Source organism: Rhinatrema bivittatum, chromosome 19 (genome assembly GCF_901001135.1).
Source record: "Rhinatrema bivittatum chromosome 19, aRhiBiv1.1, whole genome shotgun sequence".
NCBI classification, from domain to species: domain Eukaryota; kingdom Metazoa; phylum Chordata; class Amphibia; order Gymnophiona; family Rhinatrematidae; genus Rhinatrema; species Rhinatrema bivittatum.
This window is the reverse complement of record NC_042633.1, coordinates 41,621,873-41,688,073: the sequence shown is the minus strand read 5'-3', so window position 1 is coordinate 41,688,073 and position 66,201 is coordinate 41,621,873. Positions and strand designations below refer to the sequence as shown.

The 66,201-nt window shown below is 48.8% G+C and overlaps 5 protein-coding genes across 6 annotated transcripts in view; 3 read left to right on the top strand and 2 right to left on the bottom strand.

The window, feature by feature from the left end:
• Positions 1–4,335, bottom strand: part of LOC115080868 (calreticulin-like) — an 11,289-nt gene extending 6,954 nt beyond the window's left edge. The window contains exons 1-2 of the mRNA XM_029585326.1: positions 4,081–4,335; positions 2,410–2,511 (exon numbers count right to left, since the gene is read on the bottom strand). Coding sequence (XP_029441186.1) covers positions 2,410–2,511; positions 4,081–4,168 — 190 coding nt within the window. The 5' untranslated portion in view covers positions 4,169–4,335. The remainder of the gene's footprint in view (positions 1–2,409; positions 2,512–4,080) is intronic.
• A 5,607-nt stretch (positions 4,336–9,942) lies between these two features.
• On the top strand, positions 9,943–17,584 carry LOC115080805 (phenylalanine--tRNA ligase alpha subunit-like). 2 transcript variants are annotated; one of them, XM_029585229.1, is made up of 13 exons: positions 9,944–10,128; positions 10,413–10,550; positions 10,820–10,918; positions 11,854–11,972; positions 12,580–12,672; positions 13,088–13,216; positions 13,610–13,725; positions 14,103–14,187; positions 14,275–14,374; positions 14,897–15,065; positions 15,390–15,467; positions 16,162–16,276; positions 17,148–17,584. In XM_029585229.1, exons 1-13 carry the CDS (start codon positions 9,979–9,981, stop codon positions 17,251–17,253), a joined length of 1,497 nt encoding a protein of 498 aa, XP_029441089.1. In that variant the 5' UTR covers positions 9,944–9,978; the 3' UTR covers positions 17,254–17,584. The 2 variants fall into 2 exon arrangements, with proteins under 2 accessions (XP_029441090.1, XP_029441089.1); XM_029585230.1 differs by lacking the exon at positions 13,088–13,216 and having other exon boundaries at positions 9,943–10,128.
• Positions 17,585–36,085: 18,501 nt separating this feature from the next.
• On the top strand, positions 36,086–43,762 carry LOC115080691 (synaptonemal complex central element protein 2-like). Its single transcript, XM_029585047.1, has 4 exons — positions 36,086–36,218; positions 37,933–38,045; positions 42,520–42,730; positions 43,513–43,762. The coding sequence occupies exons 1-4, from the start codon at positions 36,216–36,218 to the stop codon at positions 43,705–43,707; spliced, it is 522 nt and encodes a 173-aa protein (XP_029440907.1). The 5' UTR covers positions 36,086–36,215; the 3' UTR covers positions 43,708–43,762.
• A 249-nt stretch (positions 43,763–44,011) lies between these two features.
• Positions 44,012–54,459, bottom strand: LOC115080690 (glutaryl-CoA dehydrogenase, mitochondrial-like). Its single transcript, XM_029585046.1, has 11 exons — positions 54,304–54,459; positions 52,517–52,629; positions 51,580–51,723; positions 51,389–51,451; positions 50,437–50,607; positions 48,999–49,128; positions 48,610–48,826; positions 47,824–47,927; positions 47,304–47,429; positions 46,579–46,739; positions 44,012–45,062 (listed from the first exon to the last, which is right to left on the bottom strand). Exons 2-11 carry the CDS (start codon positions 52,617–52,619, stop codon positions 44,989–44,991), a joined length of 1,293 nt encoding a protein of 430 aa, XP_029440906.1. The 5' UTR covers positions 52,620–52,629; positions 54,304–54,459; the 3' UTR covers positions 44,012–44,988.
• Positions 54,460–60,909: 6,450 nt separating this feature from the next.
• LOC115081092 (Krueppel-like factor 1) lies at positions 60,910–65,792 on the top strand. The gene is made up of 3 exons (XM_029585604.1): positions 60,910–61,336; positions 63,289–64,249; positions 64,591–65,792. The coding sequence occupies exons 1-3, from the start codon at positions 61,250–61,252 to the stop codon at positions 64,764–64,766; spliced, it is 1,224 nt and encodes a 407-aa protein (XP_029441464.1). The 5' UTR covers positions 60,910–61,249; the 3' UTR covers positions 64,767–65,792.
• The last annotated feature ends 409 nt before the right edge of the window (positions 65,793–66,201 follow it).

The window sequence follows — 66,201 nt, the reverse complement described above, 5'->3', positions numbered from 1 at the left end:
TCTTCCAGGTTTTTATATTGATATACTTCTGGAAAGGCACTTCAGCTTCCTTTCAAGAATTTCTGAGTTGGCTGAATGGGCGGAATCGTCATCTGCATTTCACTTCTGACATTAATTCCATGGCTATACATTTTCTGCACATAAAAATCTTTAAAAGACCCTTTGGTTTTGATACTACCATCTATAGGAAACCAGTTTCATCTAACACTTTTTTGCACTTCACTGGTGCACACCCACGTTCTCTTAAGGAGAATTTGCCAGCCAGTCAGTTTTTCAGGCTAAGAAGATTGTGCACTTCATTAGATGAATTTCGGCATCAGGCCACACCACTCACAGATCGTTTTATTAAAGAGGCTGCCCTCCACGTTGTGTGAAACGGGCTTTCACTCGGGCCAGATTTACAAACAGAGACTGGTTATTTCTACCACGCGGTTTGGATTCCACAGACGTGTTAACTTGTGTTTTGCCTTTTTCTTCGATGACTCAGACCATGAAGCAGATTATGTTTACCAATTGGCATATATTACAGACCCATAATGAGTTTTTTGATGCCCCTAGATTTGCTTTTACCCGGAGTTCCAACATGAAAGATTGGTTGGTGCACTCCGATTCCACAGTGCCTCAGCCTACAATTACTACAGGAGCTCATACAGCGTGTGGCACATGCACAGTATGCCACGTTACGATTGATACATCAGCCATTCATTTTACACGAGGGGATTTCACATTCATCCTAAAGAATTTCACTGATTGTCGGTGGACAGGAGTCATTTATGTTATACAGTGCCCCTGCAATCTCTTATACATAGGCAAGACAGAACGAGCACTCAAGACTAGGCTGATTGAACATGGGTCCTGCATATCTACAGGTCAGGTTAACAGCTCCATTGACTTCTCATTACATTCGCTTTCAACACACTTTTGAAGATCTCAGAGCCTGTGTACATGGAACAACTATCCCCCAACTGGAGAGGTGGTAATTTTAATACTCGCCTCCTAGGTGCAGAACAACGCTGGATCCACCGGCTTGGAACAGTAGAGCCTGGAGGTCTTAATTCTGCATTAGAACTCCAAGTTTTTTTGTGATCCGCACAGTAATTTGCAAACTATTATAGTAACTCATTTTATTGCAGTAAGTTGCTATGGTTTCGATCTTTTGATGATGGAAGCACGTGATGACGTCATCATGCACGGAAAGCGTGGGCTTTTTTAAAGGGCAAAGAATTCAGGGTTCCTCTGTCCCGTTTGTTTGAAAACACAAGAGACGCTCGGGTCCATCAGAAAGGTTCACGTTGCTGTGTTCACTCAAAGCTAAGTATTTGATCCAATTGGAATATTTCTAAATGTTTGCCCTTTTTTTTTTTAATTCTTAGCATCTGTCCTGATGTTTCCATAAAATACTCCTGAAGAAGCGACTGACATATCACGAAACACCGGCCGTTGTCGGGTGCAATCCTTCACATTGAGTTTTGGGTCACAGATGGACTTTATTTAAATGCGGGCTACAGATGAAATTTAAATGGACATTTAGTTGTTAAAACATTACAGAGACCATCACACCGCAAATGACGAGTAGTCCGGGCGGCAAGTGTGTTTCACTGCCGTTGTCTGGCTTGCTGATGCGGCATCATCGCTAAGAACAATTCTTGATAAGCAAAATTTTTGACGACAACAGCACAAGGAACATAAAGACATATATACTTGATCTTTTTGGTTGCGTACACCACAAGAACTAAAGCCATTGGTACTGGAGAAGCAAGAACAGAAATGAGTAAAATGCTGAAACAAAAAAGCTCAAAAGTAGCAAAGCCAGCAATCAAAATTCACAAGGAAGAAGTAAAAATGAGCAAAAAGGTTAAGGCAAAACACTTTTGCTTTGGCTAACAGCGGCGAAAACGGAGCAGATTCTAGGCCGGGGCACCTAAGACAAGAAAATACAACTTTTAAATTTTCTACCTGGTCGGGATGGGTCTTGCTGAGGGTGAGTGAGCCGGGACCCCCGGTATCACCCTCAGCCGTGGCAGTTTCAGGGTTTCCAACCCTCTGCTCTCCAGCCTCAAATACCAGGGGTGATGGTCCCCACCAGGACCCGCTGACCCCCTGGGAGGCTAAATGCCACAATCTGTGAACTACTTTTTTTAATTTAAAGATAAAGGGACAGTAACCTAAACCTACCTCTGAAAAATACCTGTGCCAACCAAACCAAAATCAGAGAGATTTAAACCTAACACCAGACACTAGGCTTTGCACCTCCACCATCTGCTGGAGACAGAAAAATACTGACAGACACTAGGTGGCACCTCAGGGGTATAGGACAGAGTCCACCAAGTCTTGTTCTGTCTCCATCTGCTGGAGAGGAGGCAAAACCCAGCTGCCCTGGACTGATCCGGGTACCTATAGGGAACTCACCTTTATCCTTCTCAGCATCTCCATAAAACTTGCCAGCACTCAGTTTGAACTTCCCATAGTCGGACTTGTGTTTAGACTCCACCCAGCGATGCGTCCAGTCTTCTGCAAAAATCCCAGTGTAAAGCAGCATGAGTACACACTTTACAAATACTGATCCCCTCCTGATTTCTACTATTACACTGCACTATACAGTCACAAAAGGCAGCCGCACAGACTCCACTATACTATCAACCCTAACACCGTGCTATCCCCCCCCCCCACCCCCATCAGGAAGTGAAATGACTACTCCTGATTTTGTGGCAAATTTTAACCACCCTGACTGGGAAAAGTTACAAGAATTGAAAAAAAGAACAGGAAATCTAATAAAACAGCGGCTTAAGGCATGTGCTAGGATGTGAATGGCACCCCCAGCTCACCTTCTAACATTAAAAACTGCTAAGGTGAAAAAGCAACCTGCCTTCCTGCAGTAACTAGCAGCAACTCGCCAAAGGAAGGCTTCCCTCAGCCAGGGTCATATGGAGAGGGGGGGGGGGGCTGCCCTGGTCCCCACACTGATATAGCAGCCCCAGCACTTAATTTCAGGGCCCTGCTTCAGTTGATTTGCCTTGGGCCCCACACTCTCCCAAGGTCAGCCCTACCCTCACCCACCATGCAGTATCTACTGAGCCCAATGGCAAATGCCAACCTTTTTCCAACCTAGGACTGTCCACCTTACTATAGTCTGCATGTCAGTCTAAGCTTAAACTTACAGCTAGTGTGCAGGCCTCTGCTCAACTGTTCTACCCTCTTCTAGTATTCAAGCTGGCATTAGTCAAACTAAAATGATCCATCCACCCCCTTTGGCTCATATCACTACTGAAAGGTGATTGTTAGTCTGACATATATTAACTTTAAGATTAAAGACAGCTCCTCAGCCCTCTCCCTGTATTTTTGTGTGATGAAAAAGATAAGACAACCCAGTTTCCCCCCCGCACCCCTCAACCCTCTGCATGAGCTGGCACATTTCAATGCCCACCATTTGCCTATGTTACTAAGTCATTCTGAAACCTGGTGGTCCACCCGCAATAGTCCAGCTCCCGATACCGACCCGTCGTGAAAATCACGGAACAGGACTCATCGGCCAACTCCACCCCCCGCCTTACATTATTAGCATTGAAACTCGCTGGGCTAGACAGGAATAAAGACTTTTACACTCTCTCGACCCCGGCCAAGCGCTGGCTTCAGGTGGACTGGGGATTGGGCAGGTCACCCAGAAACCCAGCCCTATATCCGGGGGAGGGGTGGGGGGGACACAGATGTCAGTGCATTACCTGGCGATGGGGAGAAGGGGAGGATATGAAGGGGGGGGGGTATTTTGCATAACACAGCCCGGTACACGGAGGCTAAGGTGGGGGGGGGTGTCAAATGCCTTAAGCCCTAAAGCTAAAGCAGGAGGGTATGGGGGGGCACCCAGAATATAAAATCCGGGGGGGGGGGGGTTACCTAAAGCCAGTCACGCTCAGAAATGCACTTCCACATCCACCCTCGATTGCTAAGGTAAGAAAGGGGAAGGTTGCCCCCTCCTCCCCCCGTGACAGCGCTCTGCTCCTTATTAAGGATCAGAGGGGCGCAGCCGTACACGCCAGCAGTTAATACAATTAAACAAGATTAAGGCGCGGCGGCCCTCCCCACCTCCGTCGCTGAACTCCTCTTTGAAGTAGACGGCGGCGTGGGCCGCGGCCAGGGCCGGGAGCAGGCGCAGCGCGAGCCGGGCGAACATAGCTGTTGTTGCTGCTGCTCCTCCTCAAGTTTCTTCTCTTCCCACGGGGACTCGGCCGAGAGCGACGCAGACGGGACCGGCTCCTGGCCCACCCCTTCCCTCGCCCTCCTGCCGCAAGCGACGCGAACGGCCTGGCCGAGAGGTGCTGAGGATATGGGGGGCGGCGCCGGCCGCCCGCCCGCTTTTATACTGCGCGCTTCCTCTCAACCCAACCGCCACCGCCGCCCCAACCTCTATTGGCCAGGGGGGAGCGGCCGGCGCTCTGATTGGCCGCTCCCTTCGCCCAGCAGGTTTCCCGGGACCCGCCCCTCCCTCGGCTTCCCAGATGGCTGCCTGCTATTGGGCGCTGCGCTCGCGCCGGCTGCCCAATGGGCGCTCACCACGCAGGGGCCTCCTACTAGGCACGTTTTGATTGGCGGACGGTTGGTGAGGAAATGGGAGGGGTGGGGTGGCAGAAGAAGGTTATCACATGACGCAACAAAGCTTCATTCACGCCTGACACAGACCACGTGATGCCAGCCCCCCGCCCCCCCCCCCCTCCCCTGCCCGGGCAAGACCGAAAGTCACTTCCAAAACAGAAGGGCCAAACCTGTACCGAGCTCGGTATGCAACTTTCGGGTCATTTGCATATCACTCCTATTCATTGCAGTGGCAATCCTGCTCGAAATAATGATGGACATAATAGATGCTTGGATTTGGCTTTTATTCAGGCGGGCTTTCCCCCCATCTCCACGGTATCTTAACCCATTCAGCCACCTCTGGGGTGCAGGAGTCTCACCGAGCGAGCAGTCCCATCAACTGTCAAAATTCAAATTAACCCCGGTTTCCCCCCCCCCCCCCCCCCCTTTCTACCCGCAGTGCTGTGCACAAAGCCAAACTTATCCGCCTCTACCGTTTGGGTCATAAGAACCTGGCAATTACCCAAGTCTATTCCATGTAACCATTGCTAATGGCAGTGGCTATTCTCTAAGTGACCTTAATAGCAGGTAATGGACTTCTCCTCCAGGAACTTATCCAATCCTTTTTTAAACCCAGCTACACTAACTGCACTAACCACATCCTCTGGCAACAAATTCCAGAGCTTTATTGTGCGCTGAGTGAAAAAGAACTTTCTCCGATTAGTTTTAAATGTGCCACATGCTAACTTCATGGAGTGCCCCCTAGTCTTTCTACTATCTGAAAGAGTAAATAACCGATTCACATCTACCCCTTCTAGACCTCTCATGATTTTAAACACCTCGAGGCCCGTTGTGCTTGGGCTTCTTCCGTCTTTCCTCGCCCGACTTGGAGGCCACCGGTTCCAACGACGACGCTCGACGCATCTGCGGGGGCGTCGGGGCGGCCGGTCCCGGGGAAGATCGGGCCTCCGAGGGTGGAGCATAGGAGCCCTGTCGGTGCCCTGTCAGCGCTGTCATCTTTTCGTGACGCTGACAATGTGCTCTGGGGGACATTTTGCCTCACTGTGGGCAGGTCTCAATCGGGTGGTCTGGGCCCAGGCACCGATAACTTCGGTCATGTCCATCCGTGATGGACATGACTTTGCCGCAGGGGCACGGTTTGAAGCCCGAGGGCCGTCCCCCATCTTTCTTACCGTGTTCCTTCATCTTTAGACATTTTTTGGATGTTTTTTCCCATTCCAGAGCTGAGGAGGTCTGAAGCTCCGCGTGCGATCCCACGCGCGGAAAAACAGACTGAGGAGAGTCGATTCCAGCGCGGGAACTCACGCGCAGCCTCAGAGCAAAGCTCTGACATCACTTTGAAGCTCCTCCTCCCGGGCCTGATTGACAGTTCCCATGAATGACAGCATGGCTAATTCAGCCCTGCTATCGACGGGAAATATGGTAAGCTGGATATTTTCCAGTTCATAGTCATCCACAAATGGCAGCATTCTTTATACCTTTGAGATATTCATGTCGCTGTTTTTTCTCCTCTTCTCTAGGATATACAAATTTAAGTCCTTAAGCCTAATTTCATAGGGTTTATGGTGCAGACTTTGCATCATTTTGGTAGCTCTATTCTTTTTATAACCGTTTTGAGGTACAACCTCCAGAACTGGACAGTACTCCAGAGGTAAAGAGGCCAGCCTGCAGTAGTGAGGTACACAACTCCCACATGGACAGCTGTAGTACCATAGGTTAGCCCCACTGCCAAATATAAACTTGCCAACAGCTCCTCAGTGGGAGGAAAATGCCCTAATCCCTTGCTGACATGCACTGACACTGGATGGCTCTTCAGGAGTCAGATAGTGGATAATCAGTTAAGTATAAAGAGCGGGTGCTCTGCAGAGCACTCTGCACATACATATTGAATGGTGGCAGCGGTCTGGCTAGGATCACAGTGGCTGCACCATTGTCCATCCCTGGATGTGCTAGTTGCTTATGATAGAGGTACAACACTGCTGACTTCCAAGTGACCCGGGTTGGCCACTCTGACAGGACGCAGGGTTCGATGGACTAACCCAGCATGGCCCTTATGTGCTCTAATTAATGGCTTTACCCATGGCAAGTCTTACCTCACAAATCTGCTTCACTTTTTTTGAAGGAGTTAATAAACATGTGGATAAAGGTGAACCGGTAGATGTAGTGTACTTGGATTTTCAGAAGGTGTTTGACAAAGTTCCTCATGAGAGGCTTCTAGGAAAAGTAAAACCAACCTCAAACCAACCAACCAACCAACCAACCTCAAACCCTCTCTCACTAATTCCTGCTGAATATTTATCATACTATTACCATTCACAACTGTCATATTTATTCATTTGATTACCTATGTACCGTTTCATAGTCTTATTTTTTCACTTGCTATTCTAATGTATCAATAGGCTGAAATGTAAATATTGTGCTGTTCAATTTCTCCCCTTCCATCCCAAGTTTATTTTCCTTGTTTTTTGTAACTTTCCCTCTCCCTTTTTCTGATTCACTGTATTTAAAGTTCAAGGTTCTTATTGAAAATATTGTTTTTTACGTTACGTTATGCTTTACACTCCTTGTTATTTGTAAACCGGGTTGATGTGATGCCTATCATGAAACTCGGTATAACAAAAACAATAAATAAATAAATAAATAAATAAATAGTAGTTTCATAGGCTTACTAAACTAAATAAGAATCCAACTACCATAAACTTACGCACATCATTACCTGCGGAGTTTTATCATATCATTATCATTCACTACTGTGTCATATTTATTCTCTTGGTTACTTATTTTACCGTTTCATATTTATGTACCGTCTCATTTATTCACATAGGCTTATTTATTCACTCCGCTATACTACTACACTAATTGGCTGAAATGTAAATATTGCATTGTTCAATCTCTCCCCTCTTCCAGCTCCAAGTTAATTTTCCCTGTTTTATTGTTTTATTGTAACTTTCTCACCCTTCAATTGATTCTCTGTATTTAAAGTTCACAGTTCTTTTGGGAATATTGTTATCACGTTACCTTAAGCTTTTCACACATTGTTAATTGTAAACCGGGTTGATGTGATGCCAGTCATGAAACTCGGTATAACAAAAACAATAAATAAATAAATAAATAAATAAATAAATAAAAAGTCATGGGATAGGTGGCGATGTCCTTTCGTGGCAGATGAAATTTAATGTGGACAAGTGCAAAGTGATGCATATAGGGAAAAATAACCCTTGCTGTAGTTACACAATGTTAGGTTCTATCTTAGGAGCTACCACCCAGGAAAAAGATCTAGGCGTCATTGTGGATAATACATTGAAATCGTCGGCTCAGTGTGCTATGGTGATCAAAAAAGCAAAAGAATGTTAGGAATTATTAGGAAGAGAATGGTGAATAAAACGGAAAATGTCATAATGTATCGCTCCATGGTGAGACCGCACCTTTAATACTGTGCAATTCTGGTCACCCGCATCTCAAAAAGGATATAGCTGCAGTGGAGAAAGTACAGAGAAGGGCAACCAAAATGATAAGAGGCATGGAACAACTCCCCTATGTGGAAAGGCTAAAGAGGTTAGGGCTGTTCAGTTTGGAGAAGAGACTGCTGAGGGGGGATATGATAAAAGTCTACAAAATAATGAAAGTTCTTGAACAAGTTAATGTAAATCGGTTATTTATTCTCTCAGATAAAAGAAAGACCAGGGGGCACTCCATGAAGTTAGCAAGGAGCTGATTTAAAACAAATCGAAGAAAATTATTTTTCACTCAGGGCATAGTTAAGCTCTGGAATTCATTGCCAGAGAATGTGGTTACAGCAGTTACTGTAACTGGGTTTAAAAATGGTTTGGATAAGTTCCTAGAGGAAAAATCCATAAACTGCTATTACTATAATTAATAAGCAATAATAGCTTGTGATTTATCTAAGGTTTGGGTACTTGCCAGGTACTTGTGACTTGGATTGGCCACTGTTGGAAACAGGATGCTGGGCTTGATGGACCCTTGGTCTGACCCATTCTGGCATCTCTTACGTTCTTAATCATAAACTATGCAAGCACAATATTTTTTCATGGTTCTCAGATTGCATATATATTTAAACTTCCTCATGCATTAAGATTCTCTCAGTCTGAGTCAATTGATGTTGTATCTATAAGACAAGTTCACCTTGCTGAAAGGTTGGAAAAAGCTTTTTTTTTGTCGCAAGGCCAATCATTTGGAACTCTCTCTTGGAACATTTATGAAAACTTACGTGCCCTCAGACATTTCAGAAGAAATCTAAAACCTTTCCATTCCGACACACTTTTGCTAATTAAGAACTTTGAGGTCATAAAGAGTTTATAAGCGATGCTCTTATGTTAAGGGTTACAGTCATGTTTCAACATGAGGCATAGCGGAAAGCTTATTTTATTATGTTGTGCTTTTATGTTATTGTGCCATTTAAGCTTTTATATCTGCCCAGCTTGAACCGGGTTATAAATCTATTAAATAAATAAAGCCCCAAGCATAGTCTTAAAATCTGGGAGACAGACTATAACAGCTGAGAGGGCATGGCTTTGGATAGGGGTCAGGTGGAAGCAGCAGTCAGCTGGCTGCCAAAGCCTGGAAAGCAAGCACAAGAAGAAAAGGAGGGAAGACAGGCCAACTCTGCAGCTCCGTCACCTGCTCTCTCAGGTGATGGTCTTATCCCATCGACGGAAGATATCCTTCTCCTCTTACATAAGTAACCCACAAAAAGAAACGGGGGTCTCTGGCACTGCACCAGGAAAAACCTGGTGCTACCTGCCGTGCAGGGTCATTTCCCTTCTCCTTATTGACCGTTGTGCCTTCCCCGCAGTACATCACTTGCACAATAGACCCTGCATTGGCCAGGATCTCCTGCCGCTGCACACAAACGGCTTCTGTTTTGCAATCAGAAAATACGTTAGGAAGAAACAAAGGGAGTGGGGGGACAAGACCCAGGTTGGGGTGCGCGTGATCCCTTCTATATACCCTTCGCTTCCTTTGCAGGCTGCTTGGCAGCAGGCGCCCTTTTGTCTCAAGTGTACCTTGCATTGCAAGAGGTTGCCGCAGGGAAGGTAATTAGATGCACTACGCCAACTCTGAGTAGACAAAAGGCCTTATTCAAAAATCTTTTCTTGGCTGAGACCCACAGCGTGTTTGCAGCGTTGGAAGCCAGCAAGCAGTATCTGTTCCCCCCCTATGCTTGATCATAAAAGTTCCCGTACTGCGCTCTCTTCGTCGGCAGCCGCGGATCTGCAAAGGCTCCTCGCGCTGACGCGACGCCACTCCAGGCATGGCCGCCGCGCGCTGACGTCACGCCGCGCCACGTTCAATATGGCGCCCGACAGGCAGCGCCCCCACGTGGGTAGTGACGGGGAAAGGCTCCGCCGGCGCTCGCTTCCCCCTCCCAGCATGGCGGACGGGCCGGTGGCGGAGCTGCTCCTGCGGCGGCTGGGGGAGGAGGATGGCGGCGGTCTGGACAGCCTGGGCCTGGCGTCCGCGCTGGGCCTGGATCATCAGCAGGTGGTGGGAGCGGTGAAGAGCCTCCAGGCGCTGGGAGAGGTGAGATCGGAGCTTTGATGGCTGATGCAATAGGACGGGGGAGGCAGAGCAAGCAGCCAGGCAACGCGGTACCGGGCCCGTGGAGCGGGTGGTATCACGGGGCTCGTTGCCCGCAGAAAGGTGCCATGGGCACCCCAGTCTGTGGGGCAGGGGGAGAGCCTCTTGGTTTACCTGGCCTGGGGGTGAGGGAGGGTTTCATGGGGTGTCACACAGTTGCGCGTACGGAGACGGGGAGCAGCAGCAATCATTTTTCCCCCCTTCGCCTCCCTTGCTTGGCTCCCCAGGTCATTGAAGCGGAGCAGCTGTCCTCCAAGCGCTGGGAGCTGACGGCGGAAGGGAAGGAGACGGCGGAGGAAGGCAGCCACGAGGCCCGGGTCTTTCACAGCCTCCCTGCCCAGGGCCTGCCCCAGAACGAGCTGATGGTAAGCTGATTAATTATCGTCGGCAAGGGTCCTGTTACAAAACAAAATATATATATAGAGAGAGAGAGAGAGATGTCTCCTTTCCTCCAGGGTTTTCATGTTCACATCTTCAGCTCTGCCCTCATGCTGTATTCTGACAGCTGTTGACCATTTTTGACAGCTGTCCTCCTGCTGCAGCGGCACCATCATGCCCTCGCCTACGTCTAGCTGTCAGTTTTTAGCATGGGCGTCCACATTTACCTGTCCATTTTTTTTTCTTTCTTTTTAAGAAACTTCCCTTCGGAAAAGTGGGCTTCAGCAAAGCGATGTCCAACAAGTGGATCCACCTGGACAAGAACGCGGACGGAGGGCCTCGGGTGTTCAGATCGGTGAGTTGTGAGGTCATCCCTGGCTGTCTGTGATGTTCCTTCCTTCCTTCCTTCCTTCCTTTTCTCTCTCTCTGGGAGCGTGCGGCCAGTCTTCCCGATCCGGAGGAGGAGGCTGCATATCTCTCTCCGAAACGGTTGGCAGGCAATGACTGGTAACTTCAAAATGCCTAGAGGTTGCTTGTCAGCGTTAAGGGGGCCTGTCGTTGGGAGTTAGGCCCCCTAAATTGTCCCTTCTAAAAAAAAAATTTTACTGCAAGGAGGTGCTTACATTTTTAGGCTCCTAGTAGGCGAATACGAAGAAGAGTTAGGGCAGGGCAGAAAGTTGGGCGCTTAGCGCCGATTGTCAGAATTGAGCCGCCTAACTTGAGAGCCAATCGGGGGGGAAAAATGAACTGCAGGCCCGTATTTAAGGGAACTTTTGGCTAAAATTAAACACTTCAGCTTTTATTGGAATATCTGCCTCTCTCTGTGTTTATTTCCTATTAAACTGCAAGGCAAGGCAATCTTTTTCCTTTCTTAATAGTGTATCAGCGGTGCCACTTGTGGCTTTTATGATGTTAGCAGCGTAAAGCTTACAAGATGCTCATCCCAAAGAGGTTACAGGAGCTTTCCTTGCAGTGCAGGGAGTTTGCCGGCCGATACGACAGGGTTCTGCTAGCTCAGCTAAGGAGGGCTGCCCCTTTGACCCAGCGGTAAAGCCCCTAGTTCAGATCCTGAGACACCCCCCCCCCCCCCCCTTTGCCGTCTTGCAAAGTTCCCAGTGAGTGGTGAACCTTTACCAGGGAGTCAAAAGTGCAATGAGTTGGTGGCAGCGGTGGGATTAGAACCTGGGTCTGCAGGTGTGTTTACCAGCTCTGGGCCAGCGGCAGTCAGAGCTGGCAGCGGTTCCAGGGCTTCTCATCCCCCCTCCATCCTTGCACTCTGGGGCGTTCCAGGTGCAGAACGTGAAGGATTCTGTGAGGGAGAAGCTGCAGCTGGTGCACCAGGGACGGGCGGAAAGCCTTGACGAGAAGGAGAAGAGCGAAATGAAGAAACGGAAACTCCTGGCAGAAGTGTGAGTACCGACGAGATTGGGAGAGCAGTTTTGGGGAAGCGGAGGGGGGGGGGATCAGTCTCTTAGCTTCACCCCCATTCTGAAAGGCGTTCCAGTGACCGCCTGACACAAACATTGAACGGATTAGCCCGGAAGTAGCTGCCTGTTTGACTCTAAATGCAAAATATTGCTTCTTCCAAGGGCCACTGGAGGGCAGCAGCGAACCGAGGCCTGCATTAATCAGCCTCTGTCTACCTGTTTCGCCTCTTCCATCCTTTGTACAAGGACAGCCACAAACTGCAGTTCTAGTGGCCAGCAGATCTGTTTTCGGCCCGTGGACGTCTGCTGCCTTGGTAGCCCTTTGGTTCCCTTCAGTGGCCTTTGAGGACGATTTCTTTTATCTCTGGCGCCTTTTAGCTCGTAAATAGCAGTACCACCTCTCAGGGGGGTTAATCTGAGGCGGGGGCAGCATGTGCAGCCCGCTGCTTTCTCCTCAAGGTCCCGTGGGCCCCCCTAACTCCAGCTGCCACGCGTGCGTGCGAGCGCACGTACAATAGAGAGGAGGTGGTTGTCGGGCTTTGTTTGCTGATTTCCTGTGTCTTATCTCGTGTGTCTCTCTCCGCTGCAGAAACGTGAAGACGTATTTGATCAGGAAAGGTAACGCCTTCAGCACCACCGTCACAAAGCAAGAGACGGACCTCACCCAGGAGATGATAGCCAGGTGACGGTGCCCGGCCCATGGCAACGCGGCTTCCCGTGCTCCTTCAAGTGGCACGGAGTGAGGCCCTCTAGGGTTGTAAAGGGGCGTCTCGCGTGCTGCACGGCAGAAGGGGACGCGGGCTCCCTTCCCTTATTGTGGCAAATAATCCCCTTTGCGTGAGCTGGAGCCCAGCTGCTGCCGGGTAGTACCGGGCAGATAGCCGGGGACACTGGAGTTATTTGCGCGCTGAACACGATGCACGCGCGAGAGTGCAGAGGTGCAGAAACGATCCAGGAGGTGATGGCCTTTTCCGACCCACAAAAATATCGCTGTGACTGGGAGACCCGAGCATTGCGAAAAGGCTACCATCTGCGGCAACCTTCTGGGCTTGGGTTTTTTTTTTTTCACTGTATTTTCTTCTCCTCCTCCTCCCCAGCGGCTCCTGGCATGACAAAAAGTTTAAGGCTTATAACTTCGATGCCTTGGGGCTGATGCCGGAATGTGGCCATCTGCACCCCCTGATGAAGGTCAGGACCCAGTTCCGGCAGATCTTTCTGGAGATGGGGTGAGCGGTCTGCTGAGGGGGGTTATTTGTTCAGACGGTGCCGTCCTCGCGCACAGCGGCGTGGAAAATAGCCCACGCCCCAGCGAGAGAGAGAGAGCGAATTAGAGCGCAGGGGTGGGAGGAGGGAAGGTTAAGTGACTCGCTGGGATCCCCCTCCCCCCCGGCTTCTCTGCCCTGAACGATGCGGTTTAAGCAGAATATCGGACGTAGTGGCCCGGGTCCGCTCTCTGAGGCCGGAGCTGTTAGACCGACAGCTCGTCGTTTCCTCCCCGCCCCTTCCTCCTCTCTTGCTGATGTGTTATTTTTTTAAATTGAATTTGTTTTCCGGGTAAATGTTTCCGTCTCTCCTTTCTTGGTTAACCTCTCACTGTCTTTTGTCTTTTTTTATCCCAGCTTCACGGAAATGCCAACAAACAACTTCATCGAGAGCTCCTTCTGGAACTTCGATGCCCTGTTCCAGCCTCAGCAGCACCCGGCCAGGGACCAGCATGACACCTTCTTCCTCCTGGGTGAGTGCAGGGGGGGTGGGACTCTTCTCCCTCACATCCCTCGGTTCAGACACTTCAGCTGCTCTCCTTCACACAGGGCTGGGGGGGGGGGGGGGTGCATATGCCATTTGTCCTCTGCAGGGACCGTCGTCCCTTTCAAACAGTGACTGCTTTCCCGCGCTGGAGGTTGAGCTGGCTCTGACCTTGCATCTTATTTTTTTTTCCTGGTTGCCAGTCACACGGGCTGAGGCACCGGTGCGGCCCGTTTATTTAATGCGAGTTGCAGTGTACGGCTCTCTCCTAACGAGCCGGCTCCTTCTGGGGCTTAGGGGGAGAGGGCCAGCAGGCAGACAGTGAGCACAGTTAATGCTATGACCGTGTCTATTCCCCATCAACAGATCCCGCAGAGGCCACAGAATTTCCTATGGACTATCTGGGAAGAGTAAAGAAGGTGCACTCTGAGGGAGGCTACGGGTCACAGGGGTAAGAGAGGGGGGACTTTTGGGGGGGATCTGGGAGGCTGCAGAGCGAGGGGCAGGCTGACCCCGTTGCACCTCTCCCCCCGGGCAGGTACAAATATGACTGGACCATCAAGGAGGCGACGAAGAACCTGCTGCGGACGCACACGACAGCCGTCAGCGCCCGTATGCTCTATCAGCTTGCTCAGCAGGTACGGGGGGGGGGGGGGGGAGAGGGATCGGGAAGGGAAATCCCATTTCTTTAGGAAAGTTGCTCCAGTTTCCAGCAGGGGAGAGCACCAGGCTCGGATGAAGGCAAACCTTGCTGACTGGCAGCGGAAACTGGAAATCGTGCCGCGCAAACCTCCGGGGATTTTCTAGGTCCAGTGTCGTACGGCACCGTGTCCGTTCACTGGAGCTCGTGTGTCAGTCTGATCAGGATTGGATTCCGAAAGCGCCTTTTAGGGTGTCGACTTGTCCATGGGACGTTCCTTCCCCGGTAGAGCCAAGCAGGCACACACATAGCAACGGTGGCAGAAAAAGACCAGACGGTACATCCTGTGTCCGCACGTCGAGTTTCTTACGGCAGTAACTGCCGCTCCGTGCAGGTTACCCCCCACACACACGTTTCTGTTAACGGTGGTAACTGCTGCTCCGTGTAGCGTCCGGCAGGGGCGAAGCGTGCTGTGCCCTTATCGCCACGCTGACAATACCCCTCTCCTTTTCCCCCGCAGGAAGCGTTCACCCCTGTGAAGTATTTCTCTATTGACCGAGTCTTTCGGAACGAGACCCTGGATGCCACCCACCTGGCAGAGTTCCACCAGATCGAGGGCGTGGTGGCGGACTACGGGCTTACGCTGGGCGACCTCATGGGCACCCTGAAAGAGTTCTTTACCAAACTGGGTAAGGGGGTGGGGGGGTGCACGCCTGGTCCCACGCCTCTTCCTCGCACCCTGGGCATAGTGTAGCGATTCGGGGGGAGTGTGTGAGTGTTGGAACCGATGCAGCAGAGGGAAGGAGGTGGTCTCTTATCTGCTTGTGCTGCTGTGCAGGAGCCTTCGAGATCTGCGGGAAGAGAGAGAGAGAGACAGAAGGATGAAAGCTTTCTGATGCTCTGCCAGCCAGAGAAACGGGGGGGAAGGGGAGGGGTGGTGGAGAAGTAGATTAAAGATGTGAGGGGTAAGACTTTTTTTTTTTTTTTTGTACGTGTGTCTGTGTTTTTGTCAGGAATTACCAAACTGCGTTTCAAGCCAGCCTACAACCCGTACACCGAGCCCAGCATGGAGGTCTTCAGTTACCACGAAGGTAAGAAGAGCACCAGCTTGCTCTGGGGGGGGGGGAGATCACTGCCCCCCCCACATGGAGAAACCGTGCCAAGAGAGCTTGGCTTGCCCTTCTCCCCCCCCTTCCCCAGAGAATCAGGGACGCAAGTTTCATCGCCGAGGTCCTAACCGTGGGCGATTCCTGCCTGGCGGGGGCTGAAATGCAGGACTTTATTTCCTAAGTCATTCAAACCTGTGCTCCACGACACAGCTCTTCCAACCCCCCCCAAACCCCCACCCCTTCTCTGTCGACGGCTGAGGGGCCCAGGGGACTCGCACTGTGGGAGTAAGAGATGCAGCTTTCCTCTCCTCCAGGCAAAGTCCTGAAGGGATCCCGGATTCAGCTCACGTTTTAATCGCCAGAGCGCAAATCAGGTGTTTGCGGATGGTTATAATAGCTCAGTCCTTACCCTTTTATTTAGAAAAGTGTGAAATTCTCCAAAATCGGGTTTATGAGAAAAGAATGAATGGGAGTGGGAAGTCTGTGATCCGTGATTTGCATGGGAGCAGGGTGGCCTCGCGGCTTTTTAGTGCCTCAGAAACGCACGCGCGGTTACCTCCCCCCCCGGGGGTGGGGAGGGGAGGGGGGGGCTGGTCTGGCGCCCCACGCTGCAACAGAGATGACCGACGCAGCGGCCGTGGCTACGACTCTGAAGCAAAGCCTCCCTCTCTCGCAGGACTGAAGAAATGGGTGGAGGTGGGCAACTCGGGGATGTTCCGGCCGGAGATGCTGCTGCCCATGGGCCTTCCAGCGGGGGTGTCCGTCATCGCCTGGGGGCTCTCGCTGGAGCGGTAAGTACGCCGGCAAGGTCCTGGGATTTGATGCGGCTACCGCAGATGTGGGGGAGGGGAGAGATGAGAGATTCTAGCACCAGACAAGAAGGGTCTTAACTCTTCCCTTTCTTTCTGGATGTGCAGGTGATGGGAGGAGGGAGTGTGTCCGTCCGCCCCCTGCTGGGGAGCGAAGGCACCAAAGGGAGCAGCTGCCTGGGGTGGCTGCGTCTGTCAGGGGATAACAGAAAACTGATCAGTCAGGAACTTTGAGACAGCGATGCAGGCTCTGCCATGTCTGATATTTCGGACGGAGGAGATGGTAATGGGAGCAGAATCTGAAGGAGCCCTGCCCGTGTGTGTCCTGACCCTTTAACTCAGTCTACGAGCTGCGGATGTCAGAGCAGAGAGGACTTCTGGAGCTTCACAAATATTGTACCCGGGAAATAGTACGGATGGGTTAGATGGGTTCTTCTGCTGCAAGCCCTATTGGAAGACATCTGCCATAATCCTCGCAGGGGCTCAGCGGCTGCTGCCTCCATAAACTTCTTGGACCCCTATAAGCTGTCACCTAACCAGCAGATCCCTGATTGAGGAGGGGGCTAGCTGAAATGGGTGGTGACATTGCTCACTGCTGATTAATCCATGAGGACAGTGCTGGAGGTTTTCGAGTGGGGGCAGGATGACGGGAAAACAGTGTGTGCTTTTCATTCAGGGTTTAAGCTGCATTGTCTTAATTGCTTAGCAGGGCACAAGTGAGGTGCATTGACAGAGCTGTATATGGGGGGCTCCAGGTAGCAGAATGGTAGTTGTGAGATGTACTGGCAGAGCTTTGGTTAGAGGTTACTGTACGTTATGCTGTTTAGCTCTAGCTCTGTCTGTTTTCTTCCAGGCCCACCATGATCAAATACGGGATCAATAACATTCGAGAGCTGGTGGGACACAGGGTGAACCTGCAGATGGTCTACGACAGTCCGATTTGTCTCCTGGACTCGTAGCGTCATGGCTGGGACCACAGAAGGGGATGGGATGGGCTTCGTCCTGCCATCTCCCTGCTCCAGCACCCTGAGGAACCTCACATTTATTTCCAGCGGTGGTGCTGCTCCTCCCTCTTGGAGTTCCCAGTTGGAGACCGTACTGTGTGCCCATTCTGGCTCCTTGCCCTCCCGTTCCCAGCCTGTGCTGGAAGCCCCTCTGACTCTGGTAAGATGGAGTCCTTGCAGAATTACCCCAAGCATTTTTTTTCTTTGCCGTGGAAAGTACCAGGAAGGGGCTGGAATTGGTCTTTTTTTTTTTTTGGATGCAATAAAGACATTTATTACAACTCTTTATCGTGTGTATTGTGTGTTAGCGTGCCTGAAAGTTAAGAACACTTTCTCCCCTTCCCCCCCATCCCGTCTTGATGAAGATGCACAATGGTAACCCAGTTAGGTGAAAAATCATTCGATCTTAAACTCGTGTCGACACAGTCGTGTATTCAGTATGTGTACGAAGATACTCAGAGCCACCCTATGGCAGAGGATTCTCGTCCCTCTGCTGAGGATTATTCCATATGTTATAGCTCTTCCGGATGTTTATGGAATTTCCCGACATTGCTGCGATAATGGGCAGTAATTTCGGCCAGGACGTATATTTTTTCCCCACTATGGTAGGTACATGTGAGAGCTTCCAAGGTCCCGGCTACAGCTGACGAGGATGTAATTAACCGGAGTATTATCACCAGTCTTGTATGGAAAAAATGGGTACCCCTAGGGGGGCCTGTTGTGGTTGCAGAGAAACTATATTTTCATTGATATGATGAAGCCGTGACTCCATGCCCTTCCACAGACCGCTAACTTTAGGGCAGGACCACCCCATATGGTAATATGTTCCCTGCAATTCACACCCTCTCCAACATTGATCAGGGACTGCCACGTTCATTTTACAAGGTAGTGCCATCTAAATAATAGTTTTAGCGAGTTTTCTATCGGGGACGCTGCAGTCAATCCCTTGCCAATCTTTTGGAAAAATTGCCTCCCGCTCTTTAAGCGGAAAAGGGTTTTTTCCCACGCCGATAAGTGGCTAGGCTTAATAGACAAAATTTCTTCCCAGCATGCTATACCCTCTCGCTAGAACTGTAGCGGCTCAGTCAGCCTGGGCGCATAGAGTTTCAAAATCAGAGCGCCCCAGCTGAGGGCGACCTGCTAGCGTGTTTCCATTAGCAAAATGGCGTAATTGTGGATGTAATTTATCTGACTTAGATATATACCCATATTTCAGTTTCAGCTCCTGGAAGGGAACCAGATCCTTACTGCCCCCATGGGATTAGACCCTTCTCTTTCCAGGTAAAAAAAAAAAAGCCTTAGTTCCCTGTATGTACCCGGATCAGTCCAGACCGTGGGTTGAGCCTACCCACATCTTAGGGGTACAGTCCCTGCCAGTAACCTTCCAAACTGGGGACACTTAAACCCCCCCCTGCTGTCGATTCTGATACATAATTCGTCTTGCGATTCTAGGCCGCTTCCCCTCCCAAATAAACAATAGTAACCTCTCTTGCCATTTATGTAACCGTTGACGAGGTATTGGTGTTGGCAGAGTTTGGAGTAGATAATTTGGGCAGGACGTTCATTCTGATGGCCGCTATTCGGCCGAGCCACGAGATACGATATCTATTCCATTCCTCCAAGTCCTGAGAGATTCTAGACCATAAGGGAGCATGGTTCAGTTGAAGTTAAGTCTCGGGTAGCGCTACGCTACACTCCCAGGTATTTTACTTTTGGGTTCACCCGCTTAAATCGAAACTGGGACCCAAGGTTGGAAGCATAGACCAGCTCGGTACTGATATTGAGGCTTTCAGATTTATCCCAGTTCATGCGGAAGGCCGGATATGCGACTGAATTCCTCCAGGGCCCGAGTCACTGCTGGTAGTGAAGTTGTTGGATCTGTAAGGACTGTCATAATGTCGCCTGCGAACAGTGACAGTTTCGAAGAGAATTGGCCGAGCTCAACTCCCCCCGTATTGCTGTATCGGTAGGTACCCCGATGGCAAGGGGCTCTAGAAAGAGTGCAAAAAGGAGCGGAGATAAGGGACATCCCTGTCTTGTGCCTCTTTGTACATTAAAGGTAGGGGAATATCCTCCATTAACTCCATTAATACAGGCTAACGGCTCTTTGTACAGCTGTTGTAGCCACTGCAAGAAATGGTCACCAAAGTTCAATTTCCGCAGAAGGGCAAACAGATAGGGCCAGTGCACCATATCAAAGGCTTTCTCGGCGTCAACCGAGAGAGCCAAAGCTGGTATTTTCTGTGATTGTACCCACCAGATTAAATCTATAATTTTATGGACATTTATCACTCGCCTGGCATCCGGGGATAAAGCCAGCTTGAGCGGGATGGATAATTTGTGCAATAAAACTATTTAGGCGTGAAGCTAAAAATCTTGGCAAGAATCTTTAGATCTATGTTAATTAAAGAAATTGGTCCGTATGACCCACATAAGGTGGGATCACGACCAGGTTTGGCCAACGCAGTGATCCCAGCCGTGTTGGCAGCAGCTGTCAGAGAAGTACCCTACCTTCAGGGCTCTAAAACATTTTGCTAGGGTGGGAGATAACTGGGGCTCGAAGACTTGGTAAAATCTTCCAGTAAATCCATCGAGCCCTGGGGATTTACCCGGTGTCAGTGATTTTTATAGCCGCAGTAATTTCAACTTCCGAAATATCCTTGTTTAATATTTCCCTCTGTAAGATGGTTAGTTCTGGGAGGGCTGTAGTACTATCCAGATATTTAGCTATGAGGTCAGGGTGAATAGACTAATAGAGTCATCCTTGGCATATAACTCAATGTAGAACTGATGAAAACGTTGACGTATTGCTTTATTGTCAGTCATCATGTCCCCATCCTGGGCTTTGATTTTTACTATTGTCGCCTGTGCTTGCCTTTTCTTTAGCGAATGAGCTAGCAGTTTGCCCGCCTTATTTCCACCTTCAAAATATTTTTGTTGCGCTAAGGTCATTTGATGTGCTATCTGCGTAGCGTCCAATGATGCAATACGGAGTCGAAGCTCGCGCATTATGGCTAAATTGCTTTGGTCCTTGTTCCCTCCTTTTTTTTTAATATGGCAGCTCTAGAAATAGATTTGCCCCGAAAAACTGCCTTTAAGCATTCCCAAATTTCTACCGAATTCGACTCCCCAGTATCAGTATCTATATACTCCTGTATTTCTGCAGCAACCTGGGTTACGTGAGTGGCATCGTCCAATAAAGAGTCATTGAGCCTCCAAAACCGTTGACCTTGATCCAACTCTTTGAGCCGCAGTGTGAACCATATAGACGCATGGTCGGACCAAAGAATTGGCTCAAATGTCCAAGGACTCCACCCTGGGCATACGACTTCTACTTCCCATAAACATGTCAAGTCGGGAGTAGATCTCGTGTGGATGTGAGTAAAACGAGTAATTCCTGGTTGTGGGATTCCGAGATCTCCAAATATCTATGATCCCATGAGTGCGTATTCAGGCTTTGAAAGCCTTCCTCGCTACTTTGGAGTCAGTGCTGCGCCTGGACGAGTTGTCTAGCCTCGGGTTAGCAGTCAAGTTAAAATCACCTCCCATAACTATATGACCCTCCTTTGATGCTGAAAGACTGTTGAAGGAATCATAAAAGGTGTCTTTATGAGAAGTAGGCCCGTATATAGATATTAAAGAGAAAGTTTCCCCTCCCATGACCAATTTTACCACTAGATATCTACCTTCCTGGTCGGGTAAAGTCTCCTTTCAATTCAAACTGACAATTCTTATGGAGCATAATGCCCACTCCTGTATATTTGTGTGTAGGTGATGCCGCTGCCCAGTATTGATGTGGACTCTTATCAGGAGACATCAATTTTTTATACCGTCTCCGTAAGTGCGTTTCTTGTAGTAGGACCACGTCTGCATGTAAACGCTCCAGTTCTTTAAAGAGTAAGCATCTTTTTCGAGTGGCATTTAAACCCTTTACGTTAAGTGAAAAAAAATGTAATAGTTGCCATTCGTGTGGCTCCCCTTCTCATCTCTTAGAGCTATACATTTGTGCCCTTGCCCAGAGTAGGGTATAATGTCAGCCGGGGTGGGGGGGGGGTCTCCTCAGGAAACGAGACAAAGGGATGTAGTTCAGCCATAACAGAAATGAGAATAAAGACGGGTGCCCTGTTGCAAACTGGTTTAAGGCTGCCCAGAACCTCGGGTGTTGGTCTTGGACTTTTTTTTTTTTACGGGAGTGTGCGTTTGTAGGTGAGGGGGAGAAAGAACGCTGGCTGTGGTTCATGCTTACGCTGTGGCCTACGTACTAAGCATTTGGAAAAACCCTTTAGATTCAAACATCTTATCTCTTGAGAGAGGAATGAAATGGGGGTTGTCAGCTACTCTTTTGTTTTTGTATACCTGGCCTCACCTTGCCCCGCATGGGCCTTGTCTTGCCAGGAGATGGTTCTGACCCATTCAGTGGTTATGCAAGCACCCGCGAAGGAGCCAGGTTGAGAGCCCCTCCATCCCATAAGAGCTGCAGATGGACTTTTGCTAACAACCCCTGCTCTGTGCCTAAACCCAAGAGGCCTGGGCAGTGCTTGTTTCACCAACAATAACCCCCATTCCTAGCTCCCTATAAAACCGCCTCTTGCTTCTGGCTCACATCTGCTCGGTTTACAACTTAAAATCTCTGTCCTGTACTCATGCAGTGAGAAAACAGCAGCTGAGGCCTGGCCTGTGTTTTTCTTTTTCTGTAACTACTACCGGCTTTAGTGAGTGTGGTCAGTTCCTGAAATGGTGTGAATGAAAATAAACAAACGGATTCTCCTTCCTACTGCTAGCATTTTTAAGTCTGTCCTAATTAGGGAGTGTCTGTACTTGGGATCCTGTTCTCTAGTAATCTCATGCTTACTGCTCTTATGAGCAGAGGGAAATATCCAAAGCAAATGGAAATCCAAACTGAAAATGACCAGTTAAGTGAAGCAAATTGAAAATGACTCTGGAAAAAAACATACATTTTGTTTCAAATTTTTTGGAAAATAGTGCCTGCTATTTTAAAATAATGTGTACTGTTTTTCAAAACAATAACTAAAGAAAATGAAAAAAAAATCTTATTATAGGCCAAAAATGGCCCCAAAATGAAAGCAGTTAACCAAAACAAAAATGTAGACCACAGACATCCCTAATGCAAACACTGGGCAAGATTACCCTCACTCCATGAGCCTGTAACTTTGGGTGTCCTGCACCCCGTTACACCCTTGCTGGCTCATTTAATTGGCCATGGCGGGCATGAATTATTAAGGTAAGTGATGAAGTTAGTCACTCCATGAGCCTGTAACTTTGGGTGTCCTGCACCCCGTTACACCCCTGCTGGCTCATTTAATCAGCCATGGCGGGCATGAATTATTAAGGTAAGTGATGAAGTTAGTCACTCCTTGAGCCTGTAACTTTGGGTGTCCTGTACCCTGTTACACTCCTGCTGGCTCATTTAATCAGCCATGGCGGGCATGAATTATTAAGGTAAGTGATGAAGTTAGTCACTCCTTGAGCCTGTAACTTTGGGTGTCCTGTACCCTGTTACACTCCTGCTGGCTCATTTAATTAGCCATGGCGGGCATGAATTATTAAGGTAAGTGATGAAGTTAGTCTTCCCCAAAATCAAGGCAACCTTTTCTATATTCACTAGAAAGGACGAGAGCTCCACCTTTTTTTTAATGTTCCTTAATATTCTCTGTAGATTGCTGAACTGTACACTCCATATCTTGGCATATGTAACTTATTTTTGTTTGCAAAGAACCTTGCTAAACTCTCCCTCTCCAGATCTGATTAAATGCTCCTGCATCCCTGCGAGGTGGAATCTGGAAGATCCTTAGCCATGTGGAACATTTCCTTAATAGTGATCCCTGCTGCCTTCATTAAAGAGGAGAAATGCTGAATCTTGGCTCCAGCAATAGCTTTTTATTTTTTACATAAATCCTAAATTTGAATGTTTATCGATGTCCAGTTTAGATTTACGCCAGCAATGCTCTAGATGTCTGACTATCGTGTTTATGGAGCAAATGTCTTCTGCGAGTCGAGAAATCCAGTTCCACTATTAAAGGAGAGATTGAATGCAATGCTTAATTCATTTTGTTATTCCATGTATTCCCCTCGGTGGCTGCTGATTCCTCATCGTCTACATTATCTGTGAACAAGGTACTGGATAATATAGTTTCTATGAAACCAAGAGTACTTATTGTTTGTCATGTTTATCGTTGATAATGAATGTGATTTATTATATTATGCATGCTATTACTGTAAATTACCCAGACCTTCTTGTGATAGGCGATTAATAAATTTTAAATAAAAAAAAAAGTCTGCAATCCTTATTGCTTCATCAGATTTTACAGGGATTATTCAACCTCTTGTCGGGGTCACAACTGACCTTTCAAGTTCTCAAAACTGTGAGTGAGCCATCCTCAGCACAAATTTCTTAAATAACTAAAATAAATTAATAAATAAATAGTACAAGTAAAGCTTTATGTTGGCAGGTACAGATTTTTAGGCTTAGAGCGCCATCTGGTGGACTTCCTTATGTTACCATCTGGTTTAGTTGGCAGTTTACAGATATTTAGGTTTAGAGCTCCATCTGGTGGACTTTCGTATGTTACCATCTGGTTTAGTTGGCAGTTTACAGATTTTTAGGCTTAGAGCTCCATCTGGTGGACTTTCTTATGTTACCATCGGGTTTCGTTTTCCTTGAATTACAGTTATTTCCTTTATTGTATTGATTTTACTTGTCTGAGGTGTCTGTCAGCGCCAAATGGCATTGCTGGAATTATTTGGCTGGCTTTCTAAATCATTCCAGCAAGGCCACTTGGCGCTGATCGGTGAAGCGAGTGTATTCAGGGAAAACGAAACCAGATGGTAACATAAGCAAGTCCACCAGATGGAGCTCTAAGCCTAAAAATCTGTAGCTGGCAACTTAATGGTAGGTACAAATTTTTAGGTTTAGAGCTCCATCTGGTGGACTTTCTTATGTTATCATCTGGTTTTGTTTTTCCCTGAATTAGAGATTTCCTTGATTGTATTGATTTTATATGTAGAATTTTTATCTCTGGCTAACTAACAGGCTGATTCAGTAAAAGTCGCGGGAGAGTGCCCGCTCAGGCCACTCTCCCTTGCGCGCGATTCAGTATTTAAATGAGGGTCCGCGGTAAAAAGAGGCGCTAGGGACACCAGCGTGATTTTCATGTTTAGAACACTTTCCACTATTTTTCCTGGCACTGAAGTCAGGCTAACCTGTCTGTAGTTTCCCGGATCGCCCCTGGAGCCCTTTTTAAATATTGGGGTTACATTTGCTATCCTCCAATCTTCAGGTACAATGGATGATTTTAATAAGTTACAAATTTTTACTAATAGGTCTGAAATTTCATTTTTTATTTCCTTCAGAACTCTGGGGTGTATACCATCTGGTCCGGGTGATTTGCTACTCTTCAGTTTGTCAATCAGGCCTACCACATCTTCTAGGTTCACCGTGATTTGGTTCAGTCCATCTGAATCATTACCCATGAAAACCTTCTCCAGTACGGGTACCTCCCCAACATCCTCTTCAGTAAACACTGAAGCAAAGAAATCATTTAATCTTTCCGCGATGGCCTTATCTTCTCTAAGTGCCCCTTTAACCCCTCGATCATCTAACGGTCCAACCGACTCCCTCACAGGCTTTCTGCTTCGGATATATTTTTAAAAGTTTTTACTGTGAGTTTTTGCCTCTGCGGCCAACTTCTTTTCAAATTCTCTCTTAGCCTGTCTTATCAATGTCTTACATTTAACTTGCCAATGCTTATGTTTTATCCTATTTTCTTCTGTTAGATCCTTCTTCCAATTTTTTAATGAAGATCTTTTGGCTACAATAGCTTCTTTCACCTCCCCTTTTAACCATGCCGGTAATCGTTTTCCCTTCTTTCCACCTTTCTTAATGTGTGGAATACATCTGGACTGGGATGGGATGGGCTTGGCCCTGCCATCTCCCTGCTCCAGCACCCTGAGGAACCTCACATTTATTTCCAGCGGTGGTGCTGCTCCTCCCTCTTGGAGTTTCCAGTTGGAGACCGTACTGTGTGCCCATTCTGGCTCCTTGCCCTCCCGTTCCCAGCCTGTGCTAGAAGCCCCTCTGACTTTGGTAAGATGGAGTCTTGCAGAATTACACTAAGCCTTTTTTTTTTTCCTTTGCCATTGAAAGTACCAGGAAGGGGCTGGAATTGGTCTTTTAGAGGCTCTAACGTCATGATGAGGGGAGTGAATACCAGATGTTGTGGCCAGGAGGACTTTAGAAATCTTGACCTGCTTTCTCTCTCTCTCTTCTGCTGTTCCATTCCCCAGCTTCCTCCCTTGCTTCTGCTGCCACTCTCATGAAAACACTTTTTTTTTTTTTTAATTGGCTCTGCCCTTGCCCAGAGTAGGGTATAATGTCAGCCGGGGGGGGGGGGGGGTGTCTCCTCAGGAAACGGGACAAAGGGATGTAGTTCAGCCATAACAGAAATGAGAATAAAGACGGGTGCCATGTTGCAAACTGGTTTAAGGCTGCCCAGAACCTCAGGGTGTTGGTCGTGGACTTTTTTTTTTTTACGGGAGTGTGCGTTTGTAGGTGAGGGGGAGAAAGAGCCTTGGCTGTGGTTCTTGCTTACGCTGTGGCCTACGTACTAAGCATTTGGAAAAGCCCTTTAGATTCAAACATCTTATCTCTTGAGAGAGGAATGAAATGGGGGTTGTCAGCTACTCTTTTGTTTTTGTATACCTGGCCTCACCTTGCCCCGCGTGGGCCTTGTCTTGCCAGGAGATGGTTCTGACCCATTTCAGTGGTTATGTAAGCACCGCGAAGGAGCCAGGTTGAGAGCCCCTCCGTCCCATAAGAGCTGCAGATGGACTTTTGCTGACAACCCCTGCTCTGTGCCTAAACCCAAGAGGCCTGGGCAGTACTTGTTTCACCAACAATAACCCCCATTCCTAGCTCCCTATAAAACCGCCTCTTGCTTCTGGCTCACATCTACTCGGTTTACAACTTAAAATCTCTGTCCTGTACTCATGCAGTGAGAAAACAGCAGCTGAGGCCTGGCCTGTGTTTTTCTTTTTCTGTAACTACTACCGGCTTTAGTGAGTGTGGTCAGTTCCTGAAATGGTGTGAATGAAAATAAACAAACTGTTATTGTTAAGTGTGCAGCGTGGCGAGTGTGAGCAAGATCTCCCTTCCTTATGAGGACGTTAAAAAAAACTACCGGACAATTTACTTTCAGCCTTCCTCCAACCCCCAAGTTTCCCACTGCCCCTATGAACATATAATAACGTCGGTATAGGCTGCTGGAGCCATTCCCAGTGCCTCTTCTGTCTGGCATGACCGTACAGCCTTGTTTTGCAGCGACCAGACAGAAAACGAGGATGTAGGGTTTACGTCTTTCTCATTTTATTTTTTTTTTTTTTCATCCCCTTGCTTAATGCCTGGTGGCCATGAAACTGAGGAATCCCAGCCTCGCTTCAGCTGCTGAGCAACGCTGAAGGCAGGAGGATGGCTTCCAGCCTGCCCTCTGCCTCTTCTTGGGTCTCGTGTCCACTGGCGAGCCGCTGGGGCTAAGGCTATGGCCTGTTCCAAGCCTGTCCTTGCGCCAGCTCCTGCGGCGTGCAGTGTCTGTTCAGGTTGGACCCCCCACTCTGCCCATCTCCATGGCACGCGTTGTATTAGACCGGCGGCAGAGGCCCTCTGCCCTCCACGGAGATCCACACCTCGCCTGGGCCCTGCAGGGAGTACACGCTCGTTTTACCAGAGGATGCGACTGTTACGGTGGGCTGGGTACTGCTTGACCTGCTCTGCTTCTTGGCTTCCTCTTCCTGCGGTCCCAGGATGCAATCTGGGATGAGAGTGGGGCAAAGTCAAATGAAAAAAAAAAATCCGTTAGTGAAGGAACGTGGCAGAGTGGAACTGCTAAGAGTCCCGAGGGTTTTCGTTTTAAAAGTTCTGCTCGGTCTGAACGGGTTAGGATTAGTGATGGATGATGTCAGGAGAAGGCCTGGGGAACGTGTGTGTGAATGGGTGGCCCTGCGCCTGCAACGTGTACAAGTTGTGCTCTGCTAAACGCAACTGTAAATCCCAAAGCAGTGAGAAAGGCGGGAGCTAAGGATCTAGGGCTGCTGAGGGCTTGACGTGGGTTGGCAGCTCTCCTTGGGGGGTAAGAATGGGAACTGGAGAACGGCTGTAGTTGTATAGTTTGGCATGGCCCCCGGCTCGGCTGCCTGGCACGCTGGTCACCCACCTGCAAGGTCATGCGCCAGGCCCTTCATTAGGTGCCCCACAATGGCGTAGGCCACGGCCACCAGCACCAGGGCCGCCATCAGCAGGTACAGCACGGCCTTGGGGAGCGGGATCGGGTCCTGCTGGGGAGGCTGGTGGTCCACATAGGGGGCCTTGGCCGCGGAGTACTGGTGGAGGAGGCCGCCGGGGCCCGTCTGCTCCAGGCTGGTCTGGTTTAGCGGCGGCATTTCAGGGACCAGCTCCATGAGGAAGGCCTGCGGAGGGAAGGGACAGGGAGAAATAACTGAAATTGCCAAAGCTCTGACGCAAGGAGCCTGAGAAAACAGAGAAGCAACAGATAACGAGCAGAGGCGGCTAAATCCATTTCACTTTTAGGAATGGCAATGTTTGGTTTTTTTCCCCATGGTTTTAAGCAGCCAGGGCTTTTGCAGAGCAAGATACCAATCACAGTCTGACAGTAGAGAAAGTACTACATAAGAACATAAGAACATGCCATGCTGGGTCAGACCCAGGGTCCACGAAGCCCAGCATCCTGTTTCCAACAGAGGCCAATCCAGGCCACAAGAACCTGGCAATTACCCAAACACTAAGAAAATCCCATGCTACTGATGCAATTAATAGCAGTGGCTATTCCTTGATTAATAGCAGTTAATGGACTTCTCCTCCAAGAACTTATCCAAACCTTTATTGAACCCAGCTACACTAACTGCACTAACCACATCCTCTGGCAACAAATTCCAGAGCTTTATTGTGCATTGAGTGAAAAAGAACTTTCTCCGATTAGTCTTAAATGTGCCCCATGCTAACTTCATGGAATGCCCCCTAGTCCTTCTATTATCCGAAAGAGTAAATAACCGATTCACATCTACTCGTTCTAGACCTCTCATGATCTTAAACACCTCTATCATCTCCCCCCTCAGTCGTCTCTTCTCCAAGCTGAAAAGTCCTAACCTCTTTAGTCTTTCCTCATAGGGGAGCTGTTCCATCCCCTTTATCATTTTGGTTGCCCTTCTCTGTACCTTCTCCATCGCAATTATATCTTTATTGAGATGCGGCGACCAGAATTGTACACAGTATTCAAGGTGCGGTCTCACCATGGAGCGATACAGAGGCATTATGACATTTTCCGTTTTATTCCCCATTCCCTTCCTAATAATTCCCAACATTCTGTTTGCTTTTTTGACTGCTGCAGCTCACTGAGCCGACGATTTCAATGTGTTATCCACTATGATCGTTAACTACAGCAAGGATTATTTTTCCCTATATGCATCACCTTGCACTTGTCCACATTAAATTTCATCTGCCATTTGGATGCCCAATCTTCAAGTCTTGCAAGGTCCTCCTGTAATGTATCACAGTCTGCTTGTGATTTAACTACTCTGAACAATTTTGTGTCATCTGCAAATTTGATTACCTCACTCGTCGTATTTCTTTCCAGATCATTTATAAATATATTGAAAAGCACCGGTCCAAGTACAGATCCCTGAGGCACTCCACTGTCCACTCCCTTCCACTGAGAAAATTGTCCATTTAATCCTACTCTCTGTTTCCTGTCTTTTAACCAGTTTGTAATCCATGAAAGGACATCACCACCTATCCCATGACTTTTTACTTTTCCTAGAAGCCTCTCATGAAGGACTTTGTCAAACGCCTTCTGAAAATCCAAATACACTACATCTACCGGTTCACCTTTATCCACATGTTTATTAACCCCTTCAAAAAAATGAAGCAGATTTGTTAGGCAAGACTTGCCCTGGGTAAATCCATGTTGACTATGTTCCATTAAACCATGTCTTTCTATATGTTCTACGATTTTGATCTTGAGAATAGTTTCCACTATTTTTCCCGGCACTGAAGTCAGGCTCATTAGTCTATAGTTACCTGGATCACCCCTGGAGCCCTTTTTAAATATTGGGGTTACATTGGCCACCCTCCAGTCTTCAGGTACAATGGATGATTTTAATGATAGGTTACAAATTTTAACTAATAGATCAGAAATTTCATTTCTGAGTTCCTTCAGTACCCTAGGATGCATACCATCTGGTCCAGGTGATTTACTACTCTTTAGTTTGTCAATCTGGCCTACTACATCTTCCAGGGTCACAGTGATTTTGTTCAGTTCGTCTGACTCATCACCCCTGAAAACCATCTCCGGAGCTGGTATCTCCTCAACATCCTCATTAGTAAACACGGAAGCAAAGAATTCATTTAGTCTTTCTGCAATGGTCTTATCTTCCCTAAGAGCCCCTTTAACCCCTCTGCCATCTCCAGCTTGGGCTATAAGCTCCTGGGGACAGTGCCCATTATGTACAGAGGGGGCAGTGCTAGTAAAAAAAATAATTTCAACGTAAAACAGCAAAAGCACGGTAGGAGAAGCCAAGCTGCTTGTACTCATCTGACTAATTCTGGAATATATGTGCACGGCAGCACAGAAAAGTATTTAAAAAAAAAAGTTTTGTTATGGATAAACCTGAAAAAAGGATGCACTGGCAGGACACCAAACGACTGAAAAATAATTACTGTATTCTGCTAATTAGGGTGGTAAAGCAGGTCAAAAGCGGTGTTGGCGAGGATCGGGCTTGAGCGCAAGCTGCCTTTCCGACCCCCCTTCAGCCAGGGGCTCTTCCAAGGGAATTGCCAGAGTGGCTGAGTGTGAAGCGAGGGTATAAACCACACAGAACCCATGCAGCCTACGTTCCAGGATGCACTAGTGTCCACCTGTCAGGATCCTCTCTTGCCTCTTGAAAACACACCCAGAAACGTTGGTTAAAGAAAGAAGAAAAATGCAAAACTACTTATCTGACCTTGAACGAGTTGCTTGCCCTCCCCATGATAAACGCTTTGGGGCAGGGAGATGAGGTGCTTGGATTATCTTGTGCATTTTATGCTATTTTTCACCGTAGGGGAGGCAATGGAAGATTCAGGGGCATTTCAACAGCTGAGCAGACTGTAGGGTTGCAGTGAATTTCTTCTATAGTGTTGCATATCATTTTAATAGAGAGATGCGTGCGCATATTTATATATCTTTTAATTATAACGATCCTATGTTGCCTCAGCGTTTTCAATTAAAAAGGAAACTCGTTACACCATGCGAAACGTGGACCCGAATTTTCATACTCACTGTCCCCTGTAGCTCAGGACGTCGGCAGTGCTGCACTCCCCTGCTCCAAGAAGCCTTATAAAAGAGCTAACGAGGCGGAAGTGTGCAAGAAAGGCGAGCTGTGCATCTGGCATGCAGAGGGAGAGGGGTTGGTTGCCCCGGTGAAGGTCCTGCCAGCCTCTTGCCGCTGTGGGAGTGGGCGCAGGACAGAGGCCCTAGGCGTGCGCCGGAGCCCTTGCTGGGGGGGGGGGGTCTCTGGCTGCTGGTGAGGCTGTGGAGTGACCTGGCTGCGTGAAGAAACGTTCAGCTGCTGGGCTCAGGAGAGGATGCTATGGCAGGCAGCCTGTGAGTGAACGAACGAAGGGGAGATGCTCACATCAGGAGGCAAAGTTAAGACAGCACGCTCCTCCCCTCAGAGACAGGTCCAGCAGCCTGTAGTGCTTGGGAAGGGCAGGAGCTCTTATCTTCACGTCTTTAGCCTCCCGTGAGTGCTGGTCTTTTGTATGAATTGTCCCATTCAGGTATCCCGAGTCGCACCAAATCCCAGGTTGAGACTGCCCCCTACTTGGTTGCAAGTTGGCACATGTGCTGTATTTGTAAATCGTCTTGAGCTGACCATAGACAAGGTGATTCAAAATGATATGCCAGCATGCAGGAGGACACACAGGGGACTCGGCTCTGCTCCCGCCCCAGGTCTGCGCTAGGAGGACTGACTTGCGTCTAATTTTGGGGAGGTTGGAGAGCCCCCCTCCCTGACAGCTCCCAGACGGTCAGGACCTTGGAGGGATGCCCCCCCCCCTCCCACTTCCAAGAGTATCACTCTCTCCTTGTTCCAGATTTCTGCCCTAGATGAGCTTTTCTAACCTCATAAAGTGAGGGTCGTCTGCACCCAGCCGAAATTTATTTATTTATTTATTTAGTGTTTTTCTATACCAGCATTCGCGATAAGAATCACATCATGCTGGTTTATAATTAACAAAAGGGGTGTAAAAAGAAGATACAATAAGAACATTTAACAGGTGCGGAACGAAAAACGCAGTTACAATATAACAGGGAAATACACAACTGGGAGCAGTGAAAATCGATAGGAATTTAACAAAGAGAAAGAATTTACAATTTTACAAGTTTATGGTATTTACTAAGTTATGGACTTTCGCAGGGATATTGTTTACCATGATAAGGTAACGTCAGAGTCGGTTAATGGATAGTTAAAGGTTCAGTTAGGGTCTGGAAAGGCTTGTATAATATAAATAGAATTGTGCATGCTTTTTCAGCTGTTTATTTATTTTGATTTATATTCCACCTTTCAGCCACTTCAAGAGAAGATTGCATTCAGGTACTGCAGGTATTTCCCTTTCCCCAGAGAGGATGGAGGGTGAAGTAACTTGTCGCAAGCTCCACGGAGAAGGGACCGTGGTGTGTGCACTCCTGTACGGCGCTGTGTTAGGTCGAGTGGCGCTATAGAAATTAGTAGCAGTGGCCACCGGCTCGGCACAGGTCTCGCCTGCTTAAGCACCTGCGCCGGGGCCCTCGGCATCTCGCTGCTCGTTTGCGAACGGGCTCCCTTTCAAACAATACTAAAAAAAATAAGGGAACCCTCCCTGAAACTAACAACAGGCAGATTCAAGTGCTTTTCCACTCAGAGCACTTATCAAGCTGTGGAATCTGGTCAGAGGCAGGATGCTGGGCTCATTAATCTCGGTTTGACCCAGCAGGGCAATTCTTATGTTCTTGACAGAGAGAAAAATTTAAAAAAAAAAGTCACATGTCCACTCAATCAGGGGAAAAAAAAATGCATTAGCATTATTGCATCTGGTTGACAAGGATAAAGTTAATTCCTAGAGCGCATAAATATAAATACTGGCCAACTTCTGGCAGTTTAATCTATGTATGTATTTTTGGGTGGCGGGAGGAGTAAGTGACTTTCCCTGCCGAAAAAGGGTTAAGAGGATGAACTTCTCCAGTGGCCTATTCCCTCCGGTCTCCCAGATCCAGGGGACATCACTTCCGGTGAAGCACCCAGAGCGGGCAGGGAGGACCAGCGGCGTACTGGCAAACCCTCTGGGTACAGCCCAGTGACCAGTCCCACGTGTGCCACCTTTCTCCCTTCCGTCTGCACCTCTGCAAAGGCAGCAGCAGCAGCAGCAGTGAACAGGAGGTGTGGGGAAGCGCATGCAGTGGTGTTAATGACGTCTCACCATCCTCAGGGATGGTGGGGAGAGTGGCACGACAGATGAGCGCAAGGCAAAGCTCTCGACAAGTCCCCTCACTTGGAGAAAGAGAAAACACACACACACACGCATTCATTAGCATTTCCTGCAGAGTTTATCAAGAAAAAACAAGAAGAGAAAAGAATGTATTTTCTGTGTACCCAAACCACTTCTCCCGCCAGTAGCAATCTCTTAATTTCTGACCCTAAGATTGCTATGGAGGTTGCAATAAAATACACGAGGCAGAAGCTGTAAATGCTGGAGGCTCCAGCAAAATGCAGAGAGCACAGGGGCTGGAAATACCAGAGGAGACTCCAGCAAAATGCACAGAGCGCAGGGGCTGAAAATACCAGAGGAGACTCCTGAGAAACGCAGAGAGAGCAGGGGCTGAAAATACCAGAGGAGACTCCTGAGAAATGCAGAGAGCGCAGGGGCTGGAAATACCAGAGGAGACTCCTAAGAAATGCAGAGAGCGCAGGGGCTGAAAATACCAGAGGAGACTCCTGAGTAATGCAGAGAGCGCAGGGGCTGGAAATACCAGAGGAGACTCCTGAGAAACGCAGAGAGAGCAGGGGCTGAAAATACCAGAGGAGACTCCTGAGAAATGCAGAGAGCGCAGGGGCTGGAAATACCAGAGGAGACTCCCGAGAAATGCAGAGAGAGCAGGGGCTGAAAATACCAGAGGAGACTCCTGAGAAACGCAGAGAGAGCAGGGGCTGAAAATACCAGAGGAGACTCCTGAGAAATGCAGAGAGCGCAGGGGCTGGAAATACCAGAGGAGACTCCTGAGTAATGCAGAGAGAGCAGGGCCTGGAAATACCAGAGGAGACTCCTGAGAAATGCAGAGGGCAGGGGCTGAAAATACCACAGGAGACTCCTGAGAAATGCAGAGAGCGCAGGGCCTGGAAATACCAGAGGAGACTCCTGAGAAATGCAGAGAGCGCAGGGGCTGGAAATACCAGAGGAGGCTCCTGAGAAATGCAGAGAGCGCAGGGGCTGGAAATATCAGAGGAGACTCCTGAGAAATGCAGAGAGCGCAGGGGCTGGAAATATCAGAGGAGGCTCCTGAGAAATGCAGAGAGCGCAGGGGCTGGAAATATCAGAGGAGACTCCTGAGAAACGCAGAGAGCGCAGGGGCTGAAAATACCAGAGGAGACTCCTGAGAAACGCAGAGAGCGCAGGGGCTGGAAATACCAGAGGAGACTCCTGAGAAATGCAGAGAGCGCAGGGGCTGAAAATACCAGAGGAGACTCCTGAGAAATGCAGAGAGCGCAGGGGCTGAAAATACCAGAGGAGGCTCCTGAGAAATGCAGAGAGCGCAGGGGCTGGAAATATCAGAGGAGGCTCCTGAGAAATGCAGAGAGCGCAGGGGCTGGAAATATCAGAGGAGGCTCCTGAGAAATGCAGAGAGCGCAGGGGCTGGAAATACCAGAGGAGGCTCCTGAGAAATGCAGAGAGCGCAGGGGCTGGAAATACCAGAGGAGACTCCTGAGAAATGCAGAGAGCGCAGGGGCTGGAAATATCAGAGGAGGCTCCTGAGAAATGCAGAGAGCGCAGGGGCTGGAAATATCAGAGGAGGCTCCTGAGAAATGCAGAGAGCGCAGGGGCTGGAAATATCAGAGGAGGCTCCTGAGAAATGCAGAGAGCGCGGGGGCTGGAAATATCAGAGGAGACTCCTGAGAAATGCAGAGAGCGCAGGGGCTGGAAATACCAGAGGAGACTCCTGAGAAATGCAGAGAGCGCAGGGGCTGGAAATACCAGAGGAGGCTCCCGAGAAATGCAGAGAGCGCGGGGGCTGGAAATACCAGAGGAGACTCCTGAGAAATGCAGAGAGCGCGGGGGCTGGAAATACCAGAGGAGGCTCCCGAGAAATGCAGAGAGCGCGGGGGCTGGAAATACCAGAGGAGACTCCTGAGAAATGCAGAGAGCGCGGGGGCTGGAAATACCAGAGGAGACTCCTGAGAAATGCAGAGAGCGCAGGGGCTGGAAATACCAGAGGAGACTCCTGAGAAATGCAGAGAGCGCGGGGGCTGGAAATACCAGAGGAGGCTCCCGAGAAATGCAGAGAGCGCGGGGACTGAAAATACCAGAGGAGACTCCCGAGAAAAGCAGAGAGCGCGGGGGCTGGAAATACCAGAGGAGACTCCTGAGAAATGCAGAGAGCGCAGGGGCTGGAAATATCAGAGGAGGCTCCCGAGAAATGCAGAGAGCGCGGGGACTGAAAATACCAGAGGAGACTCCCGAGAAAAGCAGAGAGCGCGGGGGCTGGAAATACCAGAGGAGACTCCTGAGAAATGCAGAGAGCGCAGGGGCTGGAAATATCAGAGGAGACTCCTGAGAAATGCAGAGAGCGCGGGGGCTGAAAATAGCAGAGGAGACTCCTGAGAAATGCAGAGAGCGCGGGGGCTGAAAATAGCAGAGGAGACTCCTGAGAAATGCAGAGAGCGCAGGGGCTGGAAATATCAGAGGCTCCTGAGAAATGCAGAAAGGAGCAATTGAAAAGGTGCACTCTCCCTGCCCACCCTAAGCTCAACCACCACCGCCACCACATCTTCTTCCTTCTCCACCCAATGTATTTGAAAGTAAAACATCTTCCACCCCTCTCCCCTCCCCTTCCGGATAAAAAAAGTAAATAAATCTTAAATGTTGCCAAGCTCCTCTCATCCCCCCCTTGCAGTTAAAAATCAGAAAAGTAAAGTAAAATATGCCCTCTGTCAACGTTTTAAATAAGGGCTCCTGGCTTGGCGGGAAAGGCGCGAGCGGTGGTGCCCGCACGTGCCGGCTGGGAAGGCGGTTGGCAGGGGACTGGTGGGTACCGCGCGCGTGCGCCGTCGGCAGGGCGCGCAACCGGTAAGGAAGGAAGAAAAAAAAACCAAAACCAAAACATCCAACGAGCGTGAAAGGGCGGGAAGGGCGCGAGGCGGGAAAGGAGGAGGCGGTTGAGCGGCGCGAGCCTCTGTCACGCGCGTTATCCCGCTCTTTAATTCAAAAAAAGGGAAAAGAAAGAGGAAAGATAAAGCATAATCTGTTCTGTCACTATTACATTAAACAGTTATAGCCGAGTAAGAAAGCTGATGAGGGAGGAGGGGGGGTAACGGATTGCTTTATTATTATTATTATTTCTTTTGTCCAACAGTAATTGGGAGGACAAAAATGGGAAGCGTTATAGACAGCAGCAGGATGCCCTTTCGCCACCCCCCCCAGCAAGAGAAGAGTTGGGATATATATATATATATATATATATATATATTTATTAGTATTCAGGTTGCTGTCCTGCTTGTCAGTGAAAAAGATCACTTTTCTGTCATTTATTTGTTTTAAACCCTTCTACCATGACTGTTCAGCAGCTGGGAAGGTGTTAATCTGCTTCCTTTGGAAGTTCATGGTCAGTCCAAAAATAAATTAGAAAAAAAAAAGGAGCACCATGCAATTAATTGTTCACTACTTTGGTGCCCTTAGTTTCCCATTGATGAAAGATTAGACGATTTGGGGGGCTATAGCTATATCCTATAGCTATATATATACACTATATCCAAAACTCTCGCCCTTTCATGCAGGGTCCTTGGGAATTTTACCTTTCACAATTGCCTGGGAAAGAAAGATCCCCAGAGATCTGCACCCTTTTACTGCAGATGTAAAACTACCAACATGGTTGTCCCTTCCTCACTAACCTTGTCCCAGGAATAGCTCTTGTGAAAAATGCAGGTGAAAGTGCACACATGGAGGAACAGCACATCTACTTGTACAGGCATACAGGAGAGGCAATTTTCAAATATCCCTTTTACCTGCATAAATAGCCATTTACAAGGGTGCATGGCGTTTCAACATTATCCGCCATGAGGATCCCTGCGCCCATCCCCTGAGCTCTCCAGTCCTAGAGGCGACGGGCTCCGTATCCCTGCTCCCGTCCCCTGATCCCTCCAGTCCTAGAGGCGACGGGCTCCGTATCCCTGCTCCCGTCCCCTGATCCCTCCAGTCCTAGAGGCGACGGGCTCCGTATCCCTGCTCCCGTCCCCTGATCCCTCCAGTCCTAGAGGCGACGGGCTCCGTATCCCTGCTCCCGTCCCCTGATCCCTCCAGTCCTACAGGTGACGGGCTCCGTATCCCTGCTCCCGTCCCCTGATCCCTCCAGTCCTACAGGTGACGGGCTCCGTATCCCTGCTCCCGTCCCCTGATCCCTCCAGTCCTAGAGGTGACGGGCTCCGTATCCCTGCTCCCGTCCCCTGATCCCTCCAGTCCTAGAGGTGACGGGCTCCGTATCCCTGCACCCGTCCCCTGATCCCTCCAGTCCTAGAGGTGACAGGCTCCGTATCCCTGCACCCGTCCCCTGATCCCTCCAGTCCTAGAGGTGACAGGCTCCGTATCCCTGCACCCGTCCCCTGATCCCTCCAGTCCTAGAGGTGACAGGCTCCGTGTATCCCTGCTCCCGTCCCCTGATCCCTCCAGTCCTAGAGGCGACAGGCTCCGTATCCCTGCTCCCGTCCCCTGATCCCTCCAGTCCTAGAGGCGACAGGCTCCGTATCCCTGCTCCCATCCCCTGCTCCCTCCAGTCCTAGAGGCGACAGGCTCCGTATCCCTGCTCCCATCCCCTGATCCCTCCAGTCCTAGAGGCGACAGGCTCCGTATCCCTGCTCCCATCCCCTGATCCCTCCAGTCCTAGAGGTGACAGGCTCCGTATCCCTGCTCCCATCCCCTGATCCCTCCAGTCCTAGAGGCGACAGGCTCTGTATCCCTGCTCACATCCCCATATCCCTCCAGTCCTAGAGGCGACAGGCTCTGTATCCCTGCTCACATCCCCTGATCCCTCCAGACTTAGAGGCGACAGGCTCTGTATCCCTGCTTTCTCCAGTCTTATAGGTAATAGATTCTGTATCCTTGCCCCCAACCTCTGAGTTCTTCACTTGTTCATTTGGATTCTTTTTTTACATCCTGTTGCAATGCTAACCTTGCAATAGCAATTAATTCTTCAAATATCCTTGACAGCATTGTTGCTAATTAACCTTGTAGATACGCTTGGCAAGTGTGGCTGATGTCATTCTAAAGTAAAAAAAAAAAAACAAAAACCAACCTTCTGGAAGTGTGATATCTTTTATTTAAAGGTTTCAATGTCGCACCAGGAAGTTGAAAGTAAGGATGAGGAGGTCAAAACAAGGAGCCCACATTTTGCCAAAACAGAAAGAAGTGGGTTATCTGCCAGTGAGACCCTATCCCGGTAAGAACTGCACCTTGTGAAGGGTAGACCTCTTTCTATAGCGTTAGATAATTAATTAAAAAAAAAAGCTATAAAATCATGTCACCATTGTAACTGAATAAATTCAAAAAGACCTGTTATATAGATGTCAATGATGATTGAAAATCTGAGTGTACCTTCATACGATGCTGTACATGGTACGGCTATCGTGACTATAAGCCTATATCAGGGCTTTAAAAATCATTAGGTACCCCAGTGTGAGATGAAAACTCTTAAAGTGTTCACTGTCCACTTTGGAATTATTACTTTGATGAGAACATAAATGCCGCTGTGATAATCACTTATCATCAAAGTAATAATTCCAAAGTGGACAGTGAACACTTTTAAGAGTTTTCATCTCACACTGGGGTACCTAATGATTTTTAAAGCCCTGATATAGGCTTATAGTCACGATAGCCGTACCATGTACAGCATCGTATGAAGGTACACTCAGATTTTCAATCATCATTGACATCCATATAACAGGTCTTTTTGAATTTATATTAGTTACATGTTATATAAACCAGGGTTCATATAATTTGAGACCATTGTAACTGAAACATGTGCATGCGGTCAAAAAAGCTATAACTGCAATCTCCCTAGGCACCAGCACTGGCCTTGCTTTATAAACACACTGTGTGGGCCTCATGGTGAGCCTATAATAGCAGCTGCCATTGAGGAGGAACACTGTGAAACAGTGCGTTAATCTGAGAGCAAGTCACAAGTCTGGGATTTTTTTTTTTGCATGTAAATTCTTCCATTAAATCCTTATTAACTGATAGATTAAGTGTCTGCAGTATTATTATTTAAGCATTTATATTCCTCTCTATACATAAACGGCAATAAAATCTAACATAACAAATAAAACATAAATAATGAAAAACAATTTTCAGCCAGTCCAAAAGAAGGAAGGAACCAGTTGTAATCGCAGGGAGTCATAGCACATTGTGACGGCATTGAGCATTTTTAAAGTTGCTCTGGCATTGGCTGACATTGAAGATTTTTAAAGCTGTCTTACCATTGGTAGTATCTGTGGGGTAACAGTTTATTGCATTTCTTGCCTATTTTCCTATAGACAGAAAAAAATCTCTAATGTTTAATAAAGTATTTATGACACAGAAATTTGCATAACATGTGTCATAAATGTGCACATTTCTGTATCTAAAGAATAACTAAGCATCATGAAATGTCCACAGATCTCGTTTTATTTTTCTTTTAAAGTTACAAAGATTCAAAATCATGATAACTTGTGTCACTTTCAAATTGCAAATGCTAGATATGGAAGGTTTCTCTGGATACAGTATTTCATAAACTCCAACACTATAAAGGAGATTCTTTATCGTCCATGTCAGACTCGTCCACACAAGTGGATTATGTCCCCCCTCTCAGTAGATGGAGACAGAGGGGAAAAAAAACACACTCCTCCCATCCAAGTCTGGTGCTGCCTTTAGCTCTTTTGTTTTTTCTCTTTTTCTGTGGACAAGCGGCATAACACCGCTACACGATTGGGTAATGTCAGCCAACGGCACCGAATCAGCCACTGGCTCTCCACCTCAGGCTTCTACAGCTTTCCTGAGCATGTGCGTACCTTCGCGCCAACACTGCCGCACAAGCTCCTTCAGACTTCTGTCTGCCAACGCGAATAGTTGAGTCACTTCATCTCTCCAAAGAACCACCGCTATTTAAGTGAAATTCTTCAGGATTTCCTTTCCATTACATCTCTATAAAGGGGAAAAGTTCCAGGAAAGAACAATGCCCCTTCAATCTTTGCAAACGCTGATACAAAAAGATGGCCATGATTCCAGGAATGCTGGGCCTTGGTGTGGAGCAGTTGCCTACTGGTTAGAGCAGCAGGCTATGGATCAGGGAGACCAGGGTTCAAGTCCCACTGTCACTCTTTGTGAGCGTGGGCAAGTCACTTTACCCATACCCTCCATTGCCTCAAATAGCTAGAGTACCTGAATGTAATATATAATAAATAAATGAAGCTTTACGTCACTTTTAGTGGGATTTGAAGCTTAAATATGAGACTGAAATCCAACACTGGGAAATCGGGGCAGAAAAAGAAGTGAGCATCATTTTCTCACTAACTACATAAGCTCCATAGGTCCCATAACTTGAGTAGCAAGGGCAGTTCTCCTGGTAAGCAACCACCTGTCCTATTCCCTATAATCTATCGCATAGGCCATGCAGAATGAAGCAGCATTTCCTCATCAGCTTGGGGATGGCGATAAAAGCGAGCCAGTCTTGCCGAAGTATAGTGCCAAGCTGCCGACGCTGAAGACTTACTGCACTGAGACCATGGCACGAATGCACCACCCCAACAAAGCTTCCCAGGGCATAGACTGCTCAGCACCAAAGGAAGGTTTGTGCTTGGCGCTGATGGGCATTTCCCCACAGAGAGCTTCACACCTTGGCACTGAAGACAATGACAAGGTGGTCTCAAACTCTTTGGACCTCCATGGCTCATGCCCTTTCCGATACGTCTCATAGTGGAAGCCAAATTATTAGCCCTTGTGATTCTCCACCATACTTACATCCTGCTCAGCAACCAGACAAGAAAATATTTTAATCTGCCAATCTCCTATCGCCCATTGCAGCTTGCACAATTTATGTATAACACCATCCAGTGACTGGAGGCCATCACCTCTAGTCTAATGTCCAATTAGGAGGTGCAGCAAGTAATCAATGATGCCAGGACCTGTACCAAACACCTGACCAGATCTACCTAAGACATCTTCAATACTGCTTCTCACGCTTCCACGACAGGTATCTTGACCAGACGTTTGGCTTGGTTTAAAGGGTCTGGCCTTCGTGAAGATGTGCATAAAAAAATTGGTAGATACACCCTGTACGGGCAAGAACCTGCTGGCATAAAAGTTAGAGAGGCCGTTGAACATCTCAAAGAACAGAATTCAGCTCTGCAATCCCTTTTCGGTGCCTCAGCTTTATCAAGCCTCTCGCCACCACTTCACTTTTTATGCCTTCCATCATAAACCATATCATCATTCCCAAATCATCTGCCCCTTATTACAATTATAGACAGAGTCCAATAGTGATTCAACAACTTCACCAGCCACAAGCCTCCTCAATTTTAGAACATGCAATCCACAATGCATAGGAGCAGGGACAGAACACTTCAGTGGCATCTACAGCAGCTTGCTATCTTTTCCCTTTAGGGGTTGTGACAATTACCTCATTCCAGAAAACCTACACCTGCCTTTGCCCGTGTGAGGACACCTATATTATTTTCACGATGCTTAGACACAGTTTACACTTTGGAGAAGTGGATCCCTAGTGTCATTTCAAAAGGAAAACTTCCTCAATTTTTATACTCATCCGCCACTGTCCCCACCAGATCCTCGCCACAACATCATAGTCCCTGTCCACACCCAGATCAGTCCAGACTCCTGGGTTTTCACTCCCTGCCAGAAGACGGACAGGATGAACAACAGGAACCGTCAATGCTGGCAGGAGCATTCAGACGGCAAACCTGCACCTCATTCTCACGATGAATGCATCGCTTCAAGGAGTGGGGGGGGGGGGCACCTCAATTGTATGTCTACTGAAGATTACCGGACTGCGCTCCACATCAATCTCTTGGAACTCAGGGTGGCGTTGAAGTCTTGGACGGTGAACAAAGTCATCCAAGTCACCATGAAGGCATGTTTTGGCAGGACCAAAGGAAAGGAACTGAACAGGTAAGTTTAAATTCCACATTATGCACGGTATGTACCATTTACTTTGCAACAGTCCATACATATTTATCTGTTCTCATCTCTAGCAGAAACCATGTTCTATTGAATCAATTTGAGAAAGTCAAGGAATCTTTTTTTTTTTTTTCTCCAGTTCTCTACCAGGGCCTATTATTTCTAAGCATCTTCAGTTTCAGTTTTCCCTGGGAGGGACTTTATCAGTGTTTATAATAAACAACACAAGCAGCAGAAAATCATCTTTTTTTCACCTCCTATTTTTCTTGGCTCTAATAAACTCTGAAAAAATTCCTAGGGAAAATAAAAACTGGAAACCAAGGCCCCTACCTGTAGAAAAAGCAGGTGCAGATCTTTTCAGGTACTTTTTTCAGAGAGAGTTTTCAAAGGCAGCGTATGCTAGTCTTTTCCCTTTGAAAAACTGCTGTAAAGGCCATGGGTGAAAGAGGTGGTTGGCATCACCGTCACTGTTTGCAGATAGGAAAATTGCCCCTCGGGGAAACTGATGTGAGATTTCATACTTCTGCAGGATTAGCCCTTGTAGGTAACTGCATGAAATCTTCCAAAGAGAAAAGTTAGGAGCACCCAGTTGGAGTGGTTAAGTAGCACATACGGGCATGAAGGAGTTTGCTCTCTCAGGTGTTACTTGCGGATCTGTGCTTCTCCCACGCTGTACCCAGGGACGGTGCTGTGCATTGTTTAGCACTGTCTTTCTTTTACCAGCTGCCAATTACTATTCCATGCAGAAACAATCTGTCCAGCTCTTCGCTTGGAACCTCCTGTGCAGATGTGGACATGGCACCGTTGGACGGCAAGTCGGAAAACTATTTCGCGCTGCTGGATTCAAACCTCCAGGCCTTGCAAAATCGAGCACAAGAGCTAATTGATAAGGTTAACGAGAAGAGGAAGGAAGACCAGACTCTGCTGAGTAACTTAAAGGAAAGCTTAATGGTGAAGGTAAGAGAGGGATGAGCATAAGTGCCATACTGGGTCAGATCAAAGATCTTATCAAGCTCAGTACCCTGTCTCAGTGGGATCCCAAAGAATAGCTCCAATTCTTCTTGTTCATAAGCAGGGATAAGCAATGGCTTTGCCCAAGTCTACACGGCTAATAGTGGTTTATAGACTTTTCCTCCAGGAAACTATGCAAACCCTAAATAGATGTTTAGCTTTAATCGGTGAGGTTCTGTTACTCTTTGAATGATGGGGTATATAACTTTGCATCTGAAGTAATCAATTAGAAAACCGTTTAGGGCAGCTAGTTAAATAAAGGATCTTTCAAAAACCTTGCTTTTGCTTCCTTCTGTTATATTTGAAGTTTAATGGGTGGGCCCTTGAACCAGTGCCACATGGTTAGAGCAATAGTCTGCGAAGCAGGGAAACCAGGGTTCAAATCCCACAGCTGCTCCTGGGGACCTTGGGTAAGTCACTTCACCCTCCATTGCCTCAGGTACAAGTTTAGGTTGTAAGCCTTCTGGGGACAGGGAAATATCTATATTATCTGAATGTAATCCACTTTGAAGTGCTGGAAAAGTGAAAAATAAATCAATCTATACTTGGTTCTACCAGCGTCAGGCCGGGGAACCAAAATAAAAATGGTTTTATTTTTCTGACGGATGCTACAATAACATCCCTTCAATTAAAAAAAAAAAAAGTCACTGCACTTTTGTCATCCTCACCGAGTGAAAGCTGGTTCCTAATCCTTAAATATGAATATTTCTGCCCTACTGTTCTGAAAGGTTTCAAATTTCTCGCACACCCTGGAGGAACAGATGTATCAGGTCTACGACCACCATAACCGGCTGCTGCAGGACAAGCTGCAAGAGTTCATGGAGATCATCGAGAGGATCAGTCAGCTGGAAGCAGAGCTCAAGCAAGTCTGCCAGACCGTCGCCACGGTGTACAAGGACCTGTGCGTGCAGCCTGAAGTCTGAGGGAGCGCGGGCTGAAAAGGGGGGAGTGAGCCAAGGGGCGGGGGTGGACGGAGAACGGGCCCTGTTCTGGATTCTGCCTACTTGTGCTTCATCACAAGCCTTGCGGCTATTCTGACAGCATTTGTCACTTTGGACGGGCTCAAGCACGTTTTCCATGCACCCTCACCCTAGGCTCATTCACCTCCCATATTTAAAAGTGTGTTTAACGTTTCTGCGATGTTTAGATTTCTTACCTTAGTGAAGCACAGTTTGGAGTGTCATTTTAGCTGCTGTTCAAGCAATAAACATCTCTACATTCACTGAGCCTCTTCAGCATCTGGTTTTATTGCAAACTGTACGTGAAGGGTTGCCGGGGCTTTGTGCGTCATTACAAGTGATGAAGAAAAGGCACCTTCGCAGGGCACTCTTAGAAACAGCTAAAACTACCTTCAGTCCACGACCCAACTTCAATGAACATGTTCTTAGGATAAGCAGACACAGCAGAGAGGGATCTCTAACCTACATTTTAAAAATAGGTTTTTCCAAAGTTCTCTCCAGCACAGATTTTTATTATTATTATTTTTTTTAATAGCCACCAGGTAATACATGAACCTTCAGGTTACCTGAAATCAGCCAAAACAATGACTTTATCTAGTCACGTTTTGGATTTCTGTTTACAGAGCTGTAGCACAGAGGGACAGGTGTGCTCGGGGCATCTCTTCACTTTGTTTCTGTGGGGAAAATGCATGGGCCGCCTGGCCGAAAGACACAGTAATTAAAAAGGCAATAAGTCCCTTAAAACCAAATTCAGAGAGACCAGCTAGAAATTTGGACACACAGATGGATGATATGAGCATACAGTCTGATCAGAATAATCACATAGGTAATAACACAACTGCAATCGCTACTGCTCAGGGCACAATTCAAATCAGTTTCAACACCTATTGCATGTATTAAAATCCTACTCAAGTTTCCCTTATTATATTCTCCACAAATATTCAAACAAATTACCTTTTTTTTCTTTTGTTGCAGTGGTTAAAACCTTTTTTATTCTAACCTCTTCCGACAAAAAGAAACAACAGCTGTGGCGCATGTATGAATACGAGCCAGGGGCCTTCTCTAGGTACCGCAGCGAGTGTCTTTAAAGAGGTCTGCTCCATGTCCACGGTGTAGAAATGTGCTAGTTCATCTAAATCTGATGCAGTCTTTGTGTAATAACCGTCAGCACTTCCTGGATGGTTTCCAAGTAGAGAGTTTTCACTCTTTTTAAAAGACTGGTTGTCCACCGTACAAACACAATCTTTAGTTACCAACGGTGAATGCCTGAAGTCCTGTGATAGCTTTCCCCAGAATTAGGGCATGAATATCGTGAGTACCTAAGCAGAGGACAATGGAAAAAAGATTAAGGCTTGTGTATTTCTGCAGTTTCTCTCGGCCTTCTAAAGGTTGCTACCAATTTTTTATTTAAAGAATGTGTAACTCTGAGGATGCTTGGTGAGACATTGGCAAACACATAGAGACCAACATATACTATAATGAAACAAAGCAAAAGCTAGCTGTCTGCCCGCTATTATTTAAAGTCAGCTTTTAGCATTTATTTTAGTAATTATTTACAAAAATGTGTTGCAATTATTAGCTGAATAGTTAACGATGCCAAATGCTTGTTTGAACAGATGGGTCTTTAGCAAGTCCCTAAACGTACAAGATCCCTCGTTTGGGAGTGAATGCCACAAAACCGGGCCTGCAGCTGAAAAGCGTGCTCACGTGTTTCACCAAGGCACATCCGCCTGGGCGAGAGAACATCCAGGAGACCGCAGCCACTTGATCTAAATGCTCGTGAGGGTCTGTAAATGTACTAATACATGTTGGCTTAAAGCCTCACGGACGAGCATTCAGTATCTTAAATTCAGTTCTCTGCTGTATCGGTCGCCAATGGCGAGAGTGTAATATTTGGTGTAGTGTGCCAATTCCACTTTGTATCTGTTAGTAAAACGGGCCACGGAGTGTTGTGCCACCTGAAGAGCCCTCAAAGATGGCTTTTGGCATTGTGATACCTATCAAGTTACAATAATCTCAGCGCCTGGAAATCATATTTAGATAGAAAAGGTTTAAGATTTCGCAGCATCCACTGTTTAAAGGATGCCCCTTTCACTACAACTTTACTTGCATTCGTAAACATAGAGTACGGTTTAGTGTGACAGCAAGGTTTTTATCATCTGAGGGGAAATAGGTACAGGTTTTGATCTGTGATTTATAGTGGTTGACCGGTTTTTCTAAGCTCTCAGAACATAGAGAGCAGTATGAGGAAAAGTTAAACAAGGAGAAGACAATTTTCAAAGCCATTTTACCGAGATAACTAGGCAGTACAATGATTGGATGAAAACTATAGCCTTCCTCCCACCTAACCTTGACGGGAAAAAGCACCCATACTGTTTTACAGATTTTGAAGAGGGAAACTCTGCAAGTTTCTCTTTCAACATTACTTGAAGATTCACAGATAAAAGATGTTAAAAAAAAAAAAAAAAAAAGGGTGCCCCCCTTTTATTGGAGAAGCTAAATGCACAACCTGGGAATAAGCAAGGAAGATACATTTAAAAATACATATGCATTGCACTTTAGAGATGTTCCCCTAGTTTAGGATTTCTGTAAACAGATACTGCAAGCAACCAGAAAGCAGCAAATCTGTAGGCAGCTTACTAACTATATGTGGCCCTCGAGGACCATAGTTGGGTCCCTAGCTTATTCTGTCACTTCTTGATCGCATATGATCAGTGGATTAGTCAATTTCTTTTTTTTTGTATCATGTCACCATAAACCTCTCAGCATGCATTACTAGGGATTTTGTCTTCCTTACTCTCAAGGTTTGCCGTGGATGCTGAGCTTTGGTCTTACCTTCATAGGTGTTCACAGCCTCCAAGTTCATGACGTGCCTGATGACATGGTACTCATCGGATATCCCATTGCCACCTAGCATGTCCCGGGCCTGACGAGCTATTTCCAGTGCCTTCCCGCACGAGTTCCGCTTCAGCATAGAGATCATCTCAGGGGTGGCCCTGGGAGGAGGCATCAACAATCATAAGGATAACAGGTTTCACCACTCTCAAATGCTAGCGGCACGAGCCGTACCCGCATGGTCCTTTCCCAGAAGAGCTTATGATCTTAAGCTTTCGTGCAGGACAGGTTAGATGGCTCAAAGGTGGTCGCACACAGCAATAGGATTAGATCCCAAGTCTTCAGATTTCACGGGATTTAATTTTTTTTTTTTTTAATTCCATGCAACATGATTTGAGCACAAATTGTATTTTCAATGTACAAATCGCGAGAATAGGACCCTGCACCACAAACTCCCCATATACTAACATCAGGCCCGGAAAACTCTGTTCCGCTTCTGACCAGGAGCTGACTTTCGAGTATTATGATTACACAAAGTTGAGCCTACACACTTCTCTAACTATATCGAGGAGTGATGGCTACGGGGGCTTGATTAACAATAGTAACGCATGTCTGAAACACTGCACCGCACACAGAAGTTACAGCTTGCGTCTGACATGTGACGTAATCATATTTTTCACAGCCTCTAATATCTATACATGCCTTAACAAAAAATCAGTACACACTTTTCTTCATCCTTCAGGCGGCCCAACCGCAGGCAGGCCTGTAGCCCCAGGGTGATTTCTGTCAGCATGTCCGCCAGCTTCTTCTGGATCAGCTGATTTCTGGCCAGAGGGACGCCAAACTGAATTCTGAAGAGCAAACGAATACAAGCCAGAGATCGTAACAAAAAATTATGCACTCTCTCAAAAATAAGATCCTGTATTTACCCAGAACTAAAGCAAGACATCAGCAGTAAATTCGAGATACTGAGATTATTCCTGACGCACGAATGAGGTTCATTCCTGTCTAGGTGTGCGCAGAACAAACCCATCTGGAGACACTGCTCCCCCCCCCCCCGGGAAAACCGTCAAACTGCCACAGACCATCCAAATGGTGAAACTGCAGGTGGATCACAAACATTTTCTGTGCCACGATTTAGTTTACATTTTGTTAACAGTAAGCTTTCTTCTGTGCAGACAGAAGAGAGAGCCACGGGATGTCTGAGCCACCAAAGCCGCGAGTTTACAGTCAGGAAGAGCTCACCTGTCCAAGCTGTACTGCCTGGCCGTCCGCAGACAGAACTCGGCAGCGCCGAGAGCCCCCCAGGCAATGCCATAGCGTGCATTGTTCAGACAGCCAAATGGACCCTGTGGAGGACGCAAGAACCCCCCCCCCCCACACACACATATTTAATTAAGCACAACCGATGGAAAAGAATCGTGAACAACACAGGTGGTCGTACAGATCGGCCACAACAAAAGCGGACAAGGACACAGGCAGTAATTGTGACACAAACCTTCACCTCTAAACACACATTTTAGTGCTTGGAAAGTCACATTGAGAAACCTCTCCGAGAAGCCAGCCAGCAATTCTTTACACTTTCCAACATACGGAACACTGGAAAGAATTATTCAAGAGGGATCGATGTCCGTTTGCAAGCACAATAAAAAAAAAAAAAGGGATGGAAATTCACTAAGGGCCTCATTTACTAAGCATTTTCCCCATAAAGCCTTAGTAGGTTAGGCCCCAAATTTGGCACGCAGAATGAAACATCAGACCAGGATTTTCAGGGAACTGAACCCCCCCCCCCCCCCAAAAAAAAACCACATCCATCCTTCAGATACCCCTGCCACACCCTCCGCCCCCACACTCCCCAGCCACGCACACACAGACGCCCCCCCTTCCAACACAAATCCCATCCAACTCCACATACCCCCTGGCCTACATCCCCCATGCGCCCGCATCCTTCCCTGCCCCCCCCCCCCCACACACACACAAAGCCTTCCTACAAATCCGTGTGGGGAAACGTCCCCCCGCGTGCTTCCTTACTCCGAGTCCCGAGACGTGCGGGAGCAGGTTCTCCTCCGGCACCTCCACGTCCTCCATCAGGATCATGCCCGTCGCCGAGGCCCGCAGTGAGAACTTCCCTTCGATTTTCGGGGTGGAGAGACCCTTCATCCCCCTCTCCAGGATAAAGCCCCTCACTTTCCCGTCTTCGCACACCGCCCACACGACACAGACGTCCGCTATGGGAGAGTTGGTGATCCTGAGGCAATTGGGGGGGGGGGGGGGGAGTAAAAAGAAGCAAATGCTCTGGGCAAAAGGAGAGACAGTGAGTGAGGAGGGCCTGTTGCAGATACATAAATAATTATGTGAACAACAACGCCTGGAGAATAATGAAAGGACAAACTGCTTGTGACCGTGCCCTCCCCTCTCACCACGTCTTGGAGCCATTGAGTGTGTAGGTTTTGCTGCTTGGGTTGAAGTGGGCTCTCGTCTCCATTCCCCCGGGGTCACTTCCATGGTTCGGCTCTGTCAGACCAAAGCAGCCCACCAACTCTCCCTTAGCTGATAAGAAAAAAAGTGTGAGAAAATGAATGTACAGAGTCTCAGCAAACGCTAAAAAAAGTAAAAAAAAAAAAATCTCTGTTGCCTAAAAGTGGAGTGTGTCAATGTAGCATCCTGTTTCCAGCAGAGGCCAATCCAGGTCACAAGTGCCTGGCAGGATCCCAAGGGGTAGAGATCCCAAGCTGCTTATCCCAGGGCTAAGCAGTGAATTTCTGCAGCTTCACCTTAATAATGGTTTATGGACTTTTCCTCCAGGAACTTGTCCAAACATTTTTTTTAAACGCAACTACACTAATAGTTTTCACCACATCCTCGGGCAATACATTTCAGAGTTAATTATACATTGAGTAAAAAAAAATGTTTTTTCTCTTATTAGTTTTAAATGAAATGTATTACCCAGTAACTTCATTGTGTCCCCTGGTCTTTGTCCTTTTTGAAAAAGTAAACAACTGATTAACGTTTTTTTGTTCCATTCCACTTTTCTTTTTTTTTTTTTTTAATAGACCTCTATCATATCCCCCCTCAGCCGTCTCTTCTCCAAGCTAAACAGCCCTAACCTCTTCAGCCTTTCCTCATAGAGGAGCTGTTCCATCCCCTTTATCATTTTGGTCGCCCTTCTCTGTACTTTTTCTAATTCTGCTCTATCTTTCTTGAGATGTGGTGACCAGAACTTCACACAGGACTCAGGATGAGGTTGCACCATGGAGGGATACAGAAGCATTAGGATATTCTCTGTTTTATTCTCCATTCCTTTCCTAATAATCCCCAGCATTCGGTTTGCTTTCTTGGCTGCTGCTGCACACCGAGCAGAAGATTTCAATGTATTATCAATGATAACTTCCAGATCCTTTTCCTGAGTGGTGACTCCTAATGTGGAACCTTGCATTGTGCAGCTATAATTGGGGTTACTCTTCCCTAAGTGCATCACTTTGCACTTGTGCACATTAAATTTCATTTGGCATTTGCATGCCCCGTCTCCCAGCTTTGCAAGGTCCTCTTGCAATTTCTTATAATCCTCTTGTTAGGTTTGAATAACTTTGTGTCATCTGCAAATTTGATCACCTCATTTCCAAGTCATTTATAAATATATTCCCTCTCAGCTCTCATCAGGCAACCATCAAGGATGACCTCTCCCCTTCCTGTCTCCCACCTGGTGCTGAGCAGGGAGCCTTCACGAATGGCCTCCTGCTTTGCTTCTTTCCACTTGGGCTGTGCTCTCAGGGACCCGGCTCTGCCCCCTCTTGCCAGCGCGAGGCCATCAGAGCACAGGTCTCATCAGGCCCTCCTTCCCCCGAGCCTCGCACTCACCCAGTCTTGGGAGGTATTTGTGCTTCTGCTGCTCCGTTCCGTAGGCGTTGATCGGGTGCATGACCAGGGAGGACTGGACGCTCATCACTGACCTGTAACTGCTGTCTACTCTCTCGATCTCCCGGGCTAGCAGTCCATAGGTCACGTAAGATGTACCGGCACAGCCATAACCTTTCAGAGAGCAGAATAAGAGGGTCATACAAAAAAAAACCAAAAAAAACCCTACATCACAAGGCAAAGGAAGTCGGGCGAGAGGATGGTCATCAACCCAACAAACCTGCTAATGAAAATGGGCAAACGTCTGAAAAAAAGTGAGATCCAAACATAGTCATCGTTTTGATAGCGTCTTAAGAGGCCGGAGAGGTTGATCCATTCTGACAGCACAAACATAACGCAAGCGCTACTCTGCCAGCACTCATATCACCCATCAGCAACAAAGGGAAGAGCAGGGCATTAAATGTTACGTTTGAAATTCGAGAAATTTTTTTACTTGAGTAAATTCTATATTTTTTTTTTAAGCCACGCTGATAAAAAGCTCTTTTTTTCCCCCCAGAATCCCCACTGCCTTTATAAACGCATCGCTTGCACTTACAAAGAATCCCGGAAGTGCAGGCCCTAAAATTCCATCATAAACAAAATTTCTTCCGCTTAGGATTCTCACGAAGGGGGGGCCACAAAGTGCCGGCAGTGGATTGGAAGGAAAGCCACAGTAACGTGCACAAACGATGTCCTCTCTTTCTCCAGAAAGAGCGCACAGCCGTGGTTTCACAGCCCACCGGCAGTGCGCAGGAAGCAGATCGAGGGGGCAGGGGTTCATGCCACACGCACACACGAGCTAACGGGATCGCTCTTAGCCAGTGACCCCGTCAGTGGCTGGAACACAGCGAGAACACATACTCGACTTTCATGCAAGCACCTGAATACGCTTCTGCCAACCCATCTCCAGAATTACCTTTGATGGTTGATCCTAGCACGCCCAGCTCGCCCAGCTCCAATAAAATATTTTGGTCAAACGCTGCAAGCAAAAGATAGCAATTATATTATATATATATATATATAGCATGTATTGCTCCGTGTGTCCTGTGACTTGACACGTGCCCTCGAGGGGCACCTGGCCCGCCGGCGGCACTAGCAGCGCAGTACCTTCAGTGCGATTGGCCGTCAGGATGCGAGGCATCAGTTTCTCCTGGCAGTAGGCGTGGAACGAGTCTCGGACCATGAGCTCCTCCTCCGTCAGCTGGCTGTCCAGTGCGAAAGGATCCCGCCAGTCAAACTGTAGGCGGGGGGCTGGGAGAGAGAGAGAAAAAAAAACAAAACAACGTGTCAATGCTCCGATGGTCTTCCTGCTTCCTTTTTACTGCGTGGTACCACTCTGTGTCTTGCACCCGTCTGCGATACCAAGCACACACCTCTGAATAATCCTCATAAGGGATGCTAAACCCTCAGCTAGGAGGAAAAAGGACTTTGCAAGAAACCCTCCCAGCACTGCTTTCATCTACAACTGTCAGGAGGCTTCAACGACCATGTCCACGACACCTCCCATCCCCTCTTTTCCTGCCTCGCCCCTCCAAATCCCAAATGCAATAACTGACCGCGTGCTTCAACTGTGAGAACCTCCATGAGGAGCTAGCACGGCGAGTACAAAAAAAACAAAACAAACTTAACATTTTGCAGGGCGCCGTCGTCCCCCTTTCACATTTTCCAAAATGAGATATGAATTAACAAACCAACTCCTGCCACGCAGATAAGATTAGGTGGAACGGGGGCTGCAGTATCACAGACCGAATGCAGGTGACAAAACTTATCCATGAAAGGATCCGACTGCTGCGCAAAGCGTGAGGCTTAAGTGTGCCGGGGAGCAAAAGGGACGCAGCCTGCCTCTGAGCATTCTGGGACGTGTAGTGCCACCGCCTACCATGACAAGAGCAGGGCCACGGCGGGAGCAGCAGACCTGGCTCAAAGTGACCTCCCGCCCCCCCCCCCCCCCCCCAGAACTCAGACTCTTCAATCTTTACAAAAAAAATATTTAAGCAGTTCAAGTCAGAGAAATAGTCTCTTGTTGTGGTGCCTGGCCACTGACCTCTCCGCACGCTGGAGGTGCCCTGCGTCCGGACGGCACTCACTGCCGCTCCGCGACTCGCAGAGTCCAGGAGTTTCAGGGTTGCGCTTCTTAAGGACATCATGGTTACTTTCCTAGTGGGGAAACAGTCGGAGAAGGCAGCGTTAATGCCTCAAAGCAGAGCGAGGGACGCGAGAAACCAGCCCACTGAGCAGGGGAAGATAACGCTCAGGGAGGCTTGACGCACCTCCACTCCATTTCTACAAAACAAACGCTCACAGAGCAGCATCGCACGACTCTCACTGAAAGAGTAACTTTATGGCCATCTGACTCTCCAAAGTCCAAATAACTACTTAACTGCATGTACCATTTTATTCAGATTTATATCAGAGTTAGCTCACGGGCCCCACTGTGCTAAGACGTCAGATCTGATTTAGTGCACTAACTACTACCTCAATACTAAAAGCCCCAAAACAGTATTAGGGTCCCTGTATCCTATGAGCCAGTACTGATCCAAATGCCCAGCATGGTGTTAGGGGTCACTCTCCCTTCTGATCCAGTGTCCCAGCATGGTGTTAGGGGTCACTCTCCCCTCTGACCCAGTGTCCCAGCATGGTGTTAGGGGTCACTCTCCCCTCTGACCCAGTGTCCCAGCATGGTGTTAGGGGTCACTCCTCCCCTCTGACCCAGTGTCCCAGCATGGTGTTAGGGGTCACTCCTCCCTCTGACCCAGTGTCCCAGCATGGTGTTAGGGGTCACTCCTCCCTCTGACCCAGTGTCCCAGCATGGTGTTAGGGGTCACTCTCCCCTCTGACCCAGTGTCCCAGCATGGTGTTAGGGGTCACTCCCCCCTCTGACCCAGTGTCCCAGCATGGTGTTAGGGGTCACTCCCCCCTCTGACCCAGTGTCCCAGCATGGTGTTAGGGGACACTCTCCCCTCTGATCCAGTGTCCCAGCATGGTATTAGGGGTCACTCTCCCCTCTGACCCAGTGTCCCAGCATGGTGTTAGGGGTCACTCCTCCCTCTGATCCAGTGTCCCAGCATGGTATTAGGGGGCCGCTCTCCCCTCTGATCCAGTGTCCCAGCATGGTGTTAGGGGTCCCTCTCCCCTCTGACCCAGTGTCCCAGCATGGTGTTAGGGGTCACTCCTCCCTCTGACCCAGTGTCCCAGCATGGTGTTAGGGGACACTCTCCCCTCTGATCCAGTGTCCCAGCATGGTGTTAGGGGTCACTCCTCCCTCTGATCCAGTGTCCCAGCATGGTATTAGGGGGCCGCTCTCCCCTCTGATCCAGTGTCCCAGCATGGTGTTAGGGGACCCTCTCCCCTCTGACCCAGTGTCCCAGCATGGTGTTAGGGGTCACTCCTCCCTCTGACCCAGTGTCCCAGCATGGTGTTAGGGGTCACTCCTCCCTCTGACCCAGTGTCCCAGCATGGTGTTAGGGGTCACTCCTCCCTCTGAGCTTGCACATTGACTGCAGGCTAGAGAGCTTTGATTGGCATTAAATCTTAGGGTGTCCCAGCTTGAAAGCTTATTTGATCTTAGCGGAAATGTAAGGTTTCTTCTCTCTATCTTTAATTCGGGGATTATGACAAATCCGCCCTCCTTCCCCTCTACTGCCACTGAGATCTATAGAGTTAGACGCTGGAATACGCAGGGGTTTATAAACAGGGAAACGCGTGCGGCCGGTGTGGCTCGCAAAACATTGAGCGATCCGGGGAAATCCCTGCAGTTTTGCATGCAAGGAATGGGGTGAAGAACAGAGATAGAGATGGAGATAGAGATCCCCCCAAAAAAAGTTAACAAACCTCCCTCAGTGCTAAGGTTGCAGGACCTCCTCGGAAGAGCCTCTCAGCTGCTGCTCCGCTGTTACTCAACTCTGAACTCTGCCCGGGTGCCCCCTCACCTTGCCTCACCCAGTGGCTGCCTGCCGACGCCATCTTGAGAGTGGCACATGCAGGTTGGTTTTGTTTGGTTTTGCCAGGGAAGTGCGCCCGGAGTCACCCTACTGACTATTCTGAAGTACTTAGCCTGGGGAAGAAGAAACCATAAAAAAAAGGCACCCAACTACAGCGCCTTTGTTTCTAGTCTGCTCCTATTTAAAACGTGCCCGATGCATGCTCCTGCCCTTAGCCACCCTCCCACTTCCGCCCCGCTCAACATGTCCGCCCCGCTCGCTCAGGGTCCTGCGAGTTGATTGGCTGCGTCCCCCCCCCCCGAGCTCGTGAACACGTTCGAGAAACTGTGACGGAGGCAGAGGCCAAGGGTCTCCCTGTGCGAGGCTTCGCCACTTTTCTTCTCCTTTCCTACTACCAGAATGTTCGCTTGCACCAGAGCCGGGCCTCGGCTAATCCGCTCCGGATCTCGCTTCTGTGCACTTAGGGATTTGCATCGCTTCGTTTGCTTTTAAAGGTGGATGCGAGGAGGGTGGCATCTTTTGGAAACTCAGATTTACAAATCCACGCGTGCATTGGGGCGAAACCAGGACCGGATCAGCCTGTTCGGTTGTCCTGGGGAAGTGAGGAATTCCCTGTTTTGTTTTTTTAATAACTTTTTATTTTTCAATTTTCTTTAAACATCATAACATAATCAAGCAACAAGTAACAGCAATGAACACGGCACAACCCACACTTTAGACAATAGCTCGAGCATCCCGTTTTGCCATTTTAAAATGTTATATCCTCCTTCCCTGTACCTACCTGGATCAGTCCAGACTCCTGGGTTTTGCCTCCCCTCCAGCAGATGGAGACAGAAGTTTTGGTGGATTCTGTCCTAAACCCTGAGGTGCCACCTACTTCTCCACAACCTTTGGAGCCTCCCAGGGGGTTGGCAGGTCCCAAGGGGACTATCCCCCCTGCTATCTGAGGCACTAGGACCGTTCACCCCATGCCTTAACCTTCCCAAAATTTATTGCCCCCCTCTTTTAAGCGCTCAAAACTGCAGTCCGCCATGTCCAATAGGGACCCCCACACCTCTTCATATCTGTCCCATCTGGTCTTGCAGCATTGGTTTTTCCAGGACAGCTAGCTCTGCCTCCTTTTCCACTCTCCCAGATCAGGAGTATATTTCCAATGATGGGTGATTGTCAAACATGCCACATGGAGATGACCGGCCAACTTCCTACGGCCCATCATGCTTCTAGTGGGCCAATGACCCAGCAGAAACAACTCCAGCTGCTGACCACACAGCCTGGTAATACAATCGGCCACATCGGTTCAAAATACCTGGCGCTCCCCGCACCCCCACCACATGTGGATGTATGTTCCATTCTGACCGCACCCCCTCCATCAGCGATTATCAGAATTACTAAATTTGCAACAGTTTATACAGTAACTCCTGATTTTTTATTTACCATATTGATTTCCAATCTTTCTCATCATATTCGCACCACAAATCTGAATTCCACATCTGGATTAAATGATTTGAAGTCGTTACAGCAGATGTAAATTATTTATAAAGCACTGATATCAGGTTCCATGCAACTCAACACCCCCTCGATCCCTTCACTTTCTTCCGGAGATTTCCACCATGGGAATCACAGGCGACAATGCCTTTCGCAGTGGTAAATATAAATACCTACTACTGACAGACAGGTTTGAAATTCTCCCAATAGCTCAGTAAACATTTTTAGTCTTCCTTCCGTCCATAGCTGTCCTAAAAATCTCAAGTATCAGGAGACAGCGTGCACGGGAAGGGATTTGGGTTCCTCAGCAACCATGTCCAACTCCTCTCCGGAATACCACAACCCCCCGCGTCCGCCTCCACGGCCTGCAAAGCATGAGCTGTCAAGGGATGATTCCTGCCAATCAGCCTCAGCACTGGAGTCCATCTCGGCACGCTTAGCAGGGGAGGCTGAACTATATCCCCAGCCCAACCCTCCCTCCATGTACGCCCACGCTCGCGCGGAGCCCACGCTCACCCATTCCCCTAGGCATGTGAACCTACACACCCAATGATATCATTGGAAGTTCGGGAGACCCCACCAATCCTCCCCACCCACCGCCATCTCCCTTGATTTAATGAGCATGTCATATTGCACCCTGGGTGGTCTTTCCTTCCATATAAAGTCTGAGACCGTGCCCCGCAGCGCCTGTAAAACGCGCACAGGGGACATCACATGGCAGGTGCATAAAAGGATAAAGCAGTTTCGGCAAAAATAAGAACAGGGCGGATGCTGCAGATGTCCAGGGCACAGCTTTAGGTCTTGGGTGTGTGGACGGCTCCAGAATCTCAGGATCCAGGAAGTCCCAGATTGGGATAGGAGAGACTTTTGTTTTGGCTCAAGTCCACTTTGAGTTTCTAGCTCACTGACCTCTGCCGGGGCTAATGGCCACTGGGAGTTTTCTTTGGCAACTTGCCAGGATCTCCCTCCTCTCCCATCATTTGTTTTTTGAGTCCCCTTCCATCTAGCCCAACCGTTACAGAGACCGAGGGAGCACCCACCGTGGCTCCCTGTGGAATCCGGTACCCATCACCGCAGCGCGATGGTGACCTTAGGAGAACGAAGGGCCCAAGGCAGATCAACAGCAGTTGGGCCCTGGAGCTCTGACCCCCCCCCCAGCCCCAGATGACAGAGCCTCTTCTCCCAGCCCTAGGGGCTGCCAACATTGACTCTGCAGCATCCCCAGCCCCAGGCAACCTCAGGAGCAGAATTTAAGAGAAATTATTGCCTGTCACCAATAGCAAGGCAAAGGAGATATTTATCACATCCTCTCTCCCTCCACTACTACCCCAAAAAGGATTTCTCTGTTAGTAAATCTTGAAAGTTCAGGAGCAGCTTGCTGGTACGCGGTGCTGTGAAAAACAGAAACCCTGCCTTCGCAATGAAAAAGAGAGAAACCCTTTCGGCAGGCAGCCACAGAAGAAGAAGAAGTAATGCAGGCAAAATCCGAAAGGAAGGAAACCAGGGCCGGCCTGCGGATAAAGCAGAGCGAGCCCACAGCATGTGTTTACTGGCAGCGTGGAAATGCCTCGCCTTGCGGTGGGCAGCGGAAGGGCACTGGGAGAGCAGGAGGTGTGGTGCGGGTGGCCAGGCCGCAGGCCGACCGGCCTCTCTTGGGAGGAGCAGGCACCCAGAGCATGGGAGCAGCGTGGCGAGATGGGTGGGGGCCTGGCAGCACGTGCACAGCCTCCGCCCAGGGCTTAGAACTCGGCATGGCTGAGTGCCATGCCAGGCTCAGTCCTTTGCACCCTTCACCATCTTTGGAGGGTATGACTTTTATAAACACAATTTTATTCCTAGGTATAATATCTGGGGTCGATGCCGTGAAATATATGGAGGTTTACTTCTAGCTCTCAGGCTGGCATTCCCCCAGCACTCATAGGCAGCTGTAATAACAATACAGTACACTCAGTCAAGCGCCCTGTGGTTGGATGCGGATTTTGGACAAACGTCCACAAGCCCTTATTCTATAAGGGGATTAGCGCATCCAAAGCGCTAATCCCCTTATAGAAGGGCGTTCATTTCTGAGCAAAAGCAGCCCAAAAAGTGTACAGAAAAACAGAAAATACTACTTTTCTGTACTTCCTCTGACTTAATATCAAGGCAATATTAGGTCGGAGAAACATAAAAGACAAGAATTAAAAAAAAATGTACCCAAAAAGTGTGCTGGCAGTCAGATTAGGAAAAGGGACTCTCGTAAAACTGAGCCTGTGTTTTCCTAAACCACTGACAGCCACCTCTCCTGGTCGCCCGCGGCCGAGGAAGCGCTAGGGCTCGCCCAGGAGAGGTGGCTGGGCCTGTGTCAGGAAAGTGGGGGCGCTCAGCAGCACCCGTTCCCCTCGCTGGCTTATTGCAGGGGCCCTGAATGTGCAGAATTTAGAGGAAGTGCTTCACCGGCCATGAAAGGCAAAACTGAAATCGGAAATCAAGCTCGGCTCCGTTGCTCTCCACAGGCCTGGGGGGGGGGGTCACCCAAGGGAGAAAACGGGGGACCTGCTAGAGCCCCCCTAGGAGGTCTGAGCACTTCTCCTGCCTTGTGGATCTGACTGAGGGGGAGAAGTGGCAGCGTATGCCGTGGCTGGGGAGAGGGACCTTGCATAGCTGCCAACCAAACCTTCCAGTAGGCAGCGCCATCTCCATTACCAACGCCATGGGATACTGAACGTGCAGCAGGCCTGTTCCCCTCTCTCTCTTTGCAAATCCTGGGTTAAAAACTCGTTTTTCGTTCTTCCCCTGGCTTGTCTCCAGCAGAATCTGCCTTTCCTCGCATCCCGGCTTTAGTGGGGCATGGACCGCTGGCCACCCTTGCCCGTGAAGGTTTGCACTGAGAGGGGCCATGTGGGACTAGGTGAGATGTCGCTCTCACAGCAGACCAGCGGGGGTAACTTATCTCTCCCCCAGCAGGGAACAGCGCAGCAGCAAGACGGACGCTATCTCTCCCCTCCGGCTCCCAGCCTGCTGCCTCTGAGGGTCCCTGATAAGGTCTGGGGGGCTGGTAATCTCCGCCAGCCCTCCGTGGTTTTCCTCGAAACGAACCGACGCAGCGTTCTTAATACTGCACTCAGCTAGCCAGGTCTTTCCCTTTTCTTCTGCTTTTGAAAAAAATGCAAGCGGGCTTCCCCCGGGAGAGAAGATTGAACAGGATGGGGGTTAAGACACATCTGACGGTTTTAACACAGCAGAAAATAAATTCATACAGAGAGGTTCATGCACGATTCAAACTGGGGGAACCTCTCTCCCCCTTCTCTGCTCCTTGTCTCAGTTTCTTTATCTCCCTCCCTCCATCTCTCTGTCTTTTTCCCCTTCTCCCTATCCCTCCCCCTTGTGTCTTTCTGATCTCTCTGTTCCTCCATCCTCCTCTGTTTTTCTCTCTTCTCTTTCTTTCCCTCACTCCTCCTCTTCTGGGTCTGTTTCTCCCCTTCTCTATATCTCTTGCTCCCCCCTCCCCCCTTGATAGCTCTCTGCATTTTCTTTTCCTCTTTACCATTATAAACAGCCTTTGCAACAAGGGTCAAAAGCCTTAACCAAGGATCTGAAGAAGTGACACTTGCAAACCCAGGGGCCAGTCCCACCGCTGCCCGTCAGTATCACTGTGTGTGTGTGGGACAACCCTGTGCTGCTTGCTGAGCTCTCTGGAAGCAGGGCCTGCCTGACTCCTGATTTATCTAATACAATGCTTTGCACACGGGCTGCACTAAGGGCTAGTGAACTGATGTGCAGAAATGTAAAGCGCCTCGACTCAAGGGCATACCTAGAGGGTCGGTGGCAGAGCCAGGATTAGCACCCGAGAACTCTCCTGGACCATCTCCATTGCTCTCGGCCCCGCATCACTTGCCACTGAAAGGCCAGCGATCATGGGTCCTCGGAAGAGGTTCAGATCTCCCCTGCACGCGCTCTCGCTCTCACCACTGACCCCGGGGAACGTCGGGGAAGGGGTTGCCTAATTGGAAAACCAGTGCGTGTACTGCTTCAGCTGGGCTTTCTCAGGAAACCACCCGCTCTTTCATTTCCAACTTCCTCCTCTGAATCAAGAAGCAAGGCCAATATATATAAAGTGAAAAAACTAAAATGCTGGACAGGGCAGGGGGTGCGGGAGAGGGAAGGAGCAGAGGCAGTTCAGGATGTGCACTAAAAGCCCTGGGGACTGAGGCTGAGGAAGCGAAATCTCTGCCCGCCCCGGAGGAGAGCTCATGCGATAGAGAAGTTCAACCGATACCTGGAAGGTATAAACACCAACAGTGCAGAAGGTGGAGGGGAAGGACGGTCCAGAGCAACTTGGGGGTCATGGTCAGAGGCTCCAGGGATGGGATACTCGGGAGTAAGGAAAGGAAATATTGTTTCAGGGAAATGATGGCAGAGCAGGGCAGTGCCAGAATGTTTAAAAAGCCTGAGATAAGGACAGAGGTCGTCCAGGGTCTGCAGCACCGCGTCAGGGATGAGAGTGGGCAGAGCCTGGATGGGCCCATCAGGTCCTCGTCTGCCAGCAGGCTCACCATTGATTTCTAAAGCCCGTTTGTGATCTGGACTCACCAGATGGACCATGTTGGTCTTTTATCTGTAACATTATGAATATTCCTGAGGCCACGTAAGCCTGGAAATAGGTTTACCCCCATTCCCTGAGGTTCTCCATCCAGCGGCACCCGGATCCTTCCTGAGGGTCCAGGTTTTCTGAGCGCTGCCCCTGCAGGGTGCATTCTGGTACCTGCAGGTCCGGATCCTTAATCTCCCTTTAACCCCTGCCTGACCAGCCAGCTGAGGGTTTCCACTTAAAGGCACTGGAAGTGAATGAGCAGCAGGTGTGCACCTCCTCTTCCCATGCAAACTGACAGCCCACCTGATGCTCCCACTTACAGCCTTATTGAGTTTAGGAAATGAGCTGGCCCTGATTAGATCGTAAGCTCTACAGAGCGGGCACCGTCGCTTACGTTTTGGGGGTTTTTTTTTGCTAGAGACGCGATAGGCAGTGCCAGTGGTGCTTTAAAGATTACAAATCCCCTCGCAGAGGGCCAGCAAACTCATCTCCTGCCACCCGATTGGTAGAAATGAGGCCATTTTCTCACTAGCACGGTCAGCGAGCAGCCAATAGGACAGGGGGGGAGGAAATAAGTTTGCCAACCACAGAAAAAAACCCCAAATCTTGATTAAGAGTTGTGAAAGTGAGAATGGGGGAAAGCCCGTGCGTGAGCCAGAGAAAGATGCACAAGCCGAGGAGTGACTTGGAAAAGTGAGCGAGGAGGGGAGCATTGCAGAATTAAACAAAAAACCAAAACCAGTCCTTTTCGTTTTGCAAGGGGTGCTGTGGGTTTCTGACCATGGCAGTGGCAGAGACTGTGCTGCCTCCCATTCACAGCCTGGCCGGCTTTGCTCATTTCCAACAAAAGCCTTCGGAAATCCTGAAGGTAAGGCTGGGGGGACGCTCAGAGGGTGCGATTGAAACCCCCACTTTCACTGAATGGGGGAAGGCATTACTGTCCTGGAATGGAGAATACTGCCCGGAGTGATTTTATATATATATATATGTATGTATATATATGTATGTATATATATGTATGTATGTATATGTATGTATGTATATGTATGTATGTATATGTATGTATGTATATATATATATATATATATATATATGTATGTATATATATATATGGTTTGTATCATGCTGGTCTATATCAGGTATTGGATCACAATTCCTGCAGCAGGTGTAGGGCGTGCGACCTGCATTTCTGCTCGGTTAGGACCGGAGCTGCCACTTCTCTGGGTGTGGGAGTGCTCGAGCGCAAACTCCTTCTCCGCGACCAGGGAGGCGTAACTTAGCGCACCCCCCATTCATTTTGAAAAGTTGACTCCCGTTTTGGCGCTAAACCTGAGTTGTTTTTTTTCTGCTTACTGATCTGTTAATTGAGAGGGGAAGAGTCCTAAAAACGATTGCTTCGTTCTTTTCTCATTAGCCACTGACCCAGGACTGGTGCCCCCGCAGGCTTATTGTGCTCCCATTTGATACCCAGAATCGCGACGGCAGGAAGACCATAGGGCCCACCCGTCCGATCAACTTAGCACCCCTTCCTTACAGAGCCTATGTACTAATGCCGTGCCCTCTCCAATTCAGCTACTCTTTAAACACTTCATATTAGAGGCGCTTATCTGGCTGGGGTTAGGGGATACGTCTCGGCGCAATACCTTAACGTTTCTTAAACTTGGTGAGGGTCTGACGCTAGGTCCCTGGGATCTCAGTCCCTTTCCGGCGTCTCCTCAACCTCCCCCTAATTTCTAAAGGGTCCTACCCAGACTCAATCCAACTGATGGGACGTTCGCCCTAGTCCCACTGATATTCATATGTATTTTACTTCCAGTTAATTCTTGTCTTTCTACTTCCTGGCTACTCTAGCCCCCAAGTTCTATCTCCTTGTTATGTGTAACTTTGCTCTCTTCTTTGGTTTACTCGTTACTCCCCTAAGTGCCATGTAAACCGGCCTGATATGAAGACCGGTATAGAAATATGTTCAATAAATAAATAAAACCTGTGGGCTGGCGGGATAACTGCCTTAGCTGTGCCTCCTAACCCTGGGGCCACAAGCTCGGGCCAAAGGGAAAGCAGGACTGGCTGGACAGGCAGCCTTCAATCGTTTGTATAGACCCAGATCTAGAGGTAAGGGGGAGAGTTCTGGTAAGGAGCTGCAGCCTTGAAGTGTGAAGCACTGGGCTTGCAGCCTTTCACTTACCACAGAGGCAGTCTCAGGGATGGCACCAGATACAACTCGGCTATGTCACCTAACATGCAAGTGACTATTACAATGTTATAAAAACTATGCGCAATTTACCCATTGCAGTTTAAAATATTTTTGACGGCCTTCCTGAATTTTGAATGGTCCATCCCCAATGATGCACAAATAGTAACACACAACATGTGGCCTATCGCGTTCCTCCCAAGGGGTTTTCATGGATCGTTGGCGTGTTTGGGGGCTTGGATGTGAGCTTTTCGGGTTTTTTTTCTTCAGGAGGAACCTGGGAAGATCAGAGGGTGTTAAAGGAGTGGGCAGATCTCCAGGGCGGGATGAGCACAGCCTGGACACGGGGACTGGGGGTGGGGGAAGATAAGGAGATTCAGCGGCTCTGACTTAGGAGCCTGCAATTGATTTTACATCATTCACTGGTGAGATAACGAGAAAAGCAAGGTTCCCCCCCCCCCCCCCCCCCGAATGCTGCTTACACAGTGTTGGGATGGGAGAGGAGGCAGATGAACTGAGGGAAGGGGGAGCCCCAAAAGCGAGATCACTTAGCCTTATCGGAAGACGTTTCAAACCGCATTCTAACAATTTCTATTTATTTATTTATTTTGTTTGTGTGATTTCTGCAGTGGTGGAAGGTACCGGAGAGCCCAAAGGTCGTCGTCTTGGGGGAGGACCCCTCCAGTGCCTCTCTGGACCAGCGCCCGCCAGCCGAAGCTGCCTCGCCTCACATTAAACGGGAAGATGATGATTCCTACTGGGACCTGGACTTCCTTCTCAACAACTTCTCCAGCTCCGAGGTGAGCCCCGGCTCCCAGGGGCTGGCGTGCCCCGGGGCGGACGGCCCGCTGGAAGGCCACCACCAAGCGTGGCAAAAGGCATATCACCAGGACTTCGACTTGAGGAATTACCAGGCCCCTGAGTGTGGCTTGCTTGCCTTCGCCGGCCCCACCAGCCTGGTGGCAGAGCTCTTGGGGGACGGACCGGTCTCTGAGCCATGTGACGGGATGACCGACAGCTTCGCAGAGTCGTCGTCGGACGTGATGCCCTCCTGGGCCGAGCCAGGAAAGGCAGCGGGAGGCTACTTTATCACTCCGCTAGGCGGCACCTCTCACCAGACGGATCAGAAGTCGGCCGCCTTCAGGCACCAGTACCAAGTCACTTGTGGGGGCTACCTCTACCACGTGGACCCTTCCAGAGCAGCCGTGGTGGGTGCTCCCCCGGGAAACTTTGCAGGCTCCTGTCTGAAAGGGGGGGCCTATGGGCAATTCCAGGTCCCCCAGCAGGCCTTGGGTCCTTACTGCCCCTACGACAGCTACCAGCCATTCCTCCACCCTGCCCTCCCCAGCCAGTACCAGGCTCGCCTCCAGCTGTACCAGTCAGACTCTGGGGCCAAGCACGCCCCTCCCTCCTCCTCCTACCTCGGCCTCGTGGCACCGTCGCTGGAGGAGACGGAGGAGGTCAAGGTGAAGAAGAGCCGCAAGTCCTGGACCCGGAAGCGCACAGCCAGCCACACGTGCAGCCACCCGGGCTGTGGCAAGACCTACACCAAGAGCTCGCACCTCAAGGCGCACCTGCGCACCCACACAGGTAAGAAGGATGGCTGGCGGCCCCTGACCCTGCCGCCTGCCTAGGGCGCTCATTGTACCTGCAGGGAGGAGGTGATCTGTTTGCAAGCCGTGATGCAGAAGCAAAAGATGCGCAAATCAGTGCCCCAGGATCGCTCGATCCCACCGAGCTCCAATAGTACTGCGAGTAAGTGCATGGGACCCAGGATGCTGCTTCACCTCCACGGTGCGAGTGGGCCTGGGGGGGGGGAGGGATTCCCTCGGCCTCGCCCCGGGGGGGGGGGGGTGATTTCCGTACGCAGAGCGCTTCCACCTCCTCCTCCTCCCGCTGCTGATCCTTGACCATGTCTTTTGCCGTTGCAGGGGAGAAGCCGTATCACTGCACCTGGGAGGGCTGCGGCTGGAAGTTTGCCCGTTCGGACGAGCTGACCCGGCACTACCGGAAGCACACAGGCCAGCGCCCCTTCCAGTGCCAGCTGTGTCAGCGGGCCTTCTCGCGCTCGGACCACCTTGCCCTGCATATGAAGAGACACATGTAGCGGTGCAGTGCGTGTGCCTGTGTGAGTGACTGTGCCCCCTTCTCCACCACACTGTGCTGGCGTTGCTCTGCTCAGACCTCCTCCCCCCCCTCTCATACTTTTGTGATGGAACTGGATTGGACAAAACCCACTGGGGGAGGGTGGTGAGAGGGGGGTCTTTAGGTGGAGGGCGGTGAGAGGGTTATGGATTTGTAAAGGAGGGAGGCAGAGTGCCAGATGAATGTCCGTTCTGTGTGAATAAATCTTATATTAAGGATGCCTGCTTCCTATTTAATGTGTGTGGCCTAGTTTCAGTCTATCTCACTTGTCCCGCTGTGGAAGTCTGCCCTGCCCTCGCCGTAGTTACGGCTGTGGGTTAGAAGGATGGACTTCTACATTTCTGTATCTCACGAGGATAGAAATCCCTTAAAAAGACCAAACAAAACCCCACTTTCTATACTGTGCAGCCTGCCTCCTGCACGTGGTGTTCTCAGGCACCCAGAAACAGGGCTGTCCTGGGCGGGGAGGGGCATGTAGGGGTGACCACACTGGGCCCTACCCCCAACACCGTCATTGCACAATTACAGGGCTCTGCTGGGCTGAACATCACCTAAGACCGGCCATGCTGATTTCCCCCTAAATACAAAATCTGACAGAGGGATCTGGGACCAGAATAGCAATGAAGGCCCTTGCTCTGAATAATAGGTTGTCTGTCTTAGAATAAAGCATAATCGATTAAGATCCCTAATGATGAATTATTGCTTGCACAGTACAACCTCTCACTGCTTATGAGAGAGGCAGAATCTTTATTTTATTTATTATACAAGTTTATGATGTGCGTGCTCTGTAAGGCTAGGGGTTTAATTTGATTCCCTCACGTCAAGAATTTTTGCCCAAAATGGGGAAGATTTCCTAATCTAGGCTGCAATAATTTCTGGAAATACTGCCCCCTGCACTTCCCAGGATGGCCACGGAGTGGGGCTGCAGGCTAGGGGATGGTTCCCACCCTCCATGGACAGGGGAAGCCGCCCTGCCGCAAACCCACAACTTGAGAGATAGGAGAGTTTCAGCGTGTGGGCCTTCGTCCCAGCCACAAAGGAAACCAAAAGCCCCCCCGGCCCAGCAGGCTCTAGGGTGGCTGCCCGACGGCGTTTTCCATGCAAAGTATTGAAACGACTCTTACGGTGCAAGATGTGTTTGTCCTCTTAAGGAGTTACAAAAACATCACAGGACAGAGTGAAAGACCCATTATCAATAAAGTTTGTGGGCCTGTGATCTATAGAGAGATGTTTTGCTTCTTGCTAATGTCTCTTTGAAGCTTTCTTTATCCTCCTGTTGCTGTGATAGTTGGGTCTTTCTTTGCATCTTGCTGAAGTGGTCAAAACGTTAAGCAGTTTTATAAAGCCCTCTGGCTCCCAGAAACCCAAGGACAGGCTTAGCCTTTGCTGATAAAGGT

Coding starts and splice junctions, on each gene's coding strand:
- LOC115080805 (XM_029585229.1), top strand. CDS start 9,979: ATGGCGGACGGGCCGGTGGCGGAGCTGCTCCTGCGGCGGCTGGGGGAG. Junction 10,551..10,819: donor TGCCCCAGAACGAGCTGATG/GTAAGCTGATTA, acceptor TTTCTTTTTAAG/AAACTTCCCTTCGGAAAAGT. Junction 11,973..12,579: donor CGGAAACTCCTGGCAGAAGT/GTGAGTACCGAC, acceptor TCTCCGCTGCAG/AAACGTGAAGACGTATTTGA.
- LOC115080691 (XM_029585047.1), top strand. Junction 38,046..42,519: donor GCCAGTGAGACCCTATCCCG/GTAAGAACTGCA, acceptor TATTCCATGCAG/AAACAATCTGTCCAGCTCTT. Junction 42,731..43,512: donor AGGAAAGCTTAATGGTGAAG/GTAAGAGAGGGA, acceptor CTGTTCTGAAAG/GTTTCAAATTTCTCGCACAC.
- LOC115080690 (XM_029585046.1), bottom strand. CDS start 52,619: ATGATGTCCTTAAGAAGCGCAACCCTGAAACTCCTGGACTCTGCGAGT. Junction 48,827..48,998: donor CTCAATGGCTCCAAGACGTG/GTGAGAGGGGAG, acceptor CAATTGCCTCAG/GATCACCAACTCTCCCATAG. Junction 47,430..47,823: donor AGGCAGTACAGCTTGGACAG/GTGAGCTCTTCC, acceptor TTTGCTCTTCAG/AATTCAGTTTGGCGTCCCTC.
- LOC115081092 (XM_029585604.1), top strand. CDS start 61,250: ATGGCAGTGGCAGAGACTGTGCTGCCTCCCATTCACAGCCTGGCCGGC. Junction 61,337..63,288: donor AGCCTTCGGAAATCCTGAAG/GTAAGGCTGGGG, acceptor TGATTTCTGCAG/TGGTGGAAGGTACCGGAGAG. Junction 64,250..64,590: donor GCACCTGCGCACCCACACAG/GTAAGAAGGATG, acceptor TTGCCGTTGCAG/GGGAGAAGCCGTATCACTGC.